Raw genomic sequence first — 72,089 nt, forward strand, 5'->3', positions numbered from 1 at the left:
TAAAGTATTAACCAATCTATTACCTTTTAAAGACTAATTAAACACTGGTTACTCTGGTGATGTTATTTGTTGGGAATCTCATTATCCTCAGCTATCGCATCTTAATGTTCAATATTCTTCGTTTATCTTAAAGTGATATACCTGCAAAAGATAGGTAGAAATTCAGATGTGATCACATCTCAGGTTTTATTCTTTATCAGAACAGAATAAAGCAGAACAGTAGGGTTCTTCTAAAGGCACATTAAACTTTGGCGACAAGGCATTCTGATCACATGATCACCACATATTAACCTAGATGTAAATTTGTACAATAAACTAGAAATTTTATGCCAGTAAAAGTATTTTTCATGCAGCAAGTCCAACCCCTGGGGCTAGATGAGGGTTTTCCTTCCTGCCTGTGTGAGGTTCCCACTCTTTCAGCTTGACTTCTTCAAGACCTGTTTCAAGTCTCACCTCCTCTAGGAAATGGGAGTTGCAAATTCAAAGTTAGAAGCTATAACAATCGTGGTGATGACAGAAAAAAATTTTTTGCTATTGGTTGTTATGTCTTTTTTAATAAACTATTTATTTTGGAATAAGTTTATATTTACAGAGAAGTTGCAAAGATAATATTAATACAAAGAAATGCCATGTGCTCAAAAATTTATCCACAACTAAATAGTAACCACAACACAATATAGTTCAAAGGCCAGATGTAAGGCTAGAACCTGGGCTGAGGTTAAATTTAAGGAACTCCACACTGAGTGGAAACTGAAATGTAATATTACATGAGCATAAGTCTCTGCAGCCTGGTTTGCAAGGCAGGTGAAAGCATACCAGGTTAATGCTATTTATAAAATCCTAAATCAGAATAAGTACCATAGGTTTGCACAGTTAATAAGAATAGATAAAAACGTTTGGCTCCTATAATATCCAACCCCCCTTGCAGAAGCAGTATTAGCCTTTAACAATGGTTAAGACGAGCACACGAAATGGAGCCTGGCATTTGGAATATCAGATTCTAACTACCACAACCACCCCACTATTAGCTATGGAACCTGTGAAGTTAGTTCCCTCTGTGAACTTGAATTTCTTCATCTGTGAAAGAGGAACAGGAATTGTATTTATTTCCTATTGATAACAACCAGTGCCTCATCACTGGGGAGTTAAATAAGATTAAGTATGCACAGGGACCGGTAGAGTGCCTGGAATTCAAAGACTGTTAGATATCACTGGTTCTTATTTACTTTCTCACCTAAAGGAGTCCCCACAAATAGCCTGCTTGTTCTCTCCACTTGCTCTGCTACTCTTGCTTTGAAGGCTTTCCTTCCAGCTTCAAATAACTACCTACCTCTGTACCTACCTCCAATCTCGCTTCTTCTATAAAACTCTTTCTGACTTTCCCAGCTTACCCACAATTATATTTCCACTCGTGTGATCTACATCTTGACTGCCCACCTTGTTTAGAGACATCATGAAGACAGAAATAATATCATGTCCGTGATTTTATGACCTTTCACAAACACTTACTACTTGTTTACTTATGTTCTTAAATGAGATAACAGTTATATAGTATTGAGAATTTACAGGTAATGCCTCTTTAAATCATCATTTGAACATATGAAGTTCTATAAAATTATAATAAGTAATCAAGAAGCAAGTGATTTTTATTCAAGTGAACACTATTTATTTACAAAAGCATAAAAATACATGATACCCTGTGTGGATAATTACTAGATTTATGTGAACTTGACTTTCAGAGAAATGGTGTGTAATGTTCTGCTTTTTAGTTTGCAATTCAGTCATCCAAAAGCCCAGTGAGATCTGGGTAAATAAACAGAAGTGAGGTAAAATGTAATCAAAATAGACTGCAAAAGCCTGCTTATTCAGCTGTTAAGATATGCAGTAAAACTTTTAAATGAAAAGTATACATTTGTTATAACAAAAAATGAGCATGTCCAATTAAAACATGGGCCTTAAGAGCAATAAACCAAGAATTAAGAAAGTTAATTAATCTATTCAAGACAAAAATGATGTGATTACTTTAGTCATTTCTGTTTCACCATGGCCCTCGTACTGGGTTCTCCAGTGAATAAAGCTCATTGAAACACAGATCTACCTCTAATAAGACAAGGAAACCAGAATGGGTGACTCTTTCATCTGCGTAGTGAAGCATAAAGAATCTACACTGAAGTTCAGAAAACACAAGCTATCAATTTGCTTCTAGTCCTTTAGGTGTGTGATACTGGTGGAAATGTCAGACTCTCTGGACCTCATGTGGCAAAAATATAAAGGAAGAGATTGAATCTGATGACTCCTGAGGACCTATTCTAACATTCAGCACAATACTTGCATAGCCTTGGGAATATAAACTCCTATTATGCTATGTATTCAAGTTCTTTATTATGAATGTTAAGATGATTGCATCTTTAAAACATTATTTCATGAACCTCTAATGGGCTGACTACCTTCTAGCTTGGTGGTGATGTGGACAAATTTAAAGGTGGGGTTTCACTTTAATTGTGATCAAATATTCAGAGTATGGACCATAAAAATCCTGCTATTTGCTTGGGATCAAAATGCTTTCCTAGGGGCAGCCGGATGTCTCAGTCGGTTAGAGCGCGAGCTCTCAACAACAAGGTTGCCTGTTCAATTACCTCATGGATGGTGGGCTGTGCCCCCTGCAACTAAGATTGAAAACGGCGACTGGACTTGGAGCTGAGCTGCGCCCTCCACAACTAGATTGAAGGACAACGACTTGGAGCTGATGGGCCCTGGAGAAACACACTGTTCCTCAATATTCCCCAATAAAAATTTTTTAAAAGATGATTTCCCACACTAGAAAAGGAATTGGAAGGTTCAGGGAACTGAGGAAGCTTGAATTGGAGTCTTTTGAATTGGCCTTCTCTGAGCAAAAAGCATGGTTTTGAGACCACTCTTGATTAGTGAGACATAAGAATATTATATGGACATGAGCATGGAAATGGGATGAAAATAACGTAAGCAAGTTTTCTCGTAGCTATGTTTACCTGGGCTTTCTAAACCTAGCTGTTTATATGCTTCATATCCATAAACCCCTCTCTGATTCCCCTTAAGTAAAATTCTAGTATATGCAGATTTACTACTGAATAAAAATGTTCTTTAGTTGCCAAAATCATAAATTGCATACAAGCAAACCTTGAGTCACTCCTTTTAAAGAGAATTTTAAAAAGAAAAAATTGGATACAGGGAAGAGGAAAGGAGAAAAAACTGAAAGAGCAGAAATTTTTTTAGTGTCACCTTAGGCAAACGAATGGACAAATGAAAATACAGTACTTCTTCCGCAAAACATGAAGACATGTTTTTAAGAATTCCCACGCTTACTTTTGATTCTGTTCATGGTGAAGTAACAAGTATCAGATTCACACTCCCAACATAAAAGTGACAAAAGTGGCCAAAATACATATATGAATCAACAGTTTTCAGGCAGTAGACGACTGACCGCACAGGGTCGTAATCTTTGAAAGAAAGGAAAAGCACGTTCCCTCTGGAATCTGCCCGGGGGCACGTTCCAAGTCTGTGCACAAGCAAGTGGAGCACAGACAGCAGTGGTCAGAATGGGCTGAGGAAACAGATTGGGCTCAAGGGTTTTAAAGTGGCTAAAATTTGTGGGACAGAGGCATAGAGAAGGGAGCTTCACATAGGAGTCCCAGAAACCTTGAATTCTCAGAGTTCTCTTGAGTCTTTAGCTTAGGACTAAGCTATGCATGTGCAAAAGGAGACCGTGCGGGGCAGAGAACAATGGCTTGAGGCTTCTGAACATGAAAATATACTGTGTTTTATACAACAATGCATTAAAAAGATTATTCATCACGACCAAGTGGGGTTCATCCCCGGGGCACAAGGATGGTTCAACATCCACAAATCCAACAACGTGATACATCACATAAACAAAATAAAGGACAAAAATCATATCATTATATCCATTGATGCAGAAAAAGCATTTGACAAGATACAACATCCATTTATGATTAAAACACTTAATAAAATAGGTATAGAAGGAAAATACCTTACATAATAAAGGCCATATATGACAAGCCCTCAGCTAATCTCATAATTAATGGTGAAAAACTGAAGCCATTTGCTCTATGTTCAGGAACACGACAGGGCTGTCCCCTATCACCTCTGCTTTTCAACGTAGTGTTGGAAGTCCTTGCCAGAGCAATCAGGCAAGAGAAAGAAATAAAAGGCATCCAAATTGGGAATGAAGAAGTTAAATTATCACTCTTTGCAGATGACATGATGCTATATATAGAAAACCCTAAAGACTCCACCAAAAAGCTATTAGAAACAAAAAACGAATACAGTGAAGTTGCCGGCTACAAAATCAACATACAAAAATCCATTGCATTCCTATATAGTAACAACGAAATCTCAGAAAAAGAAATACAAAACAACAATTCCTTTTGCAATTGCAGCAAAAAGAATAAAATACCTAGGAATAAACTTAACCAAGGATGTGAAAGACCTATATGCTGAAAACTAGAAGACATTTTTGAAAGAAATTGAAGAAGACACAAAGAAATGGAAAGACATTCCGTGCTCATGGATTGGAAGAATCAACATAGTTAAAATGGCCATATTACCCAAAGCAATATACAGATTTAATGCAATCCCCATCAAAATCCCAATGGGATTTTTTAAAGAAATAGAACAAAAAATCATCAGAATTACATAGAACCACAAAAGACCCCAAATAGCCAAGGCAATCTTAAGAAAAAAGAACAATACTGGAGGTATCACACTCCCTGACTTTAACTTGTACTACAGGGCTACAATAATCAAAACAGCATGGTATTGGCAAAAAAACAGACACATAGACCAATGGAATAGAATTGAGAACCCAGAAATAAAACCACATAAATATTGACAGATAATTTTTGACAAAGAATCTAAAAACATACAATGGAGCAAAGACAGCCTCTTCAATAAATGGTGATAGGAGAATTGGATAGCCACGTGCAAAAGAATGAAACTGGACTGCTGTTTGTCACCATGTACTAAAGTTAATTCAAAATGGATCAAAGACTTAAGCGTAAGACCTGACACAATAAACTGCATAGAAGAAAACATAGGTACTAAACTTATGGACCTTGGGTTCAAAGAGCATTTTATGAATTTGACTCCAAAGACAATGGAAGTAAAAGCTGAAATAAACAAATGGGACTATATGAAATTTAAAAGCTTCTGCACAGCAAAAGAAACCATCGACAAAATAAAGAGGCCACCAACTGAATGGGAGAAGATTTTTGCAAACAGTGCCTCCGATAAGGGCCTAATATCCAGAATATACAAGGAACTCATGCAACTCAAAACAAAACAACAAACAACCCAATTGAAAAATGGGCAGAGGACTTGAAGAGACATTTCTCCAAAGAGGACATACAAATGGCAAATAGACATATGAAAAAATGCTCAATATCACTAATCATCAGAGAAATGCAAATCAAAACCACAATGAGGTATCACCTCACCCCAGTCAGAATGGCTATCATCAACAAGACAAATAGTAACAAGTGTTGGAGACGCTGTGGAGAAAAAGGAACCCTCATACACTGTTGGTGGGAATGCAGACTGGTGCAGCCGTTATGGAAGGCAGTGTGGAGGTTCCTCAAAAAATTACGAATAGAATTACCATATGACCCAGCAATCCCTCTCCTGGGTATCTACCCAAAAAATCTGAAAACATTTATCCATAAAGACACGTGAGCTCCAATGTTCATTGCAGCTTTGTTTACGGTGGCCAAGACATGGAAACAACCAAAATGTCCTTCGATAGATGAATGGATAAAGAAGTTGTGGTATATATACACAACGGAATACTATTCGGCGGTAAGAAAAGATGATATAGGAACATTTGTGACAACATGGGTGGATCTTGAGAGTGTAATGCTGAGCAAAATAAGTCGGACAGAAAAAGCAGAGAACCATGTGATTTCACTGATATGTGGTATATAAACCAAAAACAACAAAAGAACAAGACAAACAAATGAGAAACAGAAACTCATAGACACAGACAATAGTTTAGTGGTTACCAGAGGGTAAGGAGGGTGGGGGGTGGGGGGTGGGAGATGAAGGTAAGGGGGATCAAATATATGGTGATGGAAGGAGAACTGACTCTGGGTGATGAACACACAATGGGATTTATAGATGATGTAATACAGAATTGTACACCTGAAATCTATGTAATTTTACTAACAATTGTCACCCCAATAAATTTAATAAAATAAAATAAAAATAAAATAAAATAAAATATACTGTGTTTCCCTGAAAATAAGACCTAACCAGAAAATAAGCCCTAGCATGTTTTTTCAGGATGACATCCCCTGAACATAAGCCCTGATGCGTCTTTTGGAGTAAAACTTAATATAAGACCCGGTCTCATTTTTGGGGAAACACAGTAGAGGTATTAGGTTGGTGCAAAACTAATCGTGCTTTTTGCAATTATTTTTAATCTGTTAAACTGCAATTACTTTCGCACCAATCTAATACTATATTTTCATTTGTTCATTCATTTCCAGAGGTCATGCAAGGCTGGAAGATGTTGGAGTTCCAACCAGCCAGAGTGAAGAGAACTTGTTGAACACCTCAGGTATTCAGCCAAGAGCCTAGAAAGGCCACATCTAAAGCAAAGATGACCAACACCTCCCCTACAAAGCCTGTCATAAGTCTCAGCAGGATCAAACTGACCCTTCAGTAAATCAACTGAATGCCAGAAGTAAACCCAACACTCTTTAAAAAGAAAATAAAAATTCAACACTAAGTAGCATTCTAAATGCATATAATTTTAAAAAATTACTAGATGTGACACAAAGCCAGAGAAGGTAACCCATAACCAAGAGGAAAAGAAGTTAATAGGAACATATCCAAAGATGACAAATGTTGGAATTATTAGAGACACTTTAAAAGAGCTATTATAAATTTGTTCAAGGATTTAAAGGGAAAAATGAACATATGGAATTGATAGGTATGGAATCTCAGCCTAGAAATGCAAATGATAAAAAAGGAAACCAACTGGAAATTATAGACCTGAAAAATAAAATATAAATTTCACTGTATTGGTTTAACAGCACATTAGACACAGCACCAGATAAGGCCAAAGAACTTGAAGACAGGATAATAGAAACTTTCAAAACAGAAGGACAGAGAGACAAAAGGACTTTTTAAGTTAACATTAAGAGCCTCTGTGACCTGTGGGGCTGCATCAAATAAACGAATATATACACAACAAGAGTCACAGAAGAAAAGGAAAGAGATTGAGGAAGAAAAAACAAAAGACGTTTGAAGATATAATGGCTGAAAATTTTCCAATCTCATGAAAAATTTCAACCTGAAGATTCAAGAATCTCAGCAAACCTCAAGTAGAATAAACATAGCAATAACCACATGTAGGCACATCATAGCCAAACTGCTGAAATTAAGCCTTAATATCAGCTAGTGGGGATGGCAGGAGAATCACATTACATGTAAGAGAATAAAAATGATTGTTGATTTCTCTCCTAAGACACAGTGCAAGCCGGAAGTCAATGGGATGACATTTTTAATGTGCTGGTGTGTGCATGGGTGTGTGTTGGGGGGAGAGGAGGACTGTCAACCTAGAATTCTACAACTATTAGAAATATCTTGCAAAAATGAAGGTGTAAAAAGAGATTTTTCAAAAACAAAAACTGAGAGATTTTGCTGCCAGGAGGCCTGCCCTACAATAAATATTAAAGTATTTCTTCAAGCTGAAGGGAAATAACATCAGTTGGAAATTCAAATCTACACCAAGAAATGAAGAACACCGGAAATGGTAAATATAAAAAACCTTTCTTGTTGTCATTTTTAAAAATCTCTTTACTGGTAAATTGACTGTTTAAAGCAAAAATAAAACAGAGTGTTGTGGGGTGCATAGTGTATGTTTAAGATATATAACATCAAAATAGCACAAAGTGAGAAGGCGGTAAGTAGATATATATGGTTTAAAATTTTATATTGGAATTGGTATAATAGACTCTGATAAGAATGTATGTGGTAATCTCTAGGACAACCATTAAAAGATAAAACAAAGAGGTACAACTTAAAAAGCCAACAAGTGGGGGGAATAGAATATCAAAAAAATAAAAAACTTAATAAAAAAAAATCAGGGAATGAGATAGAAAGATACAAAAAAACAATCAGACAATTGGAAAACAAATAGCAAATAACCCCTGATAAGAGCTATTTCCTCAATCACCAAATTATTTCTGATTCTATGAAATCACAGTTTCCCTGTGGCTGCTTCAGGCAAAAAGTTTGGGTATCACCTTTTATTTAAGCTGCCTGGCTCAGTGATTCTTATGCTCCAGCTTCCTGAAGGAAGCAGTGGAAGATATTAAACTTTGTTGCTAAACAGACTTATCATTAGGGTGTCGAAGTCCGTATCGTTAGGTACGCAAAGTCCGAGGACGCCCAGTAGTTGGGCTGGAAAGAAAGACAATGAGCCAGGTGCAAATGTTCTCAATGAACATGGGAGAGTGACATGAAGGTTGATAGATGGCAGGACTGAGGAACAGGTCATGAATATTGTGGACTTGAGTAATCCAAGCCTCAAAGTGGGAGTTTGTTTATGGTAGAGAGTTCCAGAGGGCACATTGGAAGAGGTTATGTGGAAAGGAAGCCGGGGGAGGAAGGGGAAATTTGGGCTCAGTGAAATCATACTGTGGGAGAGGATAGGTGAATGAGGGAGGCTCAATTCTCTATTTGTTTCCTTTTGATCTTCCTTTTGCATTTACTCCCGTTCTTTAGAAACCGTCATTCTGCCCTGGCTGTGCTAAGGTGAACCCACTACCTTCTTTTATTGTTGTTTACAGCAGAGCAAGACACTGGACAATGATAGCTCCAAAGGGGCAGGCAACATCAATGGGACAGAATTGAGACCCATGTGTGGACTCTCCCTCTCCAGTTTGGGTGACATCCTTTCCACAGCTCTTCTCTGCCAAAACACTTGGAGCGCTCTGGGTTTTATGTATGGAGGCAAATTCTTCCTCTACAGATAATGTCTCGGATTTAATTCCTTCACAGCTGTTGTAATGTGAACTCCAGTGACTTAACCTCCACGTGTTTTGTTATCTCCATCTATAAACGGTGGAATAGGAGATTTACAATGTACCCAGCTGGTGGGGAGTCTCATGAAATACAGGCATTACAAAGACTTTTATGTCATTTGTGATAAAACAGAATTAAGACTCCATTTCTCCAGCTTTTAAAAACATTGTGTAATGAAGTCAACACACCATTTTACCATGGCTAATAAAGTCTAATTTAAATACAAACTTTAGTAATTTATAAAATTGAGAAAAGTGCCAAGAACTTACTAAGTTCTTTTTTTACATTAGTCAAAACATATGAACACTACTTTCTTGTTCTTTCATGACGCCTTGATAGTCATAAAAGCCAAGATATACCTACATCACAAATGTAAGTCGTATGACAGTTTCTAAAGGTGACTCTTTACTCCATCATCTCGGTAATATTTCTAAAGTGGCATTAAATATGACTACTCTCTCCTTCATCTGCTTTGTCACTCTGATCCTTGTTTTCCCAGTGGAATTTAGGAAGCTTCACTTTTTAAACCTCGCAATAGATGTTAAAGAAAAGTATTCATTCAACTCCTAATTTTTTCTGAGGTAGCACTTCCTTTTCAGTCCTGGAGTGTAACATGGATTTTTGTGACTTCCTGAAGGTGGGGTCAATGGGATCATAGCTTCCATTGTAGACTTGTTCCTGTAATAAGCTCTGGAGACAAGTTGTTTCAGATTGCCTCGGACCAGGAGCCAATCAAACAGGCAAAGGTGAGTCTAGTCATGTGATTATTTCCCAAATCGAACGTATTGATGTTTCTGTTTTACTTTTAAATGGGGTCAATTCCAAACGCTTCTGAGCTCATGAGCAAAATTAAAACAAATACACACACCGATGAAGAGCAGCAGACAAAGTCTCTCACATGCTGATATAACATAACTCAATCAGACTCAGCGGTCTGCATGGCAAAGGGCCTAAAAGAAAGGCTTCATACAAAGCTTTTGAGGTTGAGAAACCCACGCTATGTGGAATAATTTGCTCTTACTTTTTACCCCTCATGGTTCTAATTTTTAAGTGTAGGGGATTACCCATTGTCTGTAGCTCATTAATCACAGTAGCTTTTGATTATGAAAAGTGCAATCCAAAAGACAGTACTCTGAGGACTTGGCAGAGAAGTTCTATGCCCATCCCTTAAATGTGCCAGAACACCCTGCATTCTGCCAACTACGATTACACTTGGCATTAATTGAAGATGCTGAGAGCTATAAACCTTCCTGAGTTTAGCCACCTGGAGCAGATTAAAATCTGGGTCCTGCCAGTGAGGAAGTCTGAGGGATTGGGAATACAAGGCTGTTTTAATCTTTTCCAAGTCAGGCTGTTTAGAAATATCCATACATCAAATGTTCACAGATCTCATACAATTTCCTTCTCAGGGGAGAATTCAATTACCAGTAACATGAAGTGGGACTAGCTTGTTGTGGCCAGCCATCTGGAGAGAGGAGGTTCACCATCTCCCGTAAATACGTATGTTCAGAGATTTGCCACCACAACTTTGAAGAAGTTACTGAAGGTGTTCAAAGGCACATATGATGTTTCCTCTGAAAGCTCTGTTAAGTTGACCCAGTGAAATTAAAATGCAACTAGAGGAAAATCTAGACCACCCTTGGTGCTGAAATATTCCTCTACCACAGAAAGGTAATATTTGGGTTTCAAGGACCGGCTTGAGGACTTGTAAAGATATAACAAAAAGCCAGTGGAAACTCTCTTGAAACTGTATTGTACAGATAAACAGAAAGGCTCATAAAAAGTGTATGGAGGAAGGGACTAACAGGGAAATTACGATGAGTGAGAATTCAGCTCTCTGGATCTTTCTAGAATGTCAAATAAGGGCCGACTCCCAGGAAAAACATAGAAACTCAGAAAGTAGAGGACTCAGGAACACAGAAGGCAGAAAAAGTTTTCACATTTTAATGAAAGAAAACAAATTAGTATATTCTAGGGATAGAGACAAGATGCCCCAGGAGATCAAAAGCTAACCCAAAGTTCCCTGGGCCAACCCAGAATATCTGAAATGACGCTAGTCTGTCAGTCCTCTGGAGGGGGAACTGAACCTCAATGAAACAAGTAAGTACCAGCCTGATACAGGGACAGAACCAGATAGATCAGGAAAATAACAGATTATTTTTAATTGGTTTTATGAAATATTTACTATCTTTACAATTAACTTTAGTTAGGCCAATGGAACAGAATAAACTTTTAAATAAATAGTTTAATAAATGGACACTTAATAAATGGTTCTGACAATTAACTCTCCAGGTAGAAAAAGACAAAATTAGATCCTTACCTCACACTATACACAAAAATTAATTTCAGGTGAACTAAAAACTGAAATGTGAAAAGCAAAACTGTAAGTTTTAGAACGTAACATAAAAAAATACATTATTACATAAGATCCATTAAAATAAATAAAATAGATTTTAAAAATCCATACAGGTAAAATTTTAAAACAAAATATTGAGAAACAAAAGTAAGTTGAAAAGGATACATACATTTTGATGACAATAGTATTTACTATTTGTAGAAATTATACACATACACATACATATGGGATGGGAATAAGCACAATCAAAGGGCATAAACAAACTATAAAGGTAAAGGAGATCAATTTGATTACTTAAAAATTAAAACTTCTATACAAAAGATATCATGAGCAAAGTAAAAACCCAATTCACATAATGGGAAAAAATAATTGAAACCCACAAAATCAAAAAATAATTGGTATGCATAATAATAATAAAGAATTCCAATAAGGCTGTAACAAAAGAGAAACAATAAAACAAACAAACAAACAAAAACGAAGAGATGAGAATACATGCAATTCACAGAAAAACTTTAGAGGCTAGAAAATGTCTGAAAAGATTCTCAGCCTCACTAACAATCAGGGAAATGAAAATTAAAAATTAATAAAACCCCATTTTGTACCCACCATACTGGCAAAAATTAGTAAATCTCATAACATTAAATATTGGTGAAGATGTGGGGAAACAGTCATATACATTGTTGGTACCACTCCTTAAAAGAGCAATCGGGCAAGTCCTAGGAAAGGTAAAGATGCATTCTTGATCCAGTGGTTCACTTCTAGATGTCTACTCTAGAGAAATCTCGCATGACAAGGAGGTTACACAAAATTGTTCATCTATAGCATGATGGCATGGTTTTTAACAGCTAAAGAATGGAAACATGCCACTGTCACTCAATGTGATATATAGATGATCAATTATAGAATTGTACACTTGAAACCTATGTAATTTTACTAACAATTGTCACCCAATAAATTTAACTAAAAAAAAAAAGAAAGAAAACATCCTGCTGTCTCTGAGTAATGGCTATCCTCTGGTTATTGATACAATAACCAGAGGCCTATGGTTCAGAGGCTTATTGATACAGCAGCCTATACAACAGTTAAAATAAATGAACTAGATATCTATCTATCTATCTATCATCTATCTATCTATCTATCTATCTATCTATCTATCTATCTATCTATCATCTATCTATCTATCTATCTATCTATCTATCTCTCAATAAATCTTTTAAAATAAAATACTGAATGATCAAATCAAGTTGTAAAAGCGTAACAACACTATGACAACTCTTAGGCGAGATTTTTAAAAACACTGAAGAATAGTCAGTCATCTGTATCTGCAGTGGTTCCCAACAAAAGGTGATTTTGCTCCAGGGGACATGTGGCAATGTCACAATTGAGGAGGATGCTACTGGCACCCAGTGGGAAGAGGCCAGAAATGCTGCTAAACATCCTACAATGCACAGGACAATTTCCCTTCCTCCATCCAACACACATCGAAGAATTATTTGGCCCCAAATGCCTAAAGTACTGAGGTTGAGAAACCTTGTTCTAGATCCATCCTATCCAAATCACATAACTGAGAATGGGGATGGGGAGGATTCTTAAAAAAAAAAAAAAAAAAAAAATCAAGAGTGTAGTTCAAGAAGAGGGAGTAATTAAAATATATCAACTACAGTATATGTGTAAAAGATTGAAAGAATATACACCAAAATATTATCAATAAAGATTTCTGAGATAGTGATCAAGAATATTTGTGCATGCTTCGGTTTTCTATTTTATCTATAAGGAATGTGAAGTATTTATGAAACTAAAAAGAAAATTATTTGAAAAGTACAAGAAATTATCTTTTGAGCAAAAAAAAAATATTTTCTTTGGAACACATTGGTTTCATAGTGCATACTTTCACATGTTCACATTCTTAGGTATCAACTATTTTGTGTTCTTTTTCCCCTTGACATTATTTCACACAGATCATTCCGTAAGTCCAGATAATCTTCATAATTAATGTTTTAATGGCTATATAATGTTTCATCATATATTATGTCAAGATTTACTTAAGCATTTCCTGGCTGTTAATGATTTTGGATTCTTCCACCATTATGAAAAGCATAGCTTTAAACACCTTTACAAAAATAGGGTATTTCCCCTTATTGAATTCTTTTCTTAGGATTTGCTCCACAAAACAGACTTGTCAAACCAAAGAACATAATTAATTCTGTGATAGTTGATACATGTTGTCACGTTTGTTTCCAGAAAAATTATGCCACTATTTTTACAAGCAATGCATGAGTATATCTGAGTCCACAAAGCACTGTTAATTTTAGTTTTTAAAAAATCTATTATTAATAATTTAATATTTATGAGGTAGTATATTGGGCTATTTTAATTTACAACTCTTTAATTATTAGGGAAGATAAACATTTTCCCAAGTGTGTGTTCACTATTTATATTCTCCCTTATGCAAACCATCTGCTCATATCCTTTAACCATCTGTCCAGTCAGACCCAAGTATTGCTCATACAGATAATATTAATTTCTATTATATTTATAATAGTAAATATTTATAGGTTATTATAATGCTTCCCTGTCGTTTTCCTTATGATTTTTCCAATTTGGGACTCTGATGGCTCATTTTTTTATGTCAACTTGACTGGGTCACGGAATGCCCAGGTAACTGGTTAAACATAATTTCTAGGTGTGTCTGTGAGGATGTCTCTGAAAGAGATTAGCATTTGAAGCAGTGAACTGAATAAAGCAGGTGGCCCTCCCCAATTTGGGTGGGCATGATCTAGTCCATTGAGGGCCTGAATAGAACAAAATGGCAGAGGAAGGTTGAATCGCTTTCTGACAGTTTGAGCTGGAACATCGGTCTTCTCCTGCTCTCAGCACACCTGTTTCCCAGGCCTTCGGACCCAGACTGGAAGGTTCTCCAGCTCTCAGGCCTTCGAACTACATGACTGGCTTTCCTGGGTATCTACTTCTCAGCCTCCATAATCATGGGAGCCAACATTTTATAATAATCTCTCTCTAATATGATATCGATATAGATATGTCTTCTATAGGTTCTGTGTCTCTGGAGAACGCTAATAACAGGGACTAATCCTTTTTTGTTCTTTATTTTGTGGTTGATATGTATGTATGTATGTATGTATATATTATGTATTTCAATTTCCATGTATCTGAACTGGAACCTTATCATCAGTTCATTAGTAATTCCTTTTATTTCCATTGCCTGAAATCCTTCTTCTTCCAAAATAGATGAGTGTAGCAGTGTTTCATTTCATCTGTATATACATGTATATATGTATACCGTGTTTCCCCGAAATTAAGACCTAACCAGCCCATCAGCTCTAATGCATCTTTTGGAACAAAAATTAATATAAGACCTGGTCTTATTTTAATATAATATAAGACCGGGTAAAATATAATATAATATAATATAATATAATATAATATAATATAATATAATATAATATAATATAATATAATACCGGGTCTTACATTAATTATTGCTCCAAAAGATGCACTAGAGCTGATGGTCCAGCTAGGTTTTATTTTCGGGGAAACTGGTATGATGCTACATTTAACTGAAAAAATTAATCCTTTTGGTTGAAGTGAGTTATCAATCTAAGCCTTAGACTCTAAGGTTATTTTCCCCATATTGATAGTCACTTTTCCCAAAAACATATATTGAATCATTTTATATCCCTTTGTTTATAATAGGTGAAATACATATTAATTTAAGGACTCTATTTTATCTCCTTGGCCTAATTTTTGGTTAGACCATTTTGATAACTACTGTTCCTTAATAAGACACTTCAATATCTGGTGAGGCCACTTCTCCAATATTACCTTCATCACAAAAATATGTACTTTTTCCCCACATTTATTCTAGTTGTTGTCATTTTCTATAAAGTAATCCATTGGGATTATAAATGATATTACTTAAATCCACTCATTAACTTGAACATTATTTTAATTTTCACCATTTCAACTTTCTGGTCAGCAGGAGAGTGTATCTTTCTGTTCTTTACCAAAGTTATATGATGACAGACTTAAGAGACTTTAAACTTCATTCAAGTTCTACTTCTAAGTCACCCTCTCCTGCACCCAGGCCATTTTATAGATGATCAAGGCCCAGAGACATACGATCAAACCAAGGCCCCAAAACCTGTATACGGTTAGGGGAATAGCTAAAAACAAAATCCAGGGCCTATCTCAGTTCTACACTTTTTCTGTAACACCGCTTATTCAAATCTTCATTCACTGCGTTTAACAATTTAAAACTCTTTTACAGGTATGAGCTAGGTATTTCCCAGTTGGTTCATTTCTAAGAATTTTCTAGATTATAGTAGAAAAAAATGAGCATTGACGTTGGACTTTGGGCATGTATTTTCTTCAGTGGTCAGAAAATGTGCAAAACTTATTCCATTACATCATACTTTCCTGAATATTTTTTTTTGTAGCGAAAAACAAATTTGCTTTTGAACTGATCTTGCATTTTCTGGATCAAGCTTATCTTTTAAAGGATTTTACTATGAATAACTGTTTCTTGTGCACTTACAGTCCTCAAGGGAAGTATGTTGGTACACAGAGATAAAGGTACAGAATTTTGCCTTTCCAGGAGATTCTCAAATTCAGATAAGTGTAGCATTGTTTTATTTCATATGTATATACATGTATGTACCAGATATAAAGTGTATCAGTTTCATCTAACAGAAAATCCAAATAACAGTGGTTTAAAGAAAATGTGGATTTGTCTCTCACATAAGGGAAATCTGAACATATGCAATCCAGGGCCATTGTACCAGTTCCACAGTGTCATCAGGGACCCAGGCCTCTTCCTGACACCTACTTCTTTAATACCAGAGCGTGGGTCTCATCATCACATATATCAGAAGATTTCTAGCACTCTAGTCATCCTGACTAATTTCCAGGCAGAAAGAAAAATAAGAGCAAAACACCAGTGCTAACCAAGTCAGATGCTCTTTAAGTAATTTTCCTGGAAGCCTTCTGGTGACATCTGTTTCTGTCATTGCCCAAGCTGTGTGAAATGACCAGCACTAGCTAGCTAGTAGGTGTAACATTTTAGCAAGGCACATTGTTATCCTCAATAAAATAAAAAACCTGAAAATAGATAAAGAGGGGAGAATGGATTTCGGGCAAGCAACTAGTAATCTCTTCCACACAGTGTATGAGATGGAAGGTAAAACAAAGTAGTGTTTTGCTCAGACTAAGGCAATACAGCCAGTAGAGATTAGTGCATGGTCTTGATGGTTAAGTTGGATTTAGGCAAAGAGTGGTGAGCAGAGGGGGCATTTAAAGACCACCAAAGGCCTGAGCAAAGATGCAGTAAGAGTTCTCACAGCAGGTTTGAGGGAGAATAGCAGTACGGAGGTAGGGACTCCCTCTATATTTAGAATGTCTTTCTGGGAGTGTGGGATGCACAGAAATGCAGGCATTATCAACACTCCTTACCCACCACTGCCTTCCTACTTAAATCTTCATAAGAATAACAAATATTTATTAAAACCAACTATGTGCCAGAGGGTTTGCTAGGTGTTTTAATATATATCATCTTTAATCCTTGTAATAACCCCATTTTAAGGAGAAGGAAACTGAAGTTGAGGCAGATTGAATACTTGACAAAGGTCATGCATCTTTAAAATATAAGATATCCTGAATTGGGTCTTAGACCAGACTCCATATTTTTTTTCACAATGTCACATGTGAAATTCATTTCTTAACTTCATTTGAGCTTGGGGAGTAAAAATGGGTAGGTTAAACTTCTTCTATTCCTTGATAGTTTCTAAGTTCTAAACTTTGGGGGACTTTACAAACTCTTCCACTGACTACCAGTGTGGCCATGTACAAGCTACTTAACTTCCCTGGATCTGAATCAGTTTCCTTATTTACTCAGATACAAAACCACACAGACGTTACAAGGAAAAGAACACCGCAGACCACTATTCCTCATGATCACAGATGCAAAAGCTCGAAGCAAAATTCTAATCCATGAAATTCAACAATATATAAAGTGGATAATAAAACAGATAAAGTGGGGCTTATCACATGAATACTATGTTGGTTTAACATTTGAAAATCAATCAAAATACAAAGGAAAAAACTACATGATTATCTTAATAGCTGCACAAAAAAGCAGTTGATTTAAATCCAACATCATTTCCTGATAAAAATTCTCAGCAGACTACAGGTAGATGGGAATTGAATTGATCTGACAGAGTATCTACGAAAAGCCTATAGCTAACATCATAATGTAAAAGACTGAGTACTTTCCCTCGAAGATCAGGAGCAGGACAAGGACGTTCATTCTCACCACTTCTATTTAACATTATACAGATTCTAGCCAGTACAAAAAAAAAGAAAAAAGAGGGAGGCCGGATGGCTCAGTTGGTTAGGGCGCAAGCTCTTAACAACAAGGTTGCCGGTTCAATCCCCGCATGGGATGGTGGACTGTGCCCCCTGCAACTAAGATTAAAAACGGCAACTGGACTTGGAGCTGAGCTGCGCCATTGAAGGACGATGACTTGACTCAGAGCTGATGGCCCTGAAAAAACACACTGTTCCCCAATATTCTCCAATTAAAAAAAAAAAAAAAAAGAAAAAAGAAAAAGGAATCAAAGGCATGTGTATTGAAAAGGAAAACTAAAACTCTTCACAGATGACATGGTTATGTATGTATAAAATCTGATAAAATCTATATAAATGTTACTGGAAATAAAAAATGAGTTTAGCAAAGTTGCAGAATACAAAATCAATATACAAATCTACATTCAGGAAATAATCAGAAATTGAAATTAATAAAACAATACAATAGCATCAAAAAGACAAAATACTTTAGGCTAAATCTGTCAAAAGATATATAAAACATGTACACTGAAAACTACAAAACTCTTGTGAAAAAAATTAAAGAAGACCTAAACAAATTGAGAGGCATATTTTATACATGGGTCAGAAGATTCCATATTGTTATGATGTCAATCTTCCCTAAAATGTATGGGTAGAGTCAATGCAATCCCAATCAAAATTGTAGAAAGTGAGCTGAATCTGAAATTTATGTTGAAATACAAAAGATCTAAATAGCCAAAACAACCTTGGAAAATAACAGAAAAATTCAGCACTGACATTAGCTGATTCCAAGTGCAGTGATCAGAACACTGTGGTATTAATATAAAGATAGTCAAACCGATTAATGGAACAGAATAGAAACTCCAGAAATAGACCCACATAGAGACGGAAAAGTGATTCTTGACAAAGATTCAAAGGCAGTGCAGTGGAGAAGGGATCGTCTTTTCAACAAATGGTGCTGGAGCAATTGGACATCCATATGCAAAAACAAAACACAAGAACAAAACAAACAAATAAAATTTTGGCATATACAAAAATTAACTCAAAATGTATCACAGACCTAAATGTAAAATCAAACACTATAAAACTTAAAATAAGACATTGGAGAAAAATTTGACTTAGGCAAAAATTTCTTAAATATGACACCAAAAAGCTTTATCCATATAAGAAAAAAAACCCAACAAACTGGACTTCATCAAAATCAAAATCTTTTACTCTTCTATTAGGAGATAGGACGACAAGCCACAGACTGGGAGAAAAGCTTTGTAAAGCATATAGTTGATAAAGGATTTGTATACAGAATATATAAAGAACTCAGAAATAAGAAAACAGCCCAATAATGAATGGACAAAACATTTGAACAGATGCTTTACCAAAGATAATATATCCATTGTAGATAAACATACGAAGAAAATGTCAACATCATTAGCCATTAGAGAATGAAAAATAAAACCACAGTGAGATACCACTACACACTATTAGAAGGGCTACAGTTAAAAAGTCTGGACATTCATGTGTTGGCAAGATGTAGAGGAAATGGAACTCTCATACCTGCTGGCGGGAATATAAAGGGAAACAACCATTTTGGAAAATATATTGGTAATTTCTTTAAAGGTTTACCTACCTTATGACCTAGCCATTTCCAGCTATTTACCCAAAGAAAGTACATGTTCATACAAAAAAAATTGGACAGGACCATTCCTAGTAGCTTTATTTCCAATAAGGAAAAATTGTCTATCAAAATTGGAAACAATATACATAGGTGACTAGATAAATACAAAGTACTAGCTACTACATAGATAAATGCTATAAATACTAGATAAACACAAAGTACTCCATAAGTAGAGTATTACTCAGCACCAACAAGGAATGAACAACGGTTACACTCAAAAACATGAAATGAGTGCCAAAATAATTATACTGAGTAAAAGAAACTAGACAAAATCAAGTCTATATTGTATAATGCCATTTATATCCAACTCAAGAAAATGCAAACGAATCTATATAGTTCCCTTTATATACAATTCTATAAAATGCAAACAAACTAAAACAGACCATTGTTTGGGTTAGGGAGGAGTGGAGTGGGTATGGGTGGTGTGGGGCAGGGCCAGGGAAGAGAAGGACGGGGCTGGAGCTGGGAGGAGGGGCACGAGGGCCGGGGGGACGACACCAGAAAGGGCAAGGGAAGGAGGGCCAGGCAGGGAGGGGCAGGAGCAGGCGCTGGACGGGGGTGGGGGTGATAGTGACAGGAGGGGGATGCAGGATAGGGTAGGAGCACATGGGTAGAGGCGCAGGAGGCGGGCGGGGCGGGGGGGGCGCAGAGACAGGCGAACAGGGGGAAGGACAAGCAGTGTGATCTCCGGGTGTTCAGGGGGAGGCGGGGCACGGGGGGCGGGGCGCGGGGGGCGGGCGTTGGGGAGGCGGGGCGAGATGACGAGGCGGGGCGGGGACTGTGGGCATCGTCGTCATGGCGCGCCTACTCCGCGCACTCTGGGGCCTGCCCTTCCTTGAAGCGTCTCCGCGGGCCTTGCGGTGCCGACTGGTCGGCGGTGGCCTCGGCGCGAGGGCCGGACATGGGGACGCAGGTAGGACGCGGGCCTCGCAGCTCCCGCGCCGCTGTCGCCGCCGCCGCCGCCGCCGGCTTTTGGTCTTTCAGTTTCACTTAACTTCCCACGACTTGGGGGCCGGACTGCTGGTTCTGGACCGACTAGGACAGAGGGTTGTAAACTTGGAGGGGCGGAAGCGGGGAGTCGTTGACCCCTGTGAGAACTGGAGGAAAGGTGTAGGTCCTCTCCCTTTTAGTGCACACAGTTTTTTCTTTTGCATAAAATGTGAGCTCAGGAGCCCGTGAAGCTTATCCTGGGGACTCCAGGTGAAGAACCACTGTAGAGTTAACTACGGGACGCTGCACACTCTCCTGTGGTGGCCTTTCGTCCTTTTTTTAAATTAAATTTATTGGGGTGGCATTGGTTGGTAACATTATATAGGTTTCAAATGTATAATTGTGTATCATCCATATATTGCATTGTGTGTTCACCACTCAGAGTCAGTTCTCCTTCCATCATCATGTATTTGACCCCCTTTACCCTCTTCCACCGCCTTCCCCCTTACCCTCTGGTAACCACTAATTTGTTGTCTGTGTCTATGAGTTGTTTGTTTTTCTTGTTCGTTTGTTGCTTTCAGTTTTATATCCTTCGTCGTTTACACTGTCTCCTTTTGGAGTTCTGGTTTTCCTATCTGGAAGCAGGCAGTTGTGACTTTGTATCCCTGTAGATTGGCTTCCTGCCCTGCTCTATTTCCATGTATGTTTCAGAGGACCCAGGGAAACGTGGGGACTAATAATCTGACCCCCTTAAACTGATAATCATTGTTAATGGCTGTGAGACGGACCATGGGAAAGTGTGCATTTTCTGCAGACTGCCTCTGGCTCCTCTGTCGGATTGAGGCACATTTACATTTTAGTATGAGTTACCTGTATATCAGATATGTTTCAGGTTCTTGGGCAACTGCCCTGCTATCCCATCTCTGAATCTAGTTCTGTTCTGTGTCCGTTAAAGACATTTAGAGATACCTAACTCTGCTGAAAATGTACCCAGTTACTTGGAACTCCTATTTTCAATCCCCTGAAGTTTTTGAAACGTAGTGTTAAATAAATAAAAGTACTGGCATTAAGGAGTGGCAGCTGATCGAACATGACTTCCATTCATGGCCTTTAGAACTCTGGTGTCACTGGTCAGCCAATCTGATGATATTTGTTGCACACCTACTATGTGCCAAGCACTAGTTTGCTGAAAACCACAGGAAACATCGCATTTGTGGGCTGCAGCTCTCCTCATTCCCCTTTATAGGGTAGTGGTTTCAGCAGATATTTGTCCTTACTGTTTGTACTTGGTGCTGTTGAAAACAGCCGAATGAATTGCCCTGGGATCTGAAGTTCTTGAGCAATATTAAAATTTGACCAGACACCAATACATAACAGGAGTTGTGTAACTTATTCTAAGGAAATTTTTTTTATTTTTATTTTATCTGGGCATTTATCCTAAGGAAATCATTTGAAAGAACAAAACTATTTGTGAAAAGCTGTTTTTAAGAGTACTACTCTTAAGAACCAGAAACTGGCTATAACCCAAATGTCCATCAGTTAGGAATGCTTATGTAAACCATGGAAGTTCAATTCAACAAACTGTTGTGCATCCATTAAAAACTATAAACAGGTAATAGTCTTGTGGTTAAGGGCTTTGCTGTGCACAGTGTCACTTACCGACTCTGTCTTTGGGCACACCTTGAACTTGGTAAACTTAAACCTGTTTTTTTCTTCAATAAATTATGGATAAAGATAATACTAGGGTTGTACAGAATTAATGGGAAAAGGAATTTAAAATGCTTAATCACAATGATTGGCATTTAGTAAGCATGCAATCAACATTAGTTATAATTACATAAATAAATGGAAAGGACAAAAATGTAGCCACATTTAACCCACATTGTGGACTTGAAGAAAGTTGAGCATGAGAGAAATGAGATGGTAGATGTTAAAAGTGACAGAGGACTGTTCTCCAAACTCCTGTGATTATGTCATCCAGATTGACAAAGAGCAAATTGAAAGAAGAAAGTAAGTGTCCTGGATAAAATAATCTATTGTTTTAGGAAAACCTTTCTAGAGATTGTCTGCTAGGAGACCACCCTGAGTGTAAGGTTAAAAGAGTCCCGCCACTCTGGTGGGAGAAAAGAGTAGTCTGCAGGTTAGACTGGGCTGGGAATTCTTTTTATACCAGTTCCTAATAGGCTCCCTTAGTTTCAACAAGTATTTATTGAAACAGGGTTGGGTCATGTGACCATTGGCAGTATAGCAATAGTGGCCAGAAAGGTTAGCAAAACCAGAAGGAGGTAACCAGTGGGTGTCCATATGAGCAAGAGTTTTTTTTCCTTAATGATGAGATAATCAAGACCCACCTCATGGAACAAGATAGCCAATGCAAATTCCAGCACAAGGAGAGAAAAGAACCCAAACGAACCCTATCAAAGCACAGTTTATGGTAGACCTGTGTATCCACTGAATGCAGTAGCAGCAACAGCCAAACTTTTGGGTAGTGAAGATAGCAAGAGAATGCAGAGAGAATCTGAAGAACATTCAGTCCCCAAAGGACCCACACGAGGTGCCTGTGATGTGGATTGAGGACAGAAACTACCACACACACATACACAAAAGAACGAGGAGACCAGCACTGAATCCTGCTGTCTAGTCACTGGTCACCAAAAGGCTTTCCGCATTCCCAAATAAGACCTTGCTGTGTGTTGTATGTACATGCACCTAAATGGCTATTTGGTAAAACTGCGCAAAATTTACTCATAATGCAGTTCTCATTCAAACTTTGATCAGTGCCCAAAGCACAGTGTATTAGTCTGCTAGGGTTGCCATCATTAAATACCACAGATTGGGTGGCAGAAACAACAGCAGTGTGTTTCCTCACAGTTCTGGAAGCTGCAAGTCCATCATCAAAGTGTTGGCAGGGTTTTTCCTGAGGCCTCTCTCCTTGGCTTGCAGATGGCCTTTTCTTTGTCCTTTCACATCCCTACTATCTCTTCCTCTTCATATAAGGACATCAGTCAGATAGGATTAGGGCCCATTCAAATGGTCTCATTTTAACATAATCACCTGTTTGAAAGTCCTGTCTCTAAGGAACTAAGGATTAGGACTTCATCATGGGAAGAGCTTACACCCTTCAAGTGATGCAGACCACATATATCCTGACCCGAGAGCACCCAACTGACCACTTGTCATTTTGCGATCAAGGCAGAGTCTTTCTCCCTTTGACACTGTCATCCAGGCTGGCAGATGGGCAACTAAATGTTGCTAATTGGTGCTTGAATCACTGCTTCATCAACTAGTCTGACAATTGTGGCCCACCCATGAAACCCTTCAGACACATTAATAATAGCGTGAAAGGTACATGGACATAAGGATTAGGAGAGCCATGAATGTGTACTTACTGTATTTAAATGAAGGAGTAATTCTTTTGTTTAACAATTTAAATACTATAAATTTTAAACCAAAAAAATATACAGGGGCAGAGGAAGGAGGTGGGTGTCTGAAAACCGGTAGTCACGCTCTAACAGCTGTGGTAAATATAGAGAGCTGGGGGAGAGGGAGCCGGAAGCCCACGCAGGATTCACGCCGTAGGTTCAAAGCTGAAGCATGGGCATCCCACTGAATTTTAGCCCTTCTTGAATTCCCACTTTCTAATGTCAAATACTATATTGTATGGCATGTTGAAAAACGTGAAGGGCAATGTTTCCAGGTGACAATGCAGTTTTATCTCTAATCTCATTCCACTTTCTCCCCAGAAGGAGCTAGGAAGATAATGACAGTTTTGCAGACTATAAATCCCAACCTTAACACCAAAAGTCAGCCCTCCTCTTAGAAATCCATGGAAATAATGCAAGATCTGTAATACATGTGGACTGCTATGGCATCACATATTGGAAGGGTAAGGAGAGCTTTTACCACCGTGCTCTATTACTCCTTTTCTTGGCAGATGTTAGTTTTAGCCAAGGTTCAAGTTTCACAAATTCCCCTCGACCAGAGTTTAGATTCTGGGAGGAGGAATCAAGAACAATTTATTCTAACCAGCAAAGCCTGTTCTTACTCTTACCTTCCTATTTTTCAGTATTTGGGGTGGCCTTTGTGTGACCAGTCCCAGCTTAGATTACTCTGATACATTGGCACTTGGCCGTATTTTGGCATCTGGCCCTTATTTGAAGGCTTACAAAATGTGGTTATACCCATATATCTACTGGTCTTTTATATACATACATCTACCAGTCTTTTAAACTACCTAAAATGGAATGCCTTCCACTTCCCTTATGCTTAAACAAATAGTTCTATCCATTAAAATTAGTTCTAATCCTACTTGCTCTTAAAACAAAAACAACTAACCCAGCCTAAAATGATTTATAATGTTTCCTCCATTCTGTTGGCAGTCAAGCTTGCATTGCTGTATAAAACTCCTTTGTTGTCATCTTGAATAGTTATCTGAAGCTTAAGTAGTCAATAAAGTTTTCTTAGTTTAATTGGTCTCCCATATTTGGTCCACTCGAGGTCAAGGATTCCTCCACAATTCTCCCTTTCTCTCCTAAATCGTCACTTTATCCTCTCCACTGGATCATTCCCATCAGCATACTAGAATAAAGTGATTTTTTTTCTCATGTTAAAAAAGCTCTTGATCTCTTTCTCCTTTCCAGCTACCTCCAGAACTCATCAAAAGACGGATCCATAGGCACTGTCTCCCTTTCCCTCCCCCAATTCTCGTGTTAAATCTATTCCAATCAGATTCACCCCCTCCTCCACCTCAGCTGCTCTTTTTCAGGTCTCCACATTGTTCAACTCAATGGGCAATCGGCAGTCATCTCTTTCTTGGTCTTTCAACACAGTAGATTGTGCGATTTTCCTTAAAATACTTAGCACCCAGGATGCCACATTTTCGTGGCTTCCTTCCCATCTCTCTCCGCTCCTCCCCATATCCTCATCCTGTATATTTTGGAGTGCCTCAGAGTGAAGCCCTTGGGCCTCTCTGTTCTGTCTACGTGCACTGACTTGGGGATCTTCCAGTCTCCTGGCTTTAAATAACATCTTAATGATAAGGAGGCCCAAATTTACATCTCTACCTTGGGCCTCTCCCAGAACTCTAAATCCGTATTTCCAACTACCTACCTGACATCTCCATTTGAATATCTAATTGACGTTTTTAAACTTACATCCAAAACCAAGCTTCCAAACCTACTCTTCCTGTTGTCCTTTCCATCTTCCAATGCTCGGCCAAAGCCTTGGCACAGTGATCCTTGCCCCTTTCCTTTCTCTCACAGTCCACATCTGATCTGTCAGCACTCCCTCCAGCTCCAACAGCAGAGAGCGTTGAGCGTCTGACCACTTCTGAGCACCTCTGCTGCTCCCACCCTGACCCCACTCTCTTGCGTCTCTCAGCCAGATTATTCAACTTGCCCTCATACTGGTTTCCAGCTTCAGCCTTTGCCCTGCTTCAGATTTTTTTTTTAATTTAAGTCTATCAGCCACTAATCCTTTTAAAATATTTGAAGCCATGGTTTGCCTCTGCTAACCTTCCAATAACTTCCAAATTCACTCACAATAAAAGCCGCCATCCTTACAGTAGCCTTCAAGGCCCTAAAGTATCTGGCCTCCCGTTGCCTTTCTGTTCTAACTCCCACTAACCTAACCTTGCTCACCCCATCCAAGTAGCTCTGGCCTCCCTACTATTCATCAAACATGCCAGGCCTACCCCACCTGTTTTTCCTCTTGCCTACAGTGCTCTTCCAGATATTTACATGGCGTGTTTGTTCATTTCCTTCAAGTCTTTGCTAATAGGTCACCTTCTTAGGCCTTTCCTGACTACTCTATTTGAAATTCTGTGTGCGTGTACACATTCACACACATACACACATAAATACATATACACACACATCCTCACTCTAATCTCTTTGTGATTTTTGAAAAATCACCTAAAGTTCTACATTCCTTACTTATTTAGTTAATTTTCCCTCTAGTCCATAAGGGCAGTGGCTCTTGTCTGTTTTCTTTACCCCTATATCCCTAACAGAATAGTGTCTAGCATACAGTAGGTGCTCTGTAATCATCTGTTGACTAACTGGATGATTGAAGAAACGGATATTTATTAAATGCCAAAGCACTATAATATATACTAGGGATACATGGAACAAAGACACAATTATTTCAGACTGTCAGCTTCTGGTCTAATGAGACATCCAGACAATTAACCTGCAGTCATTGTGATTAAATAGTCTCTCATGGAAGTCCTGAGGGGCATGAGGACACATAGGAGGATCTTGCAACCCAGACTTGGGGGGCAGGGAAGGTCTGTTGGAGAATATAACACATAAACTGAGACCAGAGACTTCTGGTTTCTGATCCAGCATGTAAGGATCTTAGAAGTCTTCATTCCATCTTAACAAAAAGTAAAAAGCTGAGCGAACCACGATGTGTTCTGGGGAACCCAGAGGCCTGCAGTTCAGAAGGACGGAGCATAGTGGAAGGGACGAGTGGAAAGTGGTAACCAGGGCCAATCACACAGAGCCTTGGAAGGCTCATTCGGGAGTCTGGAAGTTAACTTGAGTATATTATGTCGCATTGAACAGTTTGGGGCAGTGAGAAAAAAGGAGTGGTCAAGATAGGCGAGTACATACAAATAAAGAGACTTTTATAATAATCTATGCTGGAGATAATGGTGGCCTGATCCAAGGTGAGAAGGAGCAGATCTAGAGTTGTTTAGAAAATAGAACCAACAGGGCTTGGTGCAAGGAAAAGGGAAGAGTCATGGACAGTGGCTTGGCTTTCAGGTTTGAAACATGGGGTGGATGAGCTACAATGTGAGAGAAGGAGCAGATTTGGGTTGGGGCAGGGGACGTACATGAAGTCCTTTTGTGCATGTTGATTGAAACGGGACATCCTAGTGGAGATATCCAGGTGTTGATTATATATGGATCTAGAACTCAGCAGAGAGATCTAGGCTGGAGGCAAACATAGGTTTGGGAGTCTCATCATGTGGACGCTACAGGAAGCTATGAAACGGATAAAATCATCCAGGGAGCAAATGTGGAGTGATGATAGAAGAAAGCCTGGGACAGATAGGCTCCTCTGAAGCACACCAAGATTCCAGGCATGGCTAGAGGAAGGGGAGTTGAAGAAGGACACTGAAAAGGAGTAACTGGATATGCAGGAGAATTTGGTGTCATGGAAGCCAAGGGGATGGAATACAAGATCTGACAATTAAGTTTGCGAACTTGTTGCAACGATATTGCTAACATTTTTTTGATATCAGAGGGATTATTCATTTTGAATTCGTACCAACTGGACAGTTAACCAAGTTTACTATTTGGAAGTGCTGAAAAAGTCCGATGACCTGAACTTCTCACCAACAATTCATGGCTCTTGCATCACAACCATGCACCAGCTCACATGGCACTGTCTGTGAGGGAGTTTTGAGCCAGTAAACAAATAACTATGTTGGAACACCCTCCCTATTCACCTGGTCTGGCCCCCAATGACTTCTTTCTTTACCTGAAGATAAAGGAAATATTGAAAGGAAGACATTTTGATGACATTCAGGACATCAAGGGGAATATGATGACAGCTCTGATGGCCATTCCAGAAAAACAGTTCCAAAATTGCTTTGAAAGATGGACTAGGCACTGGAATCGGTGCATAGCTTCCCAAGGGGAGTACTTCGAAGGTGACCGTAGTGATATTCAGCAATGAGATATGTAGCACGTTTTCTCAGATGAATTCGGGAATTTAATTGTCTGACCTTGTATACCTCAAAACAGAGAATGTTGAGTGTCAATACTACTGAGAAGTAAATGAGATAAAGATGATGTGTTCCTAGGTTTTACTAAGAAGTCCTCAGTGAGCTCTCTGAGAACAGATTCAGTACAGCGGCAGGTGTCACACCCAGAGACACTTGATGTCACCATGCTCCACTGTTGCTGATACTAACTTTGCTTGCCTGGTTGAGATGTAACTTTTACATTTTTCCATTGTAGAGGCATATTTTTCTTACTTGTAATGAATAATCTTTGGGATCATATTTTGAAAATGTTTGTTCCATTCTTCAATAGTCTTTCACCCTGGGGGTTTAGAATCCCCTGATGATTCTTGCTTGAATCAGTTATTATTTTAGTGATTGTAAAACTGGTGATTTTTAAAGTTTTATAATTCCTTCTCCATTTATCACTTGGCATACTGCATGATAACTCTGAAAGCCACCGAGCAGTAATAATCGTCACATAAATACATTTTGCTTTTCTTCCCAAGAGATGAGTTCGTGGAAAATTGCACGTAACTGTGCTCTATTTCCATAGGAAAATTTCAGAGGTATATTTCCATAGGAAAAAAGAAATCCCTGTACGCTTATAAAAACTATTTAAGAAAGGACACCTTTGAATATATTTCAACAGGTAAAAACCCTTTAGTAAAATGTAAACGACCATAAGCAATCAACAATATGCAATACTAAAAAGACCGTATTGAGCATTACTATGACCTGGTGATGAAGACATGTCTTTTCTTGCTGAAAGATTATTTAGCAATTTTTTGTAACCAAAAATGGATTTCAAATATAATTTTCTGACATGTTTGATATTTGGTGGTGACATCACAGGTATTTACCGTTTCATCTTCAGTGCTATGGTCAGGTTACTCATCCTTCAGGCCTCTATTTTCTCATTTATAAAGTGAGGTGGACAGATTATAAGATCCTTTCAAATTCTTAATGTTGGATGATTAAAACATTTATTATATAGGTTGGGTTTCTGCCCCTGCTTCCCCCCCCCCCCTTTAGCTAAAGAGAGTACAATTGACCCCTGAACAACCGGGGACTTAGGGGTGCAGTCAAAAATCTGCATATAACTACTAGTTGGCCTTCTCTATGCTTGGATTTCCAGCCATGGATCAGAAATCCTGTATTGTCCTAGTTGTGTGGTTTACATTCGTTGGAATAAAAGTAAGATAGAAGCAAGAGAGAATAGAAGAAAGGAAACAAAATGTAGGTAAAAACCGTGAAGTATAAGAGTAGATTATAGTGGGTCTCAGTTTCCCTTTCAGGAGCACATGCAATAGGAGTCTCTGCTTTTTTCCACATAAGAAGATTTTTTTTTAATAAAGACTTCCCTTGACAAACAAACTTAGAGATATCTTTATAAATCCGCAAGGGAGAGGAGTTTAATAACCCACTAGCTCATCATTCTTTTCTCTCCAATCACTCACTACTCCCAGCTGTATCCTGACAGGAACTACTCCTTTGAACACAGTAATGGAAGAAGGATCAATTTCAACCCTTAGGTATCTGAGGAGAATTTATTCTGCACTATTTCATATTTCAGCTGCCTCTTCAGTTTCTTTGCCCCCAGGGCAACTAGAAAACTGGCTGTCTGCTTACTACTCATTTCTTATTAAACTAATGACTCAATTAGAGTAATTTGTATGAAAGCTCTCTAGTCCCTGTGAAGAAAGAAAGAGTGGAAGAGAGGGGAAGGGACTGGTCGTGCATGTTAGGAGAGAGGCTAAGGAGGGAAGAAGGTCATTGTGTATTTTTGTTTGAATTTAAAAAAATCTTATTTAACAATACAGGGTCTGTGACAAAGCATGAGCCATCCCTCACCAAGAGTGAATGGCGAAAGAAGCTGACTCCAGAGCAATTCCATGTCACCAGAGAAAAAGGAACCGAACCGGTAAGCTACACTGATTTACAATTTTCTGATTAAATGCGTGGATTGGGGGGATTGGAATAGATCTAGGTACAAAAGCTAAGTCATCACCGCACACTCTACAAATCTGGCCCCCTCCATTTTTCTTCTCCGCTCTCCACACTCCATCGCCTCGCCTGCCTGTTCTGCCTCCTAAACAGCCTCCCAGTCCTCTCCTCTGGCCCTGCCCTTACCGCCACACTGGTCCAGGTTCCACCATCTCTCACCTGTCTGACTGCAGTAGCCTCCAGCTGTTCTGCTCACAACCCTTCTCGCTCCTCATCTAGCCGTTCTCCATACGGCCACCAAAGAGATCTTTTCGAAACATACATCTGACCACATCACTCTCCTGCTTAAAATCCCTTAGTGGCTCCCCAGTGCTTTCAAGGTAAAGAGAAGTTTTTAAATAGCTAATAAGGCTCTAAAGTCTCTGGTCCCTACCTCCCACATCCCTCCTCAAATCCTGCCACGTTTCTTCTTGATCTCTGCACTTCAGCCACAGGGTCCTTTCAGCTCTCCAACCCCGGGCTCCCTTCTCCCTTAGGGTCCTCATACCTGTGTTCTCCTCTCCCATTGCCACCCCCTCCCCCCATCCCCAATTCACTCTCAGCCCAAACCTCACTTCCTCAGGGAAGCCTTTTCTCAGCCCCAAGCTGAGTTTGCCTTTCCTAGCCCTTTTCCTTAATAGCATTTGCCATCGTTGGTGTATCCCTAGCAAATAACATGGTGCCCGGTACCCAAAAAATAAATTTCTGTGAATGTTGAAAGACTGCAGGCTACGAGGCAGAAACATGATTTACACTGCATTCACTAATCTCAGCTTTCATTCATTGCCTAAGAGAAAAGTCCTCAGTGGTTCCTTATGGTAATACCATTTTTACAGTGCTGCATTTCCTAACAAGTGGTATGGTGTGGACACATATATGGCCACTGGAATAGAGCCACTGAACTTGGTGATTAGATGCTTTCATTTCTGAAGCAGACTGCACAGAGTGGAGCCCGGCACAGCAGTTTTGTAAAGCTGTGGAGGATGTCTTTACCTTAGCCATCCCTGCAAAGTTCAGGTCGCTGCCCCTGTGGCCTTATCATCATGGTCTCACCCTCAGCTTCTCTGATATGAAAGTCATCAGACAAGCCAGCAGATCCCAGTAGATTTTCGGGAAAGACTGTTATTTTTGAAAACCGCCGTGGGTAGGATTTTAATACAGCCTTCATTGGGAAAGAGACTACATTCGCCATTAATACGTGATGCTCTATACAGTTGTGTGTATTCCCCAAATATTCTAAACCGGCGTGTCCTCAGGAACAGAGCCAGGCAGGGTTTGGTATACTTGTATACACAGAGCCTGGAGATGAGCTGCCAGATGTTTAGCAGAATAAATCTGTGGGATTCTCAAACAGATGGTGCACTATCCTCTGTGCATTTGGCCATTTTACAAAATGAGCCTCATCCGTTATTTTAACTAATGTTATAAATCCCTTTCATTTGATCCGGTTCCACATTTAACATTTTAGAATATTGCAGAACTATAAGCCTTTGTTAGCTTCATGAGGCTAAGGAAAGAGAAGTAAAACGTCTAAACTTTCTATTTGGTTACTCAAAATTAAAAGTCAGTTACCCATGTTTTAATTGGGCAACAGTAACATGCCAGCACCCCGCGAGGTATGACAACGGAGTTTACAGTCTGGTTGAGTAATAACTAAAAGTCAGATACCAGTAAAGGTGGGCTTTATACAGTCCCTGCTCTGTCTGATCCACTCTCCACATGCTTCACTCTGCTCTGAGCCTTGGGAAGGGTAACCAGCTCCCTTGCCCTCTGGCTACTGACTGAGTTTGGCCAGTGGGAGATGCCAGTGAGATCAGATGGCAGGATAGAGAAGTCAGGATGCAGGGCCCTCTCTCTAGCTGGGTTCCTCTAGTGCAGTTGCAGCTGCTGCAGGCAGCTCTCACCTACAGCTGCAATGTCACAGGTTCTGGTAACTGCCCCTTCCTTTGTCCCACACACCTAGTAGTGGCAGTGTGCTCTTATGGTCACTGGCCCAGGGTGCTTCACCCTCCTTTGTTGGTTTCCGTTGGCCCTGTCCCCATTTTGTTAATAGGTCTGTATGACATTATCAGGGTGTCATCTGTTTCCGATAGGTATGTAGTACTAACAAGATTAAAAAAAAGAGAGCTCCCATTGGTCCAAACAGTATGTCTTAGTCAGTTCGGGCTGCTAAAGCAGAATACCATAGACCGGGTGGCTTAAACAACAAACATTTGTTTCTCACTGTTCTGGAGGCTAGAAAGTCCAAGATCAAGGTGCCGGCAATTCAATGACTGGTGAGCGCTTTCTTCCTGTTTGCAGAATGCCGCCATCTTGCTGTGTCCTCATATGATAGAGAAAGAGGGCAGCTTTCTCTCATGTCTCTTCTTAAAGGGCACCAATCCCGTTCAGGAAGGCTCCACCCTCACGACCCAGTCACCTTCCAAAGGTCCCATCTCCAGATATCATCACACTGGGGATTAGGCTTCAACAAACATTCAGCCCGTAGAACAGACCTTGTAAACCCAAGGGGTATGTTGATTGTCATTCTGTCCCTGACCCTGTGCTCCGCCCCCCTACAGTCATTTCAGTTCTCTCTTCTGAATAATTCTTGAATCTATCCTCTTCTTTTTATTTCCACTGCTCCTGCCACAGCTAAATCCAGGCCTGCATGAGTGGCCGTTTGATTGTTCTTTGCCTCCAGTGTCTTCTTGCCCTGGTTCCGTGCGGATGCTGTGTGCACACCCGCTTTAAGTTTCCAGTGGCTTCCCAGTTTCCGTTGAAACTCTGTAGCCTGGTCTCACCAAAGCCCCTTGTGATCTGGTTCTCTCTGCCTTTCCAGTGTCATCTTTCTCTGTTCTCCATCTTGTCCTGTTCTGTCACATGGGCCCTGCCCAAGCTGCTCTGCTTGTCTGATACTTTTCCATTTCTTTATCTGATTAACTCTTACTCATCCTTCAAAATTCAGCATAGTGTTTTGGCATTTTCCTATAATAAACATCCATCAGCTGAATTTTTAAAAATAATAAAAGATTTTTTTGGAAAAAAAAACAAGCACCCTGATCTGAGACAGCAGCTGGTACAGAAAGCCTTTGCAGAAGCTCCCCTAGTCGTGAAAGGATTAGTGCTACCCACACTCCTGCTCATCTCCCCCTCAGAGCTGTGATCACATGGAATGATAACTGACGGCTCAGATGTCTCTTCATACCTAGGTAGCAAATTCTTTGAGTGCAGGAACTGTGGGTTGGGTTTTTCCCCCATCTCTACAACCTTAGCACCCAGCCCAGCACTGGGTACATACTAGGTTTTCAGGTAAACACTAGCATGAACAGTTGAGACAGAAGCTGAGTTTGGCCCTAAATAAGTGCGAGGACATAAGATTGGGCATGAGGGGAGACATCAGGAAATCAGGCGAGGAGACAGCGCATAGGTGTCATTGCATAAAATATATCAGCTAAGGATTCCTTCTCATTTGAAATTTTGATGGTAATGCCAGTTCCCTGTCACTTCCTCTATCCAGCCGTCCCCTGCAATGACAAAATTATATCTTGAATCTTAGGCTGTCTAGATCCAATGAGTAGGCTTTCTAGATCAGCTTCAGGACTGGGAGCCCTGGGGCATATGTGTCTCATCAGCCCCTGTGGGAGGGATGTGAAACTCCCTCCTCATTACAGATGCCCATTCGCACCAATGTTGGGAACAAGCAGTCAGGGGCACGGGCCATAAAAAGACCAGCTCACTACTGGTCAGATTTCTGCCACTAAGTTTAGGGTCTTGAAAAAGGGAAAACATCCAGGGTGCCCAGATGCTAGGCTCAGTAGGTTAATTTGAAATTGTCTGTTATTTAGCTCACTGAAAATGTACTGTTAATACCACCACAGGGAATATGAGTGTTTGACTTGTGAGTGTGTGGAGTTGGGAAATACAGAGCAGCCAGAAGAGTCCAGCATATTTCTTAGGTCAGCTCTGAGTCTCAGTGAGCCGTTCTGTGCTGATGCTTCTCTTCCATTCCATAATATGGGACAGTGCTTCATAGTCGGCTTGTGCAAGAGTTTCTTTTTCTTTAATTTTCTTTGACAGAGGAGATAACAAAAGGAATTAGACAAAAATGGTCTTTAAAAAAAAAACAAAAAACAATGAGATCCAGTTTGCAAAATAACATTTTTTTAAAAAATTGACTGCTCACTCATTGCCTGAAGTCTCCTTGTTCTCCATGTGGGAGACCTTTAAAAACCTGCAAACTCCTGAAGCCACAATGAATGTAGTAATTTCATCTTAAGTCGTCACTTAGGCACTGGGAGATCCTAGCTCATTATTTAGCATTTATTAAGTATGCAGTGTCCTTAACACTGTGTCAAGTATATTAAAGGCACAACCCCAATCCCTTTGAACTACGCTTTTTATGTATTTATAGTCTATCTTTAATTGGAGATTTCAAAGTGTTTTCAATCGTGGACTAGATTCCTGTTGTATTGACTCTTGAAATGGAGACTGAAATCTCACACAATCCAGAGGACTGTTCTCTCCCATTTTCGCGGACTTTGATGTCCCTGAATGAAAGGTGCTACATAAATACAAGGCACTAGTAATGTCATAATTTGAATATTTGGCACAATAAAGGCTGGGTTGTAAATAAGCCCGTTGGCTGCTTCATTGGGTACGTTGTAATTTTCTCCCTGATGATATTCATCAAATTAGTACAAAAAGTGCTTTATTGGGGGCCTTAATTGTGGATTTAAATCTACTGTATCACCTCTTGCTGATGTTGTCAGAAACCTGAACATGATGTATCTAATTGACTTTCAGCCTTTCAGTGGGATCTACCTGAATAACAAGGAATCGGGAATGTATCACTGTGTGTGCTGTGACAGCCCACTCTTCAGGTGAGATAAAGGATCAAGAGATTCTGAAGGAGAACAGACCTCTAAATTTTTTCAACTCTGTCTCATATGAGGCTTTGGATAAAAACATACCCATGTTGTTTTATTTGTCCTTGTTTGGCATGGTTGCTATAAGGAGAGCTATTTATATAAGATACTTGCTTGTCTTAATTATTTCTAGCATTTAGAGCAGTTAACAAGACTTCTTAGCTTATATTCTTCCTTTCCGTATCCCCGAGAAATAGCAAAATAATAAAACTTGGTGGGTACCTTAAGAGAAAGCTATTAGAATTTTTTTTCCTGGGAAGTATTTAGAGAAATCTAAACCATAATAGTATTTGCTTGGCCATGTGATTAAAACTATATCTCTCCCAGGGAAAATGGGTTTATAATTCAATTTAGGAAATGTAGAATTTTATGAGGATAGATTCCCCACAGTGCTTGACAGTAGTGAATAGCATGCCCTCTTGTATGTAGCTAACAGTGAATTTAATTGTCCCTTGATTTCAGAGCCTCTTTTAAGTCAATCAGGATCTGAAATCTTTCAACAAAGGCTTTTTTGTTTAGACATGCAGGAAACAGTCTAAAAAAAGTAGATTCGATGAAGAAGAAAGGAAAACATCTTTGAAGTCTTCTTTTTCAGAACTTCAAAGACTTTTTTTTTTTTTTTTTGCTTTTGCATCAACCCTAAATTGGTTTAGAATAAAATATAAATCAAGCCAGCTCTGTGGACCATCCATTAGGCAGTGCTTCATTATGTCCTTTGGGCTCTTCGAGCAACTGGGCTTTCCTACTTATGTTGGCTGAATCTGAAAAGCTAAACCCTGCCTGCAAGGATGCGGAAAGATCGGGATTGATTTTCCTTCATGCTCACAGATGGGAGGCCTTTGCCCAGATTCATTCACTCTGTCAGTGGCAGGTGAGGAGATGTCAAAGATGGTAGTCAGCCCAGGATGGGTTGGGGACAACTAGGAGAGGAAGGTTAATTGTGACACAGTAAAATGTGGATGTGTATTTCTGAGGCATTAGTTATGCCATGATCTTTGGTTCTGTTAAAGAGAAGTAGGACATTGAGATGACCAACCTGTTGTAAAAATGTAAAGAACCATGTTTGAAAAGTGTAAAGGATGCCTTGTTGCTATATGATAACCAGACAGATGTTCTCTTTCTGTCTTTGGACTGTGAAGACCAAAGGTCATCCTTGTAAGAGCCCCTCCTACATTGTATTCTTCATTTTTTTATTTCATTGGTGTTTCGGTTTGTGCAGTAGTAAAGTTGAAACCTTCCGACACGATGCCAACCATCCCGTCACCGCACAGGTCAGGCAGGGGATCCCAGAATGTGGGAGCAGGTAGGACCTAGGGGCCAGAGCAGAAAGCTTGGTCCAGTAGGACTCTCTGCAGTGATGGAGAAGCTCTGTGTCTGCTCCATCCAGTCAGGTTAGGCACTAATCTCACGTGGCTACTGAGCACTCCAAATGTGGCTAGAGCTGCTGAGAAACTGAAGTTTTTATTTTATGTAATTTTAATTTAAAAATGTAACTTAAAGGGCCACACGTGGCCAGTGGCTACTGTATTAGCACAGTGCTGATCCAAATTAAAGAAGTGGAGTGACCTTTTTTTTTCTGCTATAGCTGCAACAGCCAAAAGTAAAATAAGAATATATTCATAAGAATCATTTAGGTTCTAGAATATACTCTTCTTAAAGATACATTTGTTTATAGAAGAGACTGTGAAGTAGAGTGGGTAGGGCTGCCTAGATGCTACATCCTGGATCCATTACCACGTGAGCTTGGGCAAGTTTCTGAACCTCTCTGTGACTCAGCTTGCTCACCTGTAAGATGAGCACGATAGCTGTACTGAATTCATAAGGTTGTTGGGAAGATTAACTGAGTTGTGAGTGACATGTGAAGGCACCAGAGCAGTGCCTGCCACACCACTCACTCACCACGAGCAGTGTTCACAGGGATATATCCTTAGAAATAGATAGGTCTTTTTTTAGGGCTATATATATATGAATGTATACTGAGAATATGTTCTAATCAATGAAAACTCTGTAAATGAAGACTATATTCCTAAGCATGCTTCCCATTCAAGAGGAGAGTCTTAGGAATACATTCTTGTTTTGCCTCTCATTTTCCCCCTCCCTCCATCTCTTGTCTTCAGCCTTAATAATGGGGAGCAGGGGTAGAGAAAAATAAACATCCCCTCAACTGCTTGTGTAGAGTCAAAGGGATGAAAATCAGTCAACCAAAGCTAAGTAGCGCCAAAGGGATGTGGGACCACTGCCTCTTGGCAGCTGGGCTTGTTGCTGCCTGCAGACTTGCTGTCACTTGTAACCTATATGGTGTGTGTTCTGCGAGAGCTGCTGACCCTCCAAAACAGAGATCGTTAATCCAGGGTTTCCAGGGTCAAGAGCATCTCAGGATGTCAGCATTCCCTTGGGAACTCCAGAGTGTCGCTTCTTCTTCTTTGTTAGCCTTGGAATTGTGTGACTTGGCCCCCTCCCCTGCTTCCTCTCGTCCCCTTCCTTCTCATTCCCCTCAAATGCCAACTCTGGAAGTTTTCATTAAAATCTACTGTGGGAATCACGTATTTCATGGCCATAAATCGTAGAGAAAATAGAGAGCCTGATATTAGTTCACTTTTTGCATTACATCCCAATGTCCTACATGTTAGAAGCAATGAAGGAACATTGTTTCAAACCCTTTTTTTGGGCTCTGATTCCTTCAAATAAACAGAAATTCTTCTAAGATACTAGGGTTGTTAGTTATCGCCAGGTGCCTTTGCTGTTAGTTTGGGGGCTGTGGAATTTCCAGAAATGAAGAAAAAAATCAAAGCAAATAAACGCATAACAAAACTAAAAAAGACCCTTCTAAGAGTGCATGAGAAGAGATTATCTAGAATGGTTTTAGTGGGCCTTATAATCTGCTAATCATTTCAGTATGTATATTGGGATTTCTCATTGGCCTTAATATTTAGATTGCCAGTCTTAAATTCTGTATGGCCTCTTATATTACTTGGCAAAATCTCCAGATTCTGTTAATTGCATCAATAAAGGTTTATTTCTTCCCATAAAATGTTTTAAATGACTTTTTATTAGTCTTATATTCATTCATTTAAAAATTTATTATGTTAATAATTCTCTATCATAATTCCTTCAATGATCTAGTTTGCATACAATGTTGGGGGTGGAAAGGCTATGATTAAAAGATACTTAAGATGTTTTTCCCTGGGCCAGAGTGGTATGGATGAATGTTTTTGAACCTTTGGAAAAGCATTGCAAAAAACTCAACCTGAATGTGTAGACACTTATGATTGGACCCATGGCTGCTCAAATTTCATGGATATCTGTTAATGATAATAATGATACTAAAAAATAATAGCTACTGACTTATGTACCATGTGTCTGACACTATGCTAAAGACACTATATACAGAAAGTATCTCAGTTAATCCTCTCAGCAAACCTGAGAAGTAATAATGCCATTATTAATCTATCGATTAGGATGCTGAGGCTTTAAAAGATTCAGTAACTTGCCAAGATCACATAGATGTGGCAGGCAGAGCCCGGATTCACACCCAAGTCTTTCGGAAGTCAAAGCCCTTACTCCTCAGAGTCATACCTGTGGTTCTCAAAGCCTGGTCTGAGGACCTCGAGAGTTCCTGGCACCCTTTTAGGGGATCTATGAGGTCCCCCTTTTCTAACTGCACATTCGTGAGGCCACATCCTCTCCCTACACTTTAATCAGAACAACACTGCAGCAGATGGAATGCAGAAGCACATATGAAGATTCAGTTGCCTTTATTTAAACTAAACATTAAAGAGATTTGCAAAATTGCAAAGCAGTGCAAATCTTCTCACTAAATGTTTGTTTCATTTACAACTATCTGTCATTAAAAAATGTTACTTATATTATCAGGTAATGAATTGATTATTTTAAAAAATAATTTAATGCATACATATGTTTTAATTCTCAGTTATAACTTCTAATTTGTTCAATATTGATATACATAACTCATGTAAACAAAAGCTCTCAGCGATCCTCCATAATTTTTTAATAGTAAGAGGTCCTGAGACCAGAATATATGAAAATCACTGCGTTACACTGGATATTTCTGCCCAGGTTTGTGTTCTAAACTGAGCTTCCTTCCCGGTCCATAGGCTGGGGATTTGATTATTTGCCAGAATAGTTTTTTCCTCTTTGCTCAGTATTTTTTTTTTATTTGCAGTGTTTATAATTCATTTCTTCTCATTCTTTTTTAGATAGAGTGACCTCACTGGCATTTGAAATTTAAAAACCTATTTCCCTAGTGCCATGTAAGGGAGCTTATCTTTCAGAGCGCTTAGAGAGTAGGTCTTTGGTGAGTAGACGAGCTCGCTGCCCTCCTCCTCTGGCCCTTCCCAGCCTTCAGCATCACTCGCACTCATCACTGTGGGCTTCCCTGGGAAGGTCAGGCTTCACTGCAGTGATTGGCTCAGGGTGACCAGGCTTATTTATTAATAATCACAATCATAACGAACGTTCCTGAGCACTTACCATGTGCTCCACAGAGTAGCTCTTTAAATTCTCAAAACCTTCCCTTAAGGTAGATACTATCCCCATTTGGCAGATAAGGAAACTAAGGCTTAGAGGGGTGAAGCAGCTTGCCCAATTTCACACAGCTAAGAAGTATCAGAGTCAGCTTTTGGATCCCCGCAGGCAGTCAGACAATCCGAAGCTCCCATCAATAAAAATGGCTGTTTCATCAGATCTCACACTTCCTGATATGCCAAGCCCCCCCTTCAACCTCTACTACTTCATTTTGATTTCCCCCTGTTCTACGTTGGACACATGGACACATGGATTCGATCTGTGCTTCTTAATATGAACCACAGTTCACAAGCTCCTCGCGTTTTCAGGTCCTTGTCAGACATTGAGAGGGAAGCCTGTAGCTTCCAAGGAACAAGAAACCCTTTCACTGCAATGGAAAAATGTCTTTAATAGTGAACGTGTGATGGGCAAAATTCCCGTGGAGCTGATTGTCACGTGACTGGCCTTGGGCTCTGGCAGAGGAGACAGGGAATCAGATTATGCTCAGTAGAAAAATAAGTTGGGGCATATAATGCCCTTTGTGAGTTCATAACAGTCTTAGCAGCTGTAGTGTTGGGAATATCTTCCCCAGTTCTGAGAAGAAGTACGGCTCTGGCACTGGATGGCCTTCGTTTTCTGAGGCCCATGGCACTTCTGGCTTTGATGAAAGTAACACAGGGATCCTGAGACGCGTGGACACCTCCTTAGGATCAGTTCGCACAGAGGTTGTCTGCAAGCAGGTGAGTTCCTTTGATTTGTCTTCCCCAGTGCCACAAAGAGCTCTCTTGTCCTTGGCGTATATGGTTGTCACTGAAGCACGTTGGGTTTCTATGCATGCCACTTCCGGTCCCTCTCTCCCATCACTCTGGGTGCTGCAGGTAAGAGGAGGAGCCTTCCTGAGCCACAATCTGAGCAGCCTGTCCTGGTTCTGGCCTGCCACAGCCGGGCGCAAAGAGGGGATCTGAAAGAGCTGGCCCTTCACGTTCTTTTGAACAGGGACAGGCAGCAGGAAGGCCGAGCATGGTTGGCATCTCTCCACCTTCTTCCCTGCTCTGCGGTGTGTCACCAATAGTCAGAATGACACTGCAGGTGACATCAGCACACTATTCTGTGAGCTCGGTAGGAGAGAGTGGCTTAAATCCAGACAGCAGATTCATTTTGATACCCTTGTGTGCTCAACTTTTCGGGTTTTGTAAAACACCAGAGGCAAGCAGATAAACATAGCGGAGTTTTGTGTTCAGTAAAAAAACAATAATAATAATACACTGACTATAACAACATTATTGAGTGCTTACCCAGGAGTTGTGTTAATGCTCTACTTACATTGTAGCAATTAATCATCACAACGGCTCTATTAAGTAGGTGTAATTATCCCCATTTGATAGATGAGTAAATCAAGACCTAAGTTCACTAACTTGCTCACCTTCTCAATGATGAAGCAGAGAGCTATTTACCACTACTGTGCTCTGCATCGTTTCATTTCTTAGTCAAATTCTGATGCAATAGACTTTTTTCCCACACACGTCACTGGAGTGGGGCAACCACGTAGGGTTCATCTGTCTAGTTTTACGTAAAGAGCTTTGTCTCAGTGGAGAAATGACGGAGGCTTCTCTCCTTTGCAGTGTGAAGCTCACCTTGGCCATGTGTTTCCTGATGGACCTGGGCCTACTGGTCAGAGGTTTTGTATCAACAGCGTGGCACTGAAGTTCAAACCAGGGAAACACTGACTTTCTCCAAGGTTCCCTTCCCTTGCCATTCCTTCATTAACACCCTCAATTTTCATAATTCATGTAAATGACTTGTGTTATTTACTATGCAACTAAGCTAAGTTTGCCACTAGCACCCAGTAAGTCGTAACTTCTCTAACTTACTTATCTGGAATGAACCCAACCCTGACTCCAGCTCTGACTGTGGAATTTCACAGAAAGATAGAGGGACAGCCATTTCCGTCAAATTGACTCCTATAGGCGGTGCCTGGGACCCAAGGGCATCACTCTTTGGGGGACATTAGGAGGCTGATGGACTATAAGCCAAAAAATTCCTGCAAAATTACCCTGAACTTTCCATTAAGGTTAAGTCCTTACAGATGAGGGATCGAGTGAAAAGAGGAAGGCAACACAGGATTAGAGTAATCAACAACCCAGCATTGAAAGAAGCACTGAGAAGCAGACAGGCATGGTGATGGATGGGTTGCAGTCAGAACTACAGCAGGTCTCTAGATCCCGCATCCAGTCCTCTTCCCATTATTCTAGTTCCTATAACTCACAGTCAGAATCCAAGACTCCTATTTTTCAAATTATCTGCATATAATAAAATGCACTTCTTTTAAGTGAACAGTTTACTGAATGTTGATAATTTTATGCAATCATGTAACCTCTACCACTATTTTTCCGATCATTTTTCTTCATTTTCCTTCAGGAAACTATCTCTTCTCTTAGAGTGTTCGAGATGCTTAATACATACGTTAGTTCTGTTGCCAAGAACCTTGCCCTTAACTTTGTTAGTGTACAACAATGCCAGAGGTACGCTGGGTAACAGTTTTGCCATAGTAACATTGGTGGGGCATTCCTTTCATGTCTCCAGTATCACCTTTCTTGTGGATTCACATGTTTGCAGCCAAAGGAACAGCTCTGTGCTTCCTAAAAGACCTAGAGAACATATGACGGTTCCTCTCCTCTTTCCTTTTGTATTTGTCATTTTGGCAAATTACTGGAAGATGACAATTCTGACCCAAGGTGTAACAGCCTTTTGACTCATCCTGTGGTATTTGAGGAATCAAGATATTTTGTGTTGGATGCTGGTTACGAGTATAATTTTTCTTTTCTGCTATATTCTGGCTCCCAAACTTTAGTGGATTTTTAAGTATATTCATTATATATTGTGATCATGTTACAAAAATATAAATCACCATTAATAGCTGGTTATCATCATATTATGAAAAATATAAGTCGTGATTAAGGGCCACAGATTCCATTTGCCAGCTGTTATGCTATCGGTTAAAAACAAATCCCTGGTGCCATTTTCATTCTGCCTGTCAGTGGCGTTCTATTACTTTATCTTTTATCCCTATGTAACAGTTTAAGGAAATTTATTCTATAAAAGAAGGAATTCCAGGAAGAGAATAGTTGTATATTAATGTGGTGGCCATTTTTCCTTCATATTCAATGGTGATTTCCATTTTTGTGTCTTTTTGTTTCTCTCCAGAGGGCAAACGTTACTTGTCTCTGCTTCCTCTCTTCTTTGCATCTCCCACAACTTAAAACAAAGAAATTGGAGTCACCCTAATTGTCAGAAACTACATAATTCAGGCTCTTGGGCTCTCGTAGCATCTCAAATATAATCCCCTAGACTAAGAAGATGGAAAAAAGAAAATTCAGAAAATCCCGACTAATCAGAAAAGTTCCTTTGCCCCGTTCAGAGCCCACATCTGTAGCACTTTTTTCAAGGTTTGCCTGATTTCAGGAGTGTTTGCCACAATACCTGTTCACTTTTCACTCTGACCATTTTTCATTTCAGAAGGAACGTTCCCCAAACTAGAAAACAGTTATTGCTGCCCTAGTCTATCCAACTTTCTGGAGGCCTCTGCCATTGAAAACATGTACTACTAACTGTGTAGCACTCTTACACTGAAGCACCGAGTAATGCATGTGGAGGAACGATAGCAATTTAATAGAATACTGTTTTCATCTACTCTCCAGGTATGATTTTCTTTGGCCACAGAAGAGAATCTTAATCATTTTTAATGGATTTATAACTTTATAGCTTAACCTCGTAGCCAGGAACTTCATGCCTACCTCTCATCATCAAATTAGTACATGTAAACACAGTGCAAAAATTAAAAAGATATAGTCAGAAGTGGAAACCAGCAACTTGTTTGAGTAACTACGAGAGTTATGACCAATGAAATGATCGTTGGATGACATGTTGGTGGGTTCATTACACCTCTTCTCTTCTTGGTTAACAACAACAAAACCACAAACATCCCATAGGTGACTTTTGTACTTATATCTTAGTATCTGGAAGGAATATCAAATTGCTAGAGCAATTTAGGCAGAGGACCTAAATAGACATTGCTCCCGAGAGGACATACAGGTGGCCAACAGACATGAAAAGATGTCCCAACGTCACTAATCACCAGCGAAATGCAAATCAAAACCACAATGAGGTATTACCTCACATTATTCTATTGATGATAGACTAGCCATCATCAATAAATCAACAAGCAACAAGTGTTGGCAACGAAGTAGAGAAAAGGGAACCCTTGTGCACTGTTGGTGGGATTGCAGATTGGTGCAGCCACTATGGAAAACAGTATGGCGGTTCCTCAAAAAAAAAAAAAAAAAAAAAATAGAACTCACACATGACCCAGCAATTTCACTTCTGTGTATTTATGCAAAGAAATCCAGAACATTTACTCAAAAAGATATATGCATCCCTATGTTCATTACAGCATTACTAACAATAACCAAGATATGAAACAACCTAAGTATCCACTGATAGATGAATAGATTAAAAAGAGGTGGTACCTATGTACAATGGAATATTATTCAGCTGTAAAAAAGAATGAAATCTTAGCATTTCTGACAATATGTATGGACCTAGAGGGTATTATGCTAAGTGAAATAAGTCAGACAGAGAAAGACAAACGCCATATGATTTCACTTATATGTGGAACCTAAACAATGAACAAAACAAACTCATAGTACACAGAACAAATTGATATTTGCCAGATGGGAGGGGGTTTAGGGGACTGGGTAAAAAAGGTGAAAGGGATTAAGAAGTACAAATTGCTAGTTATAAAAATAGTCGTGGGGATGTATAGCCTAGGGAACATAGTCAATAATATTGTAATAACTATTATGGTGTCAGGTTGATACTAGACTTATCAGTGAAATCACTTTGTAAGTTGTATAAATGTCTAATCACTATGTTCTGGACCTGAAACTAAGATAATATTGTATGTCAACTAATTAGAAAATAACTTTTAAATAAAATATTAATATACTACACTAATATTAAATATTAATATTAAATAATATTAAACGAAGTATTAAATATTAACTGCAATGCAATTCAGATACTGACCATCCGGAGTTAGCACCCACTCCACAGGTTTGGGGCACCGTCCCCAATAACACTGCCCTCATGACACATGCCAGCTGCAAGTTTGATGGACCCTAGGCCACCTGTCCTTCTGATCAACTGGCTTCAAATTCAGGAGTGCTGCAACCATCCCTCTTAGGGTCAATAATTCACAGAACTCAGGAAAGTGCTATACTTATTATTACAGTTTTATTCTAAAGAACACAAATCAAGACCAGTCAGTGAAGAGACACATCGGGTGAGGTCCTAACACAACTTCTGTGCCCTCTCCCTGTGCAATCAGGATGCATCACCCTCCCAGCATAGGTGGGTTCACCAAACAGGAGGCTCACCCGAGCCTCAGTGTCCAGAGTTTCGATTGGGGTTTCATTACATAAACATAATTGATTGGATCATTGGCCACGTGATTGAAATCCATCTCCATTTCCCCTTCATTATGCAGGGGTCAGGAGGTTGGGCCGATATCTTGTGGCTCAAAGCACCTGAACCCTGGGTCTGAGTCAAGAATGGGAGGGAGGATCCCCTTTTAGAGCTCCTAAGGTGACCATTTCCACCCTGCCTAAGACACTTGTAGTAGTTCCTGGATCCTAGGCTAAGCTTCAAAGAATGGGTAGTCCACAGGCTTGTTTCCTACATATGGCCAATGCCCTCTCCTCGTAGGCTCTGGCCTTTCTTCCATATTAAGACACACCAACTGAGGGTCTCCCTATTCTAGTTCTGAGGAGCGGGCCTGGGAGGCTGGCTCTGTAGCCGGTCCGCTGAGAGGCGTCCACTCATTTCCTGTGCAGGGAGCCTCCCGCAAGGCTGGCTGCCTGCCTGTGTTAAGGAAGGGGGTCTGTGTCTGTGAAGTTATCCAAGATGAGGTCTTGGGGTGGCAGAGCACAGGATGCCCTTCCATCTGGCCCTGTGCCCCTTCCCTGAGAGGTATGAACAAAGAATAATTCCTCTTACATTTAGATGCTGATTATGGGAAAGGGGTGGTAAGAGATTGGGGGGGTGGAGGAAATACGTTTAGTAATCCGAGTATTTGGTTGATTGGTAACTGTTTATAGCTTGTTTCTTTCCAGCGTGTACCCCTTGAAATCATTTTCTTTGTAAATGTTAAAAGCCATATGTATATTTAAAAAAAAAAAAACAACAACCTTGATTACTCTTCTTTGTACTTCAGTGAGCAGCATGTCAGCCTCTGAATAAACTGTAATTCCTCCACCGTGTCTGTCAAGAAAATTTAGGCCACATTTAAAATATATATATATCCTGGTAGGGGTCTCAAGAACAACTAGCAATTAAAATCATCTTATTTGCTACACTTTGCTGCATAAACACACTGCTTGATTGATTGCAGTGTCAGGCATGGCTTTGCTCAGAGCATCGTCTTCACCAATCCCGCAGCTCCTGGATGCAATCACTGGAGGCGTCGTATAAGTGCTGGGAGACAGCTCTTGGGGCTGGCGAATCTATTATGCATCATTAACTTTAGAGCTGAATTTGATGCCTTTCCCTGAGGACATGCTTCTGGAGGTCACCAGGACTCCCCTCAAATCTCCATTGCTCAGGACTAATGTCTTAATAAACCACCTGGTCAGGGCAAGTGCTGGTAGAAGACCTGGGGCACCTGTGCTGTCCCTAGTCCCCAACCACAGCCCACAGGCACTTTGCCTAAAGATACCATCTTACCAGGCTTATTCCCAGAACAACAGACTTCTAGCGCCATAAAATACTACAGATGGCAGAGAAGGAAAAGTCATTGGGTCCAACCCCTGTGGATTTTCCAGAATCGCAAAGAGACTCAACTAGCTAGTGCTGGCCATACGTGTGCAAGGTTCCTGCATCCTCATGCCGGTCTCTCCCCTAGACGGTCTTTATGGGTAGAAATTGTATTAGGAGGTTTCCCTCTTACAAAAGCAAGGTGATAACTTTGCACAGCAGTTCAAGTATGATCCTGATTTCAGGCAGAAGAAAGGACTTCTCAAAGCCATGGTCGGGCTCGAGAGTCCCTAAGAGCTACAGGAAATAGTGGCTGTGCTCCATACAAGTGGGTGGTGTCCTGCGCCACCTCATGCACGTCTTGCACCCTGGAGCCAAACACAGGACTGGGGCTGAGCCCTGCATCCCAGGTGCCTCTCTTGCCTCACCTTTGTCCTTGTGCTAAACCCAAAGGGCTTATGAACAGGGGATGAAGATGGCAAGGGGTCAGGTGACCTGGACAGGGGATTGGCACCAAGAAGAGTCACCAAGATGAGGTACCACAGAGAAGAAACATCCCCAGCGGATCAAGCCTACCACACCTGAACCTGGGGTCTAGTCAGGAATGGAAGGCAGGATCCCCTTTTAGAGCCCCTAGGTGACCATTTCCACCTTGCCTGAGACATTTGTCACCCTGGGTCCCAGGCTAAACTTATCATTACAGGATCAGAAGGAACAATGGCTGCATGGACAGAGCCACTCCCTGGGGCTTCCTGCTCTGGGTCAGAGCATGTGGGGCAGCCCATAAGCAGGAAGAACAGCTGACGATTCCCTCTCATCAAGACACATAGGAGATCTGCTTACCACACGACTCCCTACCAAATGTCTTCAATGGCCTGTGAAACCTAGAATAAAACTAAGTTCAGCGACACTTCCAGAATATCTGAGCCAATGGTCAAATATTGTTTTGCCAAGATAGCAAGCTGCCGAGTGCAGGGACCACCCCACCGCCCCAGGAGCAGTCTGCACTTAACAAAAGTGGCTCAGATTCATTCAAAACAAAATAGGCTGATAGCTTATGACACAGAATGACCACTGATGAAAATAGTAAAAAATAAAGCAATAAATAGTAAAACAAAACAAAAATTCTGGCAAACTTGCAAACTTTTATGTGCCTTTGTGCCTTTAGCATTTTTGTTTTTTCAGTTACCACGATTTTTTTACATGTAAGTGTTTGGGCGAGAATGGTAGTATTTATTAAGTCCTAGAACTGTTTTATGAATTTTATGTCTTTTTTTAGAAAATTGTTTCCAAATTAAGGCATATTTTCCCTGATTTATTTAAATCAGTATGCTTACTCTGCTTACTTAACAAAGTTTCCCATGAATTAAAAATTTTGTCTTTGGGGGTGGGGGGCGGCCCCGTGCCTCAGGCAGTTAGAGCTCCTAACTCTGAATACTGCCAGTTCGATTCCCACATGGGCCAGTGGGCTCTCAACCACAACGTTGCCAGTTCAATTCCTCGAGTCCCAAAAGGGATGGTGGGTACCTCCCCCTGCAACTAAGATTGAACACGGCACCTTGAGCTGAGCTGCCTCTGAGCTCCCCAATGGCTCAGTTGGTTGGAGTGCATCCTCTCAACCACAAGTTTGCCGGTTGGACTCCCGCAAGGGATGGTGGGCTGTGCCCCCTGCAACTAGCAATGGCAACTGGACCTGGAGCTGAGCTGTGCCCTCCACAACTAAGACTGAAAGGACAACGACTTGGAAAACAGTCCTGGAAGTACACACTGTTCCCCAATAAAGTCCTGGGAAAAAAATTTCTCTTTGGTTCTAAGTAACTCTCTGAAAGAATATTAATCCAAAATGAATCTCTTAAATCACTACTATTCTTATTGTTAACGTTTGTGCACTCCGGGGTGATTCGTATTTAAGTGCGTTTCCAGGTAATTTTGTCTATTTTCTCAGTTATTTTGCCTTTTAACTTTATTTAAGTTGTCAATCAGTAATTCCTGCTTTAATGTTATAGATAGGAGTCAGCTCATTGTGTATTTAACTGTGTGCTAGTGGGATGCACGGCAATGCCCATGGGATGGATATCTGGGGTTCCCCAGGTGCTGTTAGTGTAGATCACACTCTAACCTCTGTTCCTGTATCTGCTGGCATTCATCCATATATACTGAGCATTTGTTTTCTGGCCCCCTGATGGGGTTTGAACCATCCAGGAAGGAAGCCCATTCATGAAAGTCTCTATAAGATTCTGGATGAGGATCAGAAGCCAGAAGCACACTGAGCTCTTCAGAAAACACTTTAGGAGAATGGGCACAGGTGAAGGGGAAGAGTCAGAAGATGGTACAGCACAGAGTTGGGGGCATCTGTTCTCCCAGCCTCTTCAGGTATCCTAGCACCGTCCTGTGACCCCTCAAGGACAGTGGCCAGGGGGCTGGGGTGGTCAGTGTTGGTGTTCTCAGCAGGAACCATCAAGATGGCAGAAGTGAGCCCCACTGGGGCATCATTGCAGCCAGGGACCAGAACCAGCCAGAGCTGCACGGGGAGAGAGCAGGGCAACAGCCAGCTGTGGTGACCGCTGGGAGTGGACTGCTTGGTGGCTGCCTTCCAGGTCACCTTTAGAGACTCCTGAAAATAACCAGGACACATCAGCATAGCTATGTTCCTTTTAAAGTATTTTTAGGGAACCTTGAACTATTAGTGTGTGAGGCAATAAGAAATGGATAATAATGCTTTAAATGTTAAAAAAACAAAAAAAAACCTCTTAATTTTCATTTCACATTGCACCTCACTCAGTTGGCTGGGATTAGGAAGTTTTGTTCTGGTTTTTGTCATGTGGAAGATCTTATCAAACCAGACAGTAGGGGCACAGGAGATACCGCAGAAGTGGTTTGAAATGAAAGGCAATTGATTTGAGGCGAGAGGAGGACTAACTCCCAAAAGTCCCTAATTAGAGTTTGAACAGCCCTGGGTAGTAATGGGCAGAGTCTGAAAGCCCTTGCTGACCATCTGCATAGCCCTTGGAGCCCCTGATCCAGCCTGCAGAGCGGACACGCACCAGCGTGGCTTTGCTGTGGAGAATAAGGGAGGAAAAGTCATTTCTCCTCAGGTTCAGGTGGTTACTGACGACACACCACCCATCACCCACTCTGCTGAGTATTTGACACACACCATCTCATTTCATCCCTACAACAACCCCATGAGCTAGGTATTATGTTCCCATTTTACATTTGAAGAGTTAAAGTGGCAAAGTTGGGATTCAAACCCAGAGCTTTCTGATTCCAAAGCATGTAGTTTTTAGCACTACTTTATATGCCTGCCATAAATATCCTCCCTGGAAGCCAGAGAGAGAGCATCAGAGAAAGAGCATGATGATGTTGGGAGGAATCAAACGCAGGTTTAAATAGCAAGACTCACGTGCACCCTGTCCTTGGGCTGTGTGTGGAGCTAAGGCTAGTTGAGCTGTCCCTGTGCCATGTGCAGCTCTGCCGTGGCTCTTGGAGCTGTGGGAGGGTCTCTGTGCTGACCCGGGAGCTGGGCAGTGCTGCCTGGTGGTGGGCTCAGGGGGTTTCTTAGCTCAGTTCTGCTCATTGTTCTGATGGACCCTCTGCCCTCACCAAGTTATGTGTCACGGAGCAAACATTCCAGATGGATCTTCAGTAACGATGCTAGCAGTGAAACTGCTATCCCAGACAAAATGGCAGAGCCAGCCCTGCAAGGGCAAGGAGCCTGTTTTTATCAGTGCTAGATTTGCCTCTGTCCCTGATCAGCCAGGCTGGACCCCGTCCCTGTGATGGTACCCAGACACAGGATTTCTAGGCCTCTTGAAAGATAAAACCCTAATACAGGAAGCAGCAAGAGGGAGTTCAGGAGATCAAAACCAGTCAGCTCATAAAAATGCACATAGGAGCCCTGACAGACCACAGCTGCTCTCCCAGCTGATGTGGAGCCACGTAGGGACGGGAGCAGAGCTGGTTCTGCCCCCATGGCCAGCATTCGGAAGAGGTGGTCCCGCCTGCTCCCTGGCTGCCCTGACACTTCCTGTGCACTTCCCAGCAAGCGGAGTGTGTCTGCTTTACGTGAAACCTCCAGAAAGCCTTTTATTGCTGTCAAATGCTCACAATGAAGTGCGGCTTTCAAGAACAAGATAATATTTTTTCCCCAAAAAAGAATATAGGAAAATAAAGAAATAAACCAAGCACATGGACTTCCATTCTTTATGCTCCAGCCATATTGGCGTCATTTGGATCCATAAATGTGCCATGTGTTCCTTCTCACTTTTAAACACACAGGACCCCTTCCATCCCTCTTACCAGCCTAAGCCCTACGTTTGCCTTAGGTCTCTGTGTACTGTCACATCCTTAGGAAAACCTGGGAGCTCCTGGACCGGGTCAGATCCTCCTATGATACACCCTGGACTCAAGTCACTATCATACTTACAATTCATAAATTACGTCATTATTTATTTTACATTCTTCCCCTCTTGCTGATGGGCTACAATTATCGCAATGCTTAACTTCAGTCCCGTCCTATGTCTTCGTCTCCCCCACCCACAACCATAAAGGAATCAAATGCAGGTTTATATATGCAAGTCTCATGTGTGACTTAAAAAGCCAGAGTCTGACGCAGTGCTACACCAGAGCAGTCCAAAGGCAGGGCTGGCCCTCTTAGTGGAGGTGATGGGCTCGGAGGGAGCCACCCAAGTCTGTCATGGTCACTGCTGTTTTTTCAGGACCGATACAGTGCCTGGGTCCCAGAAGGTGCTCAGTAAATACTCCCTGCATGACTGAATGAATGTTGGATGCCTGGCAGTAAGAGTTCTGGGCTGCACACAGAACTTCCAATGGTCGTAGTTAGGCCGACCTTATGTCCCCTGTGCCTGGATTGTCCTGATAGTCGTCAGTTGTTCTTTCCCTCCCTACAATGTCCTACTTTGGACGACAGTGTATTTTGGACACCTTAGTGGAAGTATCAGTCCAAATTCTTCTACCTATTAAATAAAAACATCTTAATGAACAAATCAAAATCATTTCAAGGGATTCATGTTTTTGAACCAACTGCCACACAGTTTATCTGCAGGTCTTTTAGACATGTGCTCTGAGCTAAAAATGAAGAGAGAAGTTGTTTCTCTCTTGTCTGCAGAAAGTGGTCTGCCACTAGCCCATCCCTGCCTCATGCATTTTATAAAAGTCAATATTAATCCCACACTCTTCTTTTTGAAGGGGAGAGTGAGAGTTGGACATAATTCTAACTATTTTTTCCCAGCAGCTAACAGTTAAATCATAGGTGGAAACACTAGCAACCAAGGGAGGGGTGAAAATGCCTAACACAGGGCTCATTTTTCCCTTATGTGAAAGCAATAAATATTCACTTTGGAAAATCTAGAAAATACAGATATGCAAAAAGGAGAAAATCTAAATCACCATAATCCCAACACCCAGAGATAGCCACTATGAATATTTCGAGATCATTTTCCTACATGAAAATACATACTTCTTATTTTATAAAAATCAAAGCACATTTGGGGTAAGTTGAAAAACCTTTCTTACAGAAAATATAGATTAACCAAGGAATCTAACAAATATACCTGTGCTGTTCAGCAACAGCATTAATAAACTTGACCATCTGGTAATAATGTGTGGGTTTGTGTGTGTTCGTATGTGCATGCATGTGTGTGTGTGTGTGTGTGTGTGTGTGTGTGTGTGTGTACAAATGAAATATTTCAGATAAAGTTTGTGTGCCCTTGGTTTCTCCCTGCAGTTCTATTCTCCTTCCTCATTCCCCCAGAGTAATCAATAGCATGAATTGTTATGTTTCCTTCCAGACTGTATGTAGGAGTATATACATACTCTCCTTATCTGCAGTTTCACTTTCCACGATTTCAGTTATTCTCTACCCACTGTGGTCCCAAAATATTAAATGGAAAATTCCAGAAATAAACAATTCATAAGTTTTAAATTGCATGCCGTTTTGAGTAGCGTGATGAAATCTCTAGCCTTCCTGCTCTGTCCTGCCTGCGACATGAAGCATCCCTTTGTCCAGTATCTTCATGTTGTAGATGCTCCCTGCCTGCCCCTTAGTAGCCTCCTCGGTTATGAGAGAGAGAGAGAGAGAGAGAGAGAGAGAGAGAGAGAGAGAGAGAGAGAATGAGAATACATCCACATCACTTTTATTATGGTGTATAATAATGGTTCGATTTTATCATTAGTTATTGTAGTTAATTTTTTACTGTGCCTAATTTATAAATTCAACTTTATCATAGATATGTATGTATAGGAAAAAACAGTACATATAGGATTCAGTACTATCTGTGGTTTCTGACATCCATTGGGGGTCTTGGAATATATCTCCCACGGATATGCAGGGTCTACTGTATGTGTGTATGTATATGTGTGTCTAGTGTGTATACATAAAAAGTAATTACTGTGCACATTGATCTGAAGCCTGTTACTTCCATTCTACAGTTTTTACATCTCTCCATGATCTGTTTAATGAGCTGTGTAATATTCTGTTGTATGAATATATCACATTTTATTCATTCCTCTATCGTTAAAATTTAGATTGTATCTAATGTTTTACTATTACAACCATTGCTGCAAGGAAATCCTTTGTACAAGTTTCCTTGTTCACGTTTCAAGGGTTCCTTAAGATGCGTATTTAGAACTGGAATTGCTAGGTTGAAGGGTATAAATATTTCAAGATGCCAAGTTGACTTCCCAAGTGGTTTTTGCCAATATATCCTCCCTCCAGCAGTATACAAAAGTTCCCACTTCCATATGTCTTCAGCAGCACTTGATGTTGTCAGACCATTTACTTTTTTGCCAGTCTAATAGGCTAGAAATTGTATTCCATTCTTCTTTTTCATTACCCTTTCCATGATTGCATGTGAATTTAAGCCACACGTTGTTTTGTAACTGCTTTCTGCACTTAATGATCTTGAGCACCTTCCCACATAAATAGATATTCTCCCATGTAATTTTAAGGCACATTATTTTGTATGGCTATGCCACTATTTAGGTGACAAATGACCTGCCATCAGCCACTTACACTTACGTTTCTGAGAGTTTGTCGTTATAAACAGCAACTGGGAGCTATTACAGCAGAGTCATGAAAGGGTAGACTTTATATTCTGACAAAACCTGGCCTTCAGTCTGGGACCCACCACTTGCCAGCTGTGCAGCCCCGAGCGGGTTCCTCAGAGATGACAAGACTAACAGTCACCCTCCAGGATCTCATGGCACAGCAGATGGCTGAAGTTTAGCCCCTGAAGCCAGCTACTGTTTGAATCTTGGTTCTACCAGTTACTAGCTGTGTGGCCTCAGGAAAGTTCTTTAACTTCTCTGTGCCTCCATTTCCTCCTGCATAAAATTGGATGTGATCATAATAGGGCCTACCCAGAGCGTTGTTGGAAGAAGGATGCAATATAATGGATGCTTTTAGCACAGTCTGGCATACAGTAATATCTAGCATTTATTATGTGCCTATTATTCAAGTCGAATTGGAATAAAATAGAATTTAGAATATGGGTACCAAAAAGGATCTTCATAGTCAAGTCCAATTTGCTCCCAGGGAGAAAATGAAGCTCAGAGAAATTAATGATTGGCCCAAGGTTGCACAGCTAGCTGCTGCCACTTCCATTTGTGGAAACAAAATGAGGGTGGCCAGCAGTGTGCTATCTCTGGTGCTTCAAGCCATGTCCTGATGAGAAAGAGCTGGAATGCTGAGAATTTGTAAACCCAAAGTCCCATCCCTTCAGCATGCTTTCATTCCATGGAGTCCAACAGCCGTTAGTCTAAGTGGATGGTCTCACAGCATTTGCTGGCTTACCAGTCACTCTTTCTTAATGCAAATTTGCTGCAGGGTAGGACGACACAGGTTTGATAAGCTGAGGTTCTGAGCACTTTGTCGCCAAACCTGGATGCCACAGCACTGATGGTGCAAAGTCCTGTGTGCTCTGCTCACTGCTAGGAAACAGGAGAGCCTGACCCTGACGATGGCCACTAATAAATCAAAAGCTCTAATTGTCTGTCAGAGAAGCCCCAGGGGGGTGGAGGGTGGGCACGGCTAAGATATGCAAGTTGCCCAGCAGCATGTAACCTTCGTGACCCCAAACATCTTGTTGCTGTTCATAGGATTTGTTATCTCACCCGGAGCAGGCTGAGGCACACCTGCCCTCAGTGCCGGCTCAGCCTGGGCCAGGCCTGACAGCAGGCACAGACAGGGAGGCAGGGTCCCCTGGTGGGGCACTGCCACCAGCCAGGACCACAGGCCTTTCTTTCCGCCTGCACTTGCTCTGTTCCATTTCAGAATAATTCCTGGGTTTTTGTTACTAAAATGGACAACAGGGGCATTTCCAAAACACAATAAATATAGTTTTGCTTTGAGGGTAAATCATTTAGGTATGCAGAAGATTCTCCAGACATAGTAATCTGCCAACAAGATTTCTGGAGAGTCTTCTCAATCCTATGTCCCTATGCTAGGGGATCTAGAAAAGTGTTCTAAAACCTGTAAACCACTAGACATCTTAATCACTGTCAGCACTTTTCTTTGTGGTTACAATAATAAGAAGTGCTGAAACTCATATTTTGATAAACTGAAAAACATGTCTTTCTTTCCAGACCCTTCTAGGAGAAAAGATTATATATATATATATATATATATATATATATATATATATATATATATATATGTATATGTATATGTATATGTATATGTATATGTATGTATATATATATACATATATATGTGTGTGTGTGTGTATATATATATATATATATATATATATATATATATACAGAGGGTGCCAAAAATATATATACACATTTGAAGAAAGGAAAAAACTGTATTAAAATTATGCTGATGGTAACCACTTTGAGCACCTCTTGTAATTGCAGAAGTCAAACGTGACTTGCGTTATCGGTATATATTGAGTATTACAATTTTAATATAGTTTTCCCTTCTTAAAATGTGTATATATTTTAGTACCCTCTGTATACATATATGTGTATAATTTTTATATTATATGTATTCTATTTTGTTTATATATTCTGTTATATTTGTGTGTATGTATATGTATATAGATTTATGAATGTATGTGTATTATATAAATTGTTTAACTAAAAATCTGTCTCTCATTCCCTTCTATCTTCATAGCTCCTTCTCTGTTGGATTTGAGATCAACTTTACAGTTTAGAGTCAATCACTAAAAATACATTAAAAACCCAAAATTATTAGTGTGTCCACTTTAAGTTTTCAATGCTTTTTAAGACAATCCAATTGGGAGTTGTGTGTGAGAGAAAAGAAGCAGTAGTAGAGTTGGGAAGATTGAAGGCTGAGGAAAAATGGGGAATGCCTGGCATTGGGGCAAGTCCTGGGGAGGCAAGAGCAGAGGTGGGAGAGAGGCTGGTCCTGAGGGTGAGGAGAGAAGGATGGAAGGAGCTGAGTGACCACTTGGTAAGTTTGTCATGAGGGCGTAGGAAGCTAAGACAGGTAACTCAATTGAGTCACATTTTTCCCTATAGAAATTGAGACAGGTTTTTTGGGTGCAGTGAAAGCAACTTTGCCCTGTAACTGGTTAGGGGGAAGAAGAAAGAAGTTTCCAGACACATGTGAACAGGCTTTGTTCACTGCAACAGAAGTTAGTATTAAAGACCTCACTATGGCAGCCCCATAAACTGCTGGTGGGCGTGGAAATTGGTACGACCACCTTGGAATAGTATTGGCAGTGTGGTATATTACAATGGCCACTAATGCTGTTCCTTCTCCCACACAGAGGTGGGATCTCATTCTCCTTCCCCTGAATCTGAGCTGGCCTCAGTGGCTTGTGGGACCAACGGAATGTGTCAGAGGTGATGCTGCATAACTTCCGAGGCTCAGTCAGACGCAGCCTTACAGATTTTTGCCTCAGTCTCCTTGAATACTCACTCTGAGGGGAGCCACCTGAGATTTTCAGGCTAGAGAGGCCTCACTGAGGATCTCAACAGGCCCCCAGCCTTGCAGCTGTCCCCACTGAGGCACCAGCTCTGTGGGTGAAATCACCTGGGACACTTTAGATCATGTGGCAGCTGAACCTTAATGACCTTAGTCAATGCCACATAGAGAGAAGACCCACACTGCCAAGCATACCTGGATTCATGGCCCACAGAATGGTTGTTGTTTTAAACCACTAAATTTTGGGGTAATTTGTTAAGCTGTGGTAGATCACTGGAAAAACTAACATCCACTAAAGCTGAGTATACCCACATCCTATGGCGTTCCAGTTCCACTCCTGGATGAATATCCAACCAAATTTGTCTCTATTTGCATTGAAACACATGTACAAGAAAGGTCATAGCAGCATCATATTCATAACAGCCCCAAACTGGAAACGACCCGAAAAAGCCAAGATGAGAACTATTCATCTCCTAGACTGGCTTGGATGGGACCAGAAATGAGCAGGGACAAAGGGTGGCAGAGAAGTCCTGATTGGCTGTTTGTGACCTGACTAAGGGAGTTCCCAGTTAGATGGTTGTACAGTGCTGAGTATGACATCCATTGTCACAGCTAAACACTCACTGGAAGAGGAGACACCCCATGACCACCTCCCTCTACTTCCCACTACAATCTGTGAGCCAGCTCCTTTCTGAACCCCCTCCCCCTGAACTTTACTCATGTGTATTTGTTCTAATCATTGCAGGTTTACAGTGAGCCTGGCTTATTATGCCTGATGATAACAAGGAAAAAAGGGAGGAAGGGAGAAAGGGAGGGAGGGAGGGAGGAAAAAAGGAACAACCAAGTTTCTTTCATTTAATAAACAGACATATAAACAAATAATTACAAAACAACCACATTTGCACACTGTGTTGGTCACGAGATTTTACCGAGTGCACCACCTATTTTCTGTTCCCCTACTAGGAAGGAAATTCCTTGAGGGCAGGGACTGTGTCTTACTCACTTTTTAGTTTCCACAGCATCCAGCACAGGGCTTTGTGCATGGAAAGTACTTCATTTAATAAAAAATAAATAAATAAACTAAGTAGCTGAGTTAAGCCAGAGTTAGTTGGGTTTATGGGGTCACCAGAGATGTCACCTTGAGCTGTCATGCAACCTCCTCCGTCTGCGATGAGATTAGAGGCAATATGCTTGGGACTGAGGATATGCGAGCTTATGATATATAACTCCTCATATGGCCCAGTCGGTGGACTGAAGCGAAGGTCTGTGGACACCTATATGCTTTCAAGAGTAAATGTTCCTTCCTCAGTGTCCCCATTACGGGGCCATCACGATGAGCTGCAGACATGAGGGTCCCATCTCATCACAAAAAGGTGGGCAGGAAGTAGCCCCTGGTCAAAGAGGACAAGCAGCATCCTGGGGGCTGTTGAGGGAGTTCAGCTGACCCCCAGGTAGAAGGAACCCCGGGAGGTGCGCAGCATCTCACTGGACTTGCTCTTGTCCTCCAGGGGACGGGCTCCCGGACCTCAGAGAGCCATGGCACCCCACGTCAGGGCAGAACTGAGCTGGGAAGGCCCATCTGTCTCCTTCCACAGCAAGGATAGATAAATCTCTGTGATCCATGTGTAGTTTAGAAACACACTACACACACACACACACACACACACACACACACACACACAGGTGTTCACGCAACACATTGATTAATAGGATGCAAATTGGGTATTAACTTCACTGATTTTTTATCATTAAATATATTTTATCAACCAATTAGAAAATTGCAACTAATATTAGGGGACAGTGTTGTTCTGAGCTCCTAAAGGCTCAGGAACATAGCTCTGTGCATGCATTTCTTTTGGGGGGATTCCAAATGAAGAAAAAAGAAATCTCCCATGTGCGACTTATCCAAGCCAATAGAGGGCGTACTTCACCTTCACAAGACTCGAACACTCTTTTGGGGGGGTGGAGAGACGGAGGGCAAGACGCTGAGATGTACTGAGTGGGCTTTTTGCTATAGACTAAGGCACTACAGTGGTGGCGGGTGAGTGTGTGTGTGTGTGTTTGTGTGTGTGTGTGTGGCGGGGTGGGACTTAGTAGCTAGAAAATTAACATACGAATATTGAGGAGATGCCATGTCTCTTTTGCATGTAGTAGAGTTGGATAAATTTTATCGCTTCCAAGTTCTAACTCTGCCTAGATTGACCTGAAGTCCTTAGCTAATTACCCTAGTCTTGGAATATAGCCAAGAGTTTGGGTTGACCGACTGTTTCGTTGCATCATTCCATTTTCCAAACAAGAGCGAGTTTGTTACCTGTGACAGGTTACGCGTCGGGGAATGGGTAACTCTACAAATGTCCACCAGAGGGAGCCAAATGACTGCTTTAAAACCATTCACTGTAGGTTCTCGTTTCCTCTTTGGGAAGCTGCTTGATAATTTCCATTGAGCTCCCCGCCTCCTTCCCTTTCTCTCTCCCTTCCCCGTCTCCCTCCTCCTCCCCCAAGACATTTTAAAAATCAGAAGTTATCATAGCCCTCTAAATACATATTCTGTACTATCTTACTTAACAACAGACAGACTTTGAACAAAAAATACCACTGTGGTAAAGTATTTAACAATATAAAGATTCTCTGCCCTAATAGGGACTAGAATCTTTTTGTTTTTTAATCTTGCCTTAGAAAGAAAATTAAATTGTGGATGCATGGTGAGGAATAAGTCTAGTCAAGTATATTGGTGCGTTAGGGATTGGGTGAGGATGGGAGAATGATGTATGATTATAAACAACTTACCCACTTTGCCGAATCTACTGCGAGGATGAAGGCCATTCTCAGCAATCAGACTGTGGACATTCCAGAATATGTGGACATCACTCTGAAGAGACGCACAGTTACTGTGAAGGGCCCCAGAGGTACTCTGCAGAGGGACTTCAGTCACATCAAAGCAGAACTCAGTCTCCATGGAAAGAAAAAGAAGACGCTCCAGGTTGACAAATGGTGGGAGAATAGAAAGGAACTGGCTACTATTCGCACAATCTGTAGTCACGTACAGAACACAATCAAGGGTGTTACTGTGGGTGTCCGCTGTGTATGTTCATTTCCCCATCAATGTTGTCACTCAGGAGAATGGTTCTCTTGTGAAATTCAAAATTCCTTGGGTGAAAAATACATTCGCAGGGTTCGGCTGAGGTCAGGTGTTGCTTGTTCAGTCTCTCAAGCCCAGAAAGTGGAGTTAATTCTTGAAGTAAATGATGTTGAATTCAGCTGCTTTGATTCAACAAGCCACAACAGTTAAAAACAAGGATTTCCCAAAAAATTGGATAGTATCTGTGTTTCTGATAAAGGAACAGTTCAGCAGGCAGATAAATAAGATCTTAAAACCCACCTTCAGAGGAATACCAAATTGGCACAGTAGCTAAACGCTATGCTTACCTTCTCTCATGACCACATCAAAATTACAACTAAACTACAAAACAACCATCATTAAGAATCACCTGAAAGCTTACTAAACTAAAGCCCTACAACTAAGGACACGCAGAAGAAACCACCTCAAGACTGGTAGGAGGAGCTTGTCCCACCCCCATGTGTGACCATTAAAGACAGGGAGGAATATTTTGGCTGTGGAGGTCCTCCCCACCCCCCAGAGAAATGAGAGGTCTCAGCCCCACCCCAGCCCAGGGTTCCAGTGCTGGGGAGAGAAGTCCCCATAATTTCTGGTGGTAAAACCAGCAAAGATTGTGACTGAGTGAGATAGAGGATGGCTGCACTCACAGGTGCTCCCCTTAAGTAGACCATGTGTACTTACCCACCGATGGAATCACTTGCTCTGAGATCCAGCGCTAGGGCAGAAGCTGTAAAGGTGGCAGCGACACATGGTGAGGAATTCAGTTGTCTGCCTTGGGACAAGGGCTAGAGAGGCAGTTTTCTCTGCTTTCTCCTGGACAGAGGATCTGGCCTCCACCATTGTTCCCTCTTCCCAGCGTGTGTTCACAGGCAGCCACCATATCTGAATCTCCGCCATTTGTTTCCCATGCCTAGCGATTTGAGACCCAGCCCCACCCAACTTTTGGGCACACCCAAGCCGCTTCCAGTGGCATTTTCATACAAACCACTTGCCATAGCTCATGCTGCAAACTTTCCTAAGGTCTCTCAAAAGTTAGTGGAACCCAAACAAGCAGCATCTAGCTTGAGCATATCCTGTACTTCTGGCTGAGCAGCTCTAAGCTTGGCACTAGTGGCAACCGGCCTTGGTTTGAGGCTTGGCTTCTCAAGGCGCTTCCAAGCACAGCATGGGTGGTAGCCATCTGCAGATTTCTTTGTGGCTCCTGCCCGGTGGCCCTGGGTGGAGAATGGGCTGTGGCTGAACTGGACTATAGTGGATCCTCTCCAAGGTGGTCCCGGGGCTGGCGCCCCCAGTGGCCAGCTTCAAAATGAGCTGAAGCATCACCAAGCTGCCTCCAAGAACAATATACCCAAGGGGCAGATTGGGTAGGCACCAGGGTCTTGCTGAGGGAGATCCTGCTCTGTAGGGTCAGCCCTTGCACAACAACTCTTCCACTATAGTCAAAGCCAGTCCTCACAACCAGTGAGCCCAAGAGTCAGTCCCTACCATTGATGTGCAATTATCAACCAACGCTCAACTACAAGAGGCAGATACACACAGCCCACACAAGGGACACACCTGGAGCACATGGCTCAAGTGACCAGGAAGACTGAGCCCCACAGCACACCTACTACATAAGGCCCCTCTACTAAGACCAGGAGACATAGCAGCCCTACCTAATACATAGAAATAAAAACAGGGAGGCAGCCAAAATGGAGAGAAAAAGAAACATGTCCCAAATAAAAGAACAGAAAAAAGCTCCAGAAAAAGAACTACACAAAATGAAAACAAGTAATCTACCAGACGCAGAGTTCCAAACACTGGTTATAAGGATGCTCAGTGATCGCAGGGAGAACTTCAACAAAGTGATAGGAAATATAAAAATGAAGATAGAAAACATGAAAAAGAATCAGTCAGAAATAAAAAATACAGTAACTGAAATGAAGAATTTATTACAGGGATTCAACAGTAGATTAGATAAAGCAGAGGATCAAACCAGTGATGTAGACAATAAGGCAGCAGAAAACACCCAATCAGAACAGCAAAAAGAAAAAGGAATCCAAAAAATTGAGGAGAGTTTAAGGGGCATGTGGGACAACCTCAAGCATACCAACTTTCACATTATAGGGGTACCAGAAGGAGAAGAGAGAGAGCAAGGAATTGAAAACCTATTTGAAGAAATAATGTTGGAAAACTTTCCTAACCTGGCAAAGGAAATAGACATTCAAGCCCAGAAAATGCAGAGAGTCCCAGATAAGATGAACCCAAAGAGGCCAACACCAAGACACATCATAATTAAAATGCCAAAGGTTAAAGACAAAGAGAGAATCTTAAAAGCAGCAAGAGTAAAGCAGTTAGTTACCTACAAGGGAGCCCCCATAAGACTGGCAGCTGATTTCTCAACAGAAACTTTGCAGGCCAGAAGAGATTGGCAGGAAATATTCAAAATGAAGAAAAGCAATGACATACAACCAAGATTTCTCTACCCAGCAAAGCTATCACTTAGAACTGAAGGACAGATAAAGAGTATCCCAGACAAGGAAAAGGTAAAGTTCATCACCACCAAACTAGTATTACAAGGAATCTTAGAGGGACTTCTTTAAGATGGGAGGAGGGTTAGGGATGGGTGAAAAGGAGAAGGGATTAAGAAGTACAAATTGGAAAGAAATCTTACCATTTGCAACAACATGGATGGACCTAGAGAACATTATGTTAAATGAAATAAGTCAGAAAGAGAAAGACAAATACCATATGATCTCACTTATATGCGGAATCTAAAGAAAAGAATAAGTGAATGAACTAATCAGAGACAGTTTTGGAAACATGGAGGAAAAACAGAGGGTTGCTAGAGGGGCGGGGGGGGTGGGGATAAGGGGAAGGTGAGAGGTTTTGGGAACGTACAGAGGGATAGTGGATGGGGGGAGGGGGGTTCACACAGTGTGAGGGATATAAATGATAAACGTCTAAGTTTTGCTTTGTCTTGTACTAATTAAAAAACTAAAAAAAAATTAAAAAAAAAAAGAAGTACAAATTGGCTATTACACAGTAGTCATGGGGATGTAGGGTATAGCATAAGGCATATAGTCAACAATATTGTAATAACTATGTATGGTGCCAGATGGGTACTAGATCTATCAGGGTGACAGATGGGAATGGGGTTGGGGGCAGGGTGTAAAAGGTGAAGGTATTAAGAAATACAAATCGGTAGTTACAAAATAGTCATGGGGATGTAAAGTATAGGGAATATAATCAATAATATGGTAATAACTATGTATAGAGCCAGGTGGTACTAGTTAGGGGGATCACTTCCTAAATAATATAAATGTCTAACCACTATGCTATACACTTGAAAATAATATAAAATAATATTGAATCTCAACTCTAATTGAAAAATTTTAAGAGGGAGGAAGATCAATAATATTGTGATAGCGTAGTACAGTGTCAGATGGCTACAGGATTTATCATGGTGATCACTTCTTTAGCATAGGGAATAAAATCAATAATGTGGTAGTAACACTGTATAGTGCTAGGTGGGTACTGTTGAATAATTGTGATGTAAACCTGAAATAATATAATATTGTATGTTAGCTGTATTTTAATAAAATATCTTAAAAAAGAAAACCTACCCTGATCATTTCAAACCACCGCCTGGGGCTAGAGTGTCCTTCTGAGATCCCACACACTTCGTTTGTAACATATTATAGCTCCAATTCCATTATATAGTTATTTTAAATATGATTTTTTTATTAAATTGTCAGCTCCTTGATTAAAGAATTTTGTCTTAATTTTCTCCATAGCTCCAAAACCCAGCAGAGTGCAAGGCACATACTAGGAGTTAATCAGTGTTTATCAAATAATTAATGGCTTTATGAACAAGGTATATAATAATAAGAACTAAGAGAAAGCAAGTATTTATTATGTGCCAGCCTCCATCTAAACACTAGATAAATGTGAACTTATTTGATCCTCAGAAATGCCCTATGACATAGTTAGTAGGTACTACCTTTATCTACATTTTAAAGTTGAGAAAACTAAGGTGATTGAGAAGAATTGAGTAACTTGCCCACAGTCATGAGTGGTATAAACTGAGACTGGGGTTTGAAACCCCCAGAGCAGTGATACCGGAGCTGGTACACTCGACCACGTTACCATAAAGAAGCGTACTTGGGAATTAGAGAGAGGGCAGCTCTGCAGAGGGCAACCTGCTTAATGACTGAGCTAATGGTGCCAGTTAATTCACAATTGAGAAAACCTTAAATAGAGTGATATGCAACTTACCTCATGTCTTAGTTAAAGCAAAAGGCTAAGCTGTTGGCTGGGGTCTGCATTGGCAGCCCCATTGCCAAGCTTCCTGTGGACACCCATGAAATAGGAAGTGAGTTAGCAGGGAAGGGGAGCCAAGAATCAAATGGGTTTTAAAAGAAGAAACTCAAAATCATATCCAGTGAGATATTTTAAAAATACCTCCCAATTATGCTTTCTTATCAATAAATCAGTCTCTCATTTCCCTATATTTCTTAAAATGTCAGTTCTACTTTTCTTCATTTGCACTCTAGCCCGCACCAAAAGTAACAGGAGGACAAAATGGAAAAGTTTGAGCCATGGAAAGGACTTACTATCATTGCTCTGACTAGATTTTGAGTTACCTTTGAGCTCCCTGACAGAAAGAAAACAGAATTATTTCAATAGTTCTTGTTTTCAGGAAGGAGAAAACATATGCCATTTTCACGATATAAAAGATTTACTGACACAACAGCTAAAAGAATTTTCTGACATGAATCTTTGTTTTAGAGGATAAAAAAAATCCAGGTGGTGGAGAATCATTTTTTCAATAAATCAAAAAAGACATTTTATTTTATATTTATATGTAGTTCCAGAAGTTGCTGATCTTTCCATTATTTCTACCAGTGTTCCATGTGTTAGAAATCAGTTTAAACAGCTTAATTTCTGCCATAATTCACCCCTCCCCCAATTAATTATTTATGTACCTCTTATGTCTCAGCACTGGGGTGACTGAAGGAAGAGAATGAGAAGGGTATTTGTCTTCTAGAAACTTCCTTGGGAGTTAACAATACACACAGGAAATAATTTAAAATGTGCAACAGTATAAAATTAGATACTGGGGTGGGCGGCAGGCAGGCACCTTTGTTATGCGGGAGTTCCAGAAGGGGAGATCAATGAGAACCAGTGATAAAGAAGAGTCAGAATGAAGGTCTGGAAACAGTCTCAAGAGTTCTGACTAGCCTCCTCCATAAAGAGGGCAGAGGGCTCACCCGCGTCCAGGAAAGGCTGGTCCCATGCCAAGGAGGCCAGGGAGCAGAAACGGCCACGCCACAGGCCTCATTACAGGACAGCCGTCCCCCACAACAGATGCAACCCCACCCAAACAAGAGAGTTTGGGGACAAAGGAGCCCTAAATCCCTTGGCCAGCCCCAATCCCCTGCCCCTCTCAGCATCGCTGCGGCCTCAAAGGGGCCAGGTGGCATCGAGGGCAAGTCTGCCATGCGCTCCTGGGAACTTGCATTTCTAATCTGCTCAATTAGAAATGTAATGACTTCTTGCCTCTGTTTGCCAGGCTGGCAGGGAGAAGGCACAGACCGCCAAATGCGCCGTTGCTTGGCAAAAGCTGACAAAGCAACGGAAAAGCAACCTCCTTCAGAATGACAGACATTCACGAGAAAAGACCCGGATGTGCCCAGCTAGGGGAAAAAACCCAATGTGCCCAGCTCTTCCTGGATTTCCCTACTTGGTCATGACTGCGGGATTGTGATGGCCAGCGACATGGGTCTATTTTCCTCATCGATAAATCCGCATAATAATAATTATATCTACTTTTGCAAAGTTTATGATAATGCAGACAAAGTGCTTAGGCCAGATATCTGGCAGATAGAAGTTATCATTGATGCTGTTATGACCTTGTTGATTTCTAGTATCTTTAGTTCCTCCATCTGGTATTTCTAGTCCCTCCACCCTTCTGGCAACTTTCTGACTATGCGTTCCTTTGGGATGCAAGGGAAGAAGGGTTCAACTATACTATTACTCAGCATATCAGTGTCTTAGTAACAAGTCAAGCGATGGCCTGATCACATCTGGAAGGTTGACAGATATTTCAGTAAACCCAAGGATGTCACTTCCAAGATTGCAATGCAGTCATATCATTTACAGGGTTTGCTCACCTTCCTATGAACTCTGGCTCCCCAGGAGGAAACATGAGGGGGGTGTTTTTAAACTTCTCCACTCAGCCTCCCATACTTCCCCACTTCCACCCATGGCCTCCTCCCCTTTGCAGCCCCATGGCAGACCAATCAACTATTTATTGCAAAGGATGTGCTGTAGGCAGAATAATGGCCTCCTGAATATACTCATACCCAAATCCCTGGAACATGTAACTGTGCTAGGTTCCATGGCCAAGGGGAACTAAGGTTGCAGATGGAATTAGGGTTGTTAATCTGCTGATTTTAAGAGAGACTATCCCAGATGATACTTGTAGGCCCTAAGATCACAAGTGTCTTAGAAATACAAGCAGGAGGCAGAAGAGATGCAGAAGGAGATAAACGAAAAATGACTAACGAAAAATGGCAGAGAGATGCCATGTCACTGGCATTGAAGATGGAGGTAGAGGCCACAAGCCAGGGAATGTGAGCAGCCTCCAGAAGCTGGAAAAGGCAAGGAAACAGATTTTCCCTAGAAATTCCAGAAAGAAACACAGCCTTGCTGACACCTTGATGTCAGCCCAGTGGAATCTATGTCAGACTTTCAACCTGCAGACTGTAAGGCAATACATTTATATTGTTGTAAGCCATTTGCTATGGTTATTTGCTATGGCAGTCACAGAAAACTAATAAACAGAGTTTTTCCGCTCATCACCTGGTGACATTATTCCGCCTCCAAAGATTTATTTCTTACAGAGGTGGCACATGCCATCCCCATAATTTTTTCATCTCCCCTGATGGAAAAGGGTAGGCAAATGGTAAGCCCCTGTGCCCTGCAAATATGGGTAAGAATCATCATCATACCTGGGACCCTCAGTGAGAGCCTGCATGAGGAAGACAGAATGACCCGGGATGTAGGATCCTGACTCAGAAAAACTATGCCATCCGGCAGCACATGACCTAATTCCTGGAACAGTCAGTTTGCCCTTAAAAGGTCACGTCTCTGCTAAGTAAAGCTCCTTCCTCATTCCGCTCCCCGCCCAGTTTACCCTAATCTATATAAGCTTGTAGCTGCAATAAAAAATTTGAGGCTTGATCAGAACTTTGTCTTGCCTCCATTTCTTCGCGCCTCCTATTTTCTCTTTTCAGGGTGTCTCTCTTCAGTCTCTGTTGAATGCCCGCTGGTCGGGGCACCGGGAGTCACTGGAGCCAACAGCTGTGGACATGTTGAGGACTTGCCCGGAGCACCCATGTCCTGCCCATAAACCTTTCTGTGCCTCCCAACCTCTTCACCCCCATTGACCAGATGGGTCCCAAGGTTTAAGAGATTATGCATGTGTTAATTTTTAGCTAATTTTCCTGTTTTTATTCATCAGAGATACATATGACTTCCAACCAAAGCTTGTGATTAGCATGAAATAGCCAGAGATCGCATAATGAGTTCATTGAATTCCAGGCAAAAACAAAGCCCGGAAATTTTAGAAATCCTGCTCTGTCTTGATCCTCAGTAAAAGTTTGATTTCTCTACATTGTTATTTAATATGTAAAATACTTAGTGAAGCCCCATTACCACCTCTATAGCTTCCTGAAGGCTCTGGATTGAGAACCACTGAAAAATACTTCATTTTTTTATATCTTTTTTTAAATTATGATCTTATTGGGGAATATTGGGGAACAGTGTGTTTCTCCAGGGCCCATCAGCTCCAAGTAGTTGTCCTTCAATCAAGTTGTGGAGGGCTAAGCTCAGCTCCAAGTCCAGCCACCATTTTCAATCTTTACCGGTAGTTGCAGGGGGCACAGCCCACCATCCCTTGAGGGAATTGAACAGGCAAACTTGTTGTTGAGAACTCGCACTCTAACCAACTGAGCCATCCAGCCACCCAAAAAATACTTCATTTGTGTGATCCATTTAGATCCAGAACTTTCCTCCTCAGTATCTAACTCCTTTCACCCAAGTATTATTTCTGAGTGCTTTTCAGCTCTTGGGGTGCAGCATTTTTTTCATTGTATTGGTAGGTTCACTCCAAGGTCAGCTTAGATTCTGATCTATTGAATGGACAGCAATGGTGGCATCCATTGTGATTCTTGGGGACCCTTATAACCTCATACAGAAGCTTCCCCCAGTCTGTCACTGGGAAGGAAGGGGTGGAAAACAAATTCCCTGGAATCTCCTTTTATGAACCATATGCTCCCACCGCAAAAAGAGTTCAAGCACATGCTTCCCTCTCCTGGTGGAGGGACCGTTAGACTGTTAGAACCACTGTGGAGAACAGTTCAGCATTATCTACTAAAGTTAAACATATGCATACCTTATGTTCCAGATATTCCACTTCTAGGTTTTCACTCAAAGAAATGTCTGCATGGGTGCACTAAGCGAGACTTCCAAGACTGCTCATAGCAGCATTATTCATAACAGTCCAAACTGGAAACACCTATGGGAGGACACTGTATATAAAGTGGTGTGTTCATACAGTGCAATGAATGAATGTTGCTACATACAGCAATATAGACATATCACATATTTATAGTGTTGAATAAAAGAAAGCAGATACAAAGGAATGTTCTATGATCCCATTTACATAACGTTCCAAAAGCAGGTGAAATCATAGTGTTTAAGGATTCACACTTAGGAGACAAAATTCTAAGTAAAAGGAAGGAAATAGTTACCACAAAAGTTTAATAGTCATTACTCCCAGGGCCTAGGAAAAGGATGGTGGCTGGGAGGGGACATGAGAGGGAATTCTGGGGCACTGGCCATGTTCTATTTCTTCACTGTGGTGGTACTTGTCTTGTGGCAAATCCTTGAATTGTGTATTTGATACATTTTTCTATCTGTGTGCTATATTTCACACTTTTTAAAAGAAAGTTTAAAATTTTTATTCTGAATAATTTCCCTAAAAACAAATTCCTTACATTTGAAATGTTTTTATTTTATGATTTTCCATTATAACACATATTCATAAGCATAAGAGAACATTTGAAGAAAAAAAACAGAAAAGTGGGGGTAATATCACCTCTAATTCTTTCTCCCAAAGACAAACACTGTCAACATTTTGGTATATTTCCTTTCAATATTTTTCTATGACTAGTTGTTAATATTTTTATTTTTTATTGTAGATGACCATATTTCCTCAAATCTATATTTTAATATTTTTCACTTAAAGTTATACTATAAACTTTTCAAAGTAATTATTATCCCTCTGCTGGATTTATTTCAATGACCATCTATTTCACTTAATGATGCATCTTTAAATGACATACCAATTTGAAAAGCATTTAGGTTGTTTCCTCTTCTTTTTATTTATGCATAGTGTCATGGCAGAACTTTTTGTGTATAGCCTTTAATGTACTTCACATTATTTCTTAGAATTCATCCCTAGAAATGGAGTTTCTAGAGCCAAAAATAGTATCTTTCTAACGTTCTTTATAGAAAGCAAGTCCTTTTTCCAGAGTCAGAGTTCAAGGAGCTTAACAAGTCCAAACAAGCTCATTTTGGGTCCATTTAAAATAGCTCCTCCCAGAACTGGGTCAATTGGGCTATTGCTCTCCCCAAACCGCTGCTCTAGTCCAATGACACCACTCAAACTGAGTTCATGTTCCTTTTTCTGTCTTCCCACTAAGATGCATAGCCTGCTTAGGTCTCCCAGTAAGATTCGTTAAAGGAGCAGAGCTATAAGCTCATCAGTAAGTACCTCCGTCTTTACTGTCAACAATTCCAACAAAGTTTTAGAGTATTCTTTATAAAACAAGAATACTAATTCCTATTTTGCAGGAATATATGTGAGCATACATTAGATAATGCATGAAAAGTATTAAGTACAGTATTTTCCACATAATAGCCTGTCTACAGACATGAATACCCTTCCTTCCTTTTCTCCTGGGACTCATCTTTCCCCGGGTCCTGACAGGATCAAGGAAGAAAGAGAAAGAAGAGGGAAATATTCAGGAAATAAAGTAATGCTGTAGGAGTCAGGACTTCCAAGTATATTTTATGAGGCAGCAACATTTAAAGGATGCAAGTAGAGAGGTGTTATCTCAAATCTTGTATTCACCTGCAATTCTACCACACTCGGGAATCTTACTGTTAGAGTCATTCTTATAAGCTAAAGAAGCTTATAAGTTACCAGGAGCCTGAATCATTTGTTTCTTCATAGTTTTGTCTAGGGTAGTGTTTTTCCACTACCCTAGGGTTATTGGACCCTTTTAGACTCATCTGGTGTATTATTAGGGCAAGTAAAGCTAGAAGCTGTGACAAACAGTACCCCAATCTCAGTTGCTCAATAGCATAAAGATATAGTTATTGCTCATTTCATTGTTCAGTGTGCATTAGCAGGCTCTAAAAGGTGGTCTTCTCCTAGGTATCTATCCAGAGAAATCTAAGACACTAATTTGAAAAAATATATGCACCCCTATGTTTATAACAGTGCTACTTACAATAGCCAAGACTTGGAAACAACCAAAATGCCCATCGGTAGACAACTGGATTAAGAAACTGTGGTACATTTATACAATGGAGTATCACTTGGCTATAAAGAAGAATGAAATCTTACCATTTGCAACAGTATGGATGGACCTAGAGAACATTACGCTAAGTGAAATAAGTCAGTCGGAGACAGACAAATACCATATGATCTCACTTATACCTGGAATCTAAAGAACTGAATAAATGAGCAAAGTAAACAGAAATAGTCTCAGAGATATAGAAGAAAAACTGATGGTTGCTAGATGAGAGGGGGGTGGGGATGAGGAAGAAGGGGAAGGGATTAGACAGCATAAATTGGTAACTACAATATTGCCACGGAGATATGAAAGACAGTTTGGGGAATATAATCAATAATGTAAAGATTTTGTAGGGTCTCAGATGGGCACATGTCTTATTACAGAGACCACTTCATGGACAGTGTAGACGCTTGACCGCTGCACTGTACACCTGAAGCTGAAACTGAATAATATTGTATGTCAACTGTAATTTTATATATATATAGACACACGATACGGAGTACATCATAGGGAATAGAGTCAATGGAATTGTAAAAGGTTTGTATGATGCCAGAGGGGCAATAGATTGGGGGAGGGGGTTATCACTTTGTGAGGGGTGAAATGTCTAACTACTACATTGTTTTATACACCTGAAACTAATATAAATAAATAAATAAATAAATAAATAAATAAATAAATAAATAAATGGTGGTCTTCCCATCCAGGGACACAGGTTTCCTCCACCTACTGTCTCTGCTACAATCCAGGCCTCAGACACCTCTGCTGGATCCTCTGTATCCAACTGGCAGATAACAAAAGGAGCAAAAGCGAACATAGAGGTTTCAAGGGACCAATGCTAGAAGTGATGTCCATCACTTTTGCCTGCATTCTATTGGTCAGGACTCAATTACGCAGTCTCACACAGCTGCAGGAGAGGCTGGGAACTGTAGTTTAACTCTATCCAAGAGGAAAAGAAAATAATTTTGGTGATCTCATTGCATATCTGGGGTACTTGTAAATATATATATATATATTTCAGTATATATATTTGTAACATACTTGTAAATATACAGAGGGTGCCAAAAAATGTATACACATTTTAAGAAAGGAGAAAATTGTATTAAAATTGTGATACTAAATATATACTGACAACAAAAGATGACTACAAGTCATGTGTACACATTTTTTGGCACCTCTAGTATATATTAAGTAGGTCTGGGTATATCATAAGATATGATAGATGTATATATCACATACATGCGCATGCGCGTGTGTGTGTGTGAGTGTGTGTGTGTGTGTGTGTGTGTGTGTTGCTAACCAGACGAACTGAATCAGAATCTCTGGGGCCCAGGAATGCAAAGTTTAAACAGATAATTTTCATGGGCACAAAGATAGAGCATTGGTGCAGAGATGGCTTTGATGGTTTCAGCACAGGGTAATACCTCTTTGCCAAGGGCAGCGCTATCATTGATCTTACCTTAGATATCAAGCTGGAAGTCTTATACAACTGCAGTATAAGTACTCCCAGGATGGCTTCCCCTCAACACTCAGAGTCCAACATCCCATTAAGAATGTCGGTAAGCATGGCATTTGCCAGGTCCTATCTCAACAGTTTTATTCTTATTCAGACAAGGGGATATTGTAGGGCTACTCTGAGTGACACAAATAGGAACCAGCCACACAACCCAAATCTATTTGCTTTAGGGACATTGTTGAGGTCACTGTTTACGACATCATTTTATGGAGACAGACATGTAGAAGAATTTTCTCCCAGATGTCAGTACCATAAATGGTTGTTTTTCTATGAGAAATCAGTTAACTTGTACCTTACACTCTGTGAATCATGACACGTATTGTGTTTCCCCTTTGCATTGGCTGCTGGGAAGTTTGGAGCCAAAACTTTGGACCATATCTAGCAAGTGTACACAATTTGGTACCAGTTACAGCTTGTTTTTCCTACTTTTAAATATTCTCACTTACTTATTTTTCTACCATGTTAAGTGTACATATTTGCACATGCTACTTGATATCTATTTTGAATAAGCAGGTTGTGGAAATGGATTTTTAATTATTAATTTAATTTTGAA

General features: G+C 40.6%; 1 protein-coding gene across 1 annotated transcript; it reads left to right on the forward strand.

Moving 5' to 3' along the window:
* The first annotated feature begins 20,228 nt into the window (after nt 1–20,228).
* Nucleotides 20,229–41,882, forward strand: MSRB2 (methionine sulfoxide reductase B2). The gene is made up of 5 exons (XM_019741064.3): nt 20,229–20,382; nt 29,955–30,055; nt 34,903–34,979; nt 40,141–40,288; nt 41,171–41,882. The coding sequence occupies exons 1-5, from the start codon at nt 20,265–20,267 to the stop codon at nt 41,273–41,275; spliced, it is 549 nt and encodes a 182-aa protein (XP_019596623.3). The 5' UTR covers nt 20,229–20,264; the 3' UTR covers nt 41,276–41,882.
* Nucleotides 41,883–72,089: the final 30,207 nt, after the last annotated feature.

Source organism: Rhinolophus sinicus, chromosome 1 (genome assembly GCF_057876585.1).
Source record: "Rhinolophus sinicus isolate RSI-liver-muscle chromosome 1, RSI-T2T, whole genome shotgun sequence".
NCBI lineage: Eukaryota > Metazoa > Chordata > Mammalia > Chiroptera > Rhinolophidae > Rhinolophus > Rhinolophus sinicus.

Excerpts from the sequence above, each read along its gene's own strand:
- MSRB2 (XM_019741064.3), top strand. The coding sequence starts at position 20,265 with ATGGCGCGCCTACTCCGCGCACTCTGGGGCCTGCCCTTCCTTGAAGCG. Across the intron at positions 20,383-29,954 it reads GGCCGGACATGGGGACGCAG|GGTCTGTGACAAAGCATGAG; the intron begins GTAGGACGCGGG and ends TTAACAATACAG. Across the intron at positions 34,980-40,140 it reads TGTGACAGCCCACTCTTCAG|TTCTGAGAAGAAGTACGGCT; the intron begins GTGAGATAAAGG and ends TATCTTCCCCAG.